Below are 72,089 nucleotides of genomic sequence, written 5' to 3'. Positions count from 1 at the left end.
TTGCAAATTCAAGAGTTGTTGAATTTGCTAGAATTTCTGCACAAGTGGTTGTCGGCATCAAACTATCTTCACCTAAAATGGCTGCACTGATCTCAAGACAAACATTACAAACACCACATTCACAAGCAAAAATTTCAAGAGAGTTATCTACTTCAAGAGAAGTATATAATTTATCCAAATCAGATTTCAAGAAATTTTGTGGCATAATCTCTTTCATGCATTCACTTGAATGTTTGTTTCTTACCATGAGTTCATCATATGAAACAAACACTGTTTAAATGGGCTCACCTGGAAATTCATCAAGGCTGGTATCACATCGTGTTAACTCTAATAATGCAATAGGTTTTACATCATCATGAAACATCATGTTCTCTTGAATTTGATGGACACTTGAGATGATTTGTTCACCTTGGACTTTTTTAACTAGAAACATAGATTGCATATGTTGTTGAAATTGCAAACTATTTTCAGTCATTCGCTTATTATTTTCAGCCATTTCCTTAATAATTTCTTCCAAATATGATTGTGTGTCATCTTTCAATGATGCATTTTGTTGAAATTGTTGATATGGCCAAATAGGCTGCTCTTAAATGTATGAGTATTGTCCTTGAAGATCACCTACCATTTGGGCCTCACCATAAAAATTAGTATCTAACAACATAGGACATGAATCATTACCAGGAAAATTTGAAGAACAAATATTGCAAATCGCAAGTGGAATATGATTTTGATAGCACGATTGATGTTCTCTCGCTTCCATCAAATTAATAAGATAAGCCAACTGATCCAATGAGTCTCCCTTTTTTTTACACGAAAAAACAAATATGACTAAAATGAATTCAAAAAAATACAAAAGCACGAAATTTAATCTAATGAAGACAAATAAAAATTCTGAGAATTTTTTTGGAATTTTTTGACACTATGAAAACAGTAAATAATTCATAAAAAATAGAGAAACAACGAATTTGCGATTTTGAGGGTCAAATTCTTTTAGAATTCTATTCTAAAGGAGAACTATTCGTTGATTTATTTCTGACTTTATGGAAAAATTCGGAACGATTCGAAACAGTAGCTTTCAAACTTACCTGATAGGCTGGAAAACTTATCACTGTACACCAACCGGAATTGCAACCCTGAAAATCAACAAACACAACACACAAAAAAATCCTAGAAAAAACACTATGCCTAATATTAGTTAATAACAACAAGATTCCCGGCAACGGCGCCAATTTGATCTGCTGTCGCGCGCGGATCAAAAACGAGTATTTTGAAAATATAGTGTAACGGTAACGACAACTCGGATATCGTTCTCACAAGGATTCTTGTTTCGTTACTAACTAATATAAATGAAATTGGGGGTTTATGGTTTTAGAATCAATTTATAAAACAGAGTAAACTAAGTGATTATCAAAATAAGCTAAACGGTTAATCCTACTGATTCGGGTTCCGACTTATCATCGGTTATAATAACACCAATCCCTAAACGGCTTCGGTCCTATTCGATTATGAGATTAATCAGACAAGCGCTTATCAAAATCATACGAGTTATGTTCCTGTTTAGCGAATTAAGAAAACGGTTAAGAATATGACGAGTTAACGAATTAAGCAAACGATAACACGCAATTAAATTTAGGAACATGCATACAATCGAATTTAATCAATTCTATCCTATGAACAACAATCGAAGTAAGCAAACAATTGGAATAAAATTAAGCAAATGATTTCATAGAAAATAATTGAACAGGAATCGAATTTAAATTATTATTAGAATAACCTCAAAGCAATGGAACCCATAAGCAGCAGGTTTTGCCTTCGGGAATTAGTTCTTCATTCTAATCATGAAACCAAAAGTAAGATTTGTGGCAAAAAAAGGTCTCCCGTAAGCGGCTGCCAACCCTTATAAATCAAAATAAAGTTTTCTTCTCTACTAACTCAAACTGGGTCAAAAACATAACCCAAGCCCATAAACTAATGACCCAAAAATAAATTATTCTAATGACTGAAACTTCAACGAAATTCTGGGAACTATGCATTTCGAATTTGCCTTTGAATCCAACATGAAAGATGTAGCTCTTTCTCTCAGGTTTCCGGTGATTATTAGAACGTGTCGATCCGATTCCCGAAGCTCCAGTTATGATCAATTTAGTGCAGAAATAAGTGCAAAAATAAACTGATTTATAAAAACACATTAAAATAGAAAAATAACCAAGGTAAAGTAAAGAAATGCCTAAGTAAAAATATAAGAGAATGTGCATAAATATGCACTGATCAGACACCAACACCACTTTAAATACATTTGTATTTTACTTTATTCAAGTATCTTTCCAATTTCTTTATCTTTCGTTTAATTTTCATTCGAAGCACTTTACATTCCTGTATTTAACATTCTTGCACTTTACATTCTTGTATTTTACATTTCTGCAATTTACATTCCTTTTACATTTCTTTCGGAGTTATATTTACGTGTATAACAAGTTTATTTCGCATGATTAGTCATACGATCACATCACAAACAAGTTTCGAAGCAAGAACCAACAAATATGAACCAAATTATATTAAAAGGCAATTGTTTGACTATGTCCTAGGATCAATCTAGTTGATCCTGTGAGAAACCAAAGTATAATTTATAGTTTAGAAGACTAGCGGTTGTTTACCGAAAATCACCGTAAACAGTGTGTTGATTACAAATATTTAAACAGAGCCAGTCCAAAAGATGATTTCCCGCTACCCCACATTGATATGATGGTGGATAGTACTGCTAAGTTTAAGGTCTTCTCATTTATGGATGGATTCTTAGGTTACAATCAAATCTTGACGCTTGAAGATATGGAAAAAATAGCTTTTATCACACCCTGGGGCACGTTTTGTTACCTTGTAATGCCATTTGGTCTGAAGAATGCTGGAGTAACTTATCAAAGAGCCATGAAGACTCTCTTCCATGATATGATTCACAAAGAAATTAAAGTTTATGTGGATGACATGATTGCCAAGTCTGCATCAGAAGAAGAACATGTGGGGCACCTACTGAAGTTATTCCAACGTTTGAGAAAATACAAGCTGCGTCTGAATCCAAGTAAGTGCACATTTGGTGTCCGCTCTGGAAAACTACTAGGTTTCATCGTCAGCCAAAGAGGTACTGAAGTCGATCCCGACAAAGTCAAGGCCATTCAAGAAATACCTCCTCCAAGAAGAGAAAAGCAAGTTAGAGGATTTCTTGAATGATTGAATTACATCTCTAGATTAATCTCTCACATGACTGCAACTTGTGGACCAATCTTTAAGCTTCTCCGTAAAGATCAAGAGTGTAAATGGACAGAAAAATGCCAGAAAGCTTTTGATGATATCAAAGAATACCTGCTGGAACCTCCAGTTTTAAGCCATCCAGTGGAAGGAAGACCCTTGATCATGTATTTGACCGTACTTGAAGATTCTATGGGATGTGTTCTGGGTCAGCAAGACGAGTTAGGTCGAAAAGAGTAAGCCATTTATTACTTGAGAAAAAAGAATACCGACTGCGAAATAAGATATTCACCGCTCGAGAAAACTTGCTGCACTCTTGTATGGGCTGCTCGCCGGCTAAGGCAGTACATATTGACTCATACGACATATCTCATATCCAAAATGGATCTGATCAAATACTTATTTGAGAAACCTGCATTGACTGGAAGAATTGCTCGCTGGAAGATGTTATTATCAGAGTACAACATCCAATATCGTGCCCAAAAATCTATCAAAGAAAGTGTTTTAGTCGATCATTTGGCCTTTCAACCTATTAATGATGATCAATCCTTACAAGACGACTTCCCAAATGAAGAGATCATGTATTTGAAATAAAAAGATTATGAAGAACCTTTACATGGAGAAGGACCTAATCCTGAATCCAGATGGAGTTTGATATTTGAAGGAGCTGTTAATGCTTATGGTACAGGAATTGGGGAAATCATTGTTATGCCACAAGGTTCTCATGTACCATTTACTGCAAGACTAATGTTTGATTGCACCAACAATATGGAAGAATACGAAGCTTGTATCATGGGACTAGAAGAAGCCATTGATCTTAGAATCAAGATTTTAGATGTGTATGGAGATTCTTCTCTAGTGATTAATCAGATCAAAGGAGAATGGGAAACGCGTCATCCTAGTTTAATTCCTTACAGAGATTATGCTCGAAGAATGTTGACCTTATTCAACAAAGTTGAGTTCCATCACATACCTCGTGAGGAAAATCAAATGGCAGATGCATTGGCTACCTTGGCTTCCATGTATCAAGTGAAGTTTCCAAATGAAGCTCCTCAAATTACAATCATGCACCTGGACAGGTTGACTCATGAATTCACTGTTGAAGTTATAACAGATGATAAGCCGTGGTTTTATGACATTAAAGTCTTCTTACAAAAACAAGAGTACCCACCTAGGGCATCCATCAAAGATAGAAGAACCTTGAGATGATTGTCTGGTAATTTCTTCCTGTCTGGGGATGCGCTCTACAAGAGGAATTTTAACATGGTATTACTCAGATGTGTGGATAGACACGTAGCAAACCAATTAATGCAAGAAATTCATGAAGGATCATTTGGCACTCATGCCAATGGACATGCAATGACAAGAAAGATACTGAGAGCAGGTTACTATTGGATAACAATGGAATCAGACTGCTACAGATATGTGAAAAAGTGCCATAAATGCTATATTTATGTTGATAAGGTCCATGTGCCTCCGACGCTTCTCAATGTTATCTCCTCTCCATGGCCCTTCTCTATTTGGGGAATTGATATGATTAGAATGATTAAACCAAAGGCTTCAAATGGACACCGTTTCACCTTGGTTTCCATTGATTACTTCACCAAATGGGTCGAAGCTACCTCTTATGCCAATGTTACCCGACAAGTAGTAGTAAGATTTATCAAGAACAATCTCATATGTCACTACGGTGTACCCAGCAGAATCATTAATGATAATGGTTCCAATCTGAACAACAAGTTGATGAAAGAGTTATGTGGAGAGTTCAAGATTGAGCATCACAATTCCTCCCCCTACCGTCCAAAGATGAATGGAGCGGTAGAAGCAGCTAACAAAAATATTAAGAAAATTGTCCAGAAGATGGTTGTGACTTACAAAGACTGGCATGAAATGCTCCCTCTTGCTCTGCATGGGTACCGTACTACAGTTCGCACTTCAACTGGGGCAACACCCTTCTCCTTGGTATATGGCATGGAAGTCGTACTCCCGATAGAGGTTGAGATTCCCTCCTTAAGGATCCTGATGGATGCCAAGTTATCAAAAGCTGAATGGTGTCAAGCTAGATATGATCAGTTGAATCTTATTTAAGAAAAACGAATGACCGCATTATGTGACGGTCAACTTTACCAAGAAGGAATGAAGATACACTTTGACAAGAAATTCAGACCTTGAAGATTCAAGGAATGCGATCTCGTGCTCAAGCAGATATTACCTCTTCAACCAGATCCCATGGGCAAATGGACCCCCAATTATAAAGGCCCATATGTTGTCAAGAAAGCCTTCTCAGGTGGTGCTTTGAATCTTACGACTATAGGTGGTGAAGAATTCCCACGTCAAGTAAATATTGATATGGTCAAGAAATACTTCGCCTAAAAAAGGAAAAAAGAAGAGCTCGCTAAGTTGAAAACCTTAAAGGGCAACTTAGGCAAAAATGAGCATCTCGGTGGACTGAAAACCTGAAAAGGCGATCCAGGCAAAAATTAGAGAAAATAAAAAAGAGATAATCATCCCGATGAATTGAAAACCTGCAAAGGCAATTCATGCAAAAATTAGGGATATGACAAGTAACCATATCCGATATCACCTGACCATATAAAGATTTTATGAAGACTCTCAACTGACGTCAACGTACGCTCGATATTCAAAGTTGATAGGGAGACTAGTGATCATTATATTTCAGTGTACCCCTTCCTGTAAAAGTTACAATTTTCAAACTTTCTAATCCACGGGGTCTTACCGTTTGCAGACTACCATTCCATTAATGAAAATTTAAGCCTTATCTCATTTCTTGGAATTCTTATTTTATTCTGTCTTGCAAAATATTGTTTTTAAAATTAAGAGATTTGAAGGAAGGTCAAAGTTGTTTTTTAAAATAAATGAAAAGATAGAACGTTTTCATAAAACTCTTGAATACAGAGAGGTAAATGTTGACCCTGAGTCCACAGAAGAGTTGGTTCTCGAAGCAAGAAACACAGACCCCAACAGATTTTATCCCCACAAAGCAGCTAGGTCTTGACACTAGTTGTCTCCTGCCAAAAATGGGTTGTCTTCTCTAAATGAACAAAGAAGATTGATTTGAAGAGTATTCTCTTCCCCTGCAGGATATGCATCCATAACAGAAGATGTTATTGACGATCGAGCGAGTATATACCCTAGTGTTGTCATTCCTCAGTGTGGTCATCTTATTATATGTTTGTTTGTTCAGTATGCACATAACACTCACTTATGAACTCATGCATTCATGCATCATATATTAATGCGCATCATTTGCATCTTAATGATATGATAAGCCTGTTATTCCCCAAGAAATGTCTCTACTCCTTCCACTTAAGCGTCAACTTTAGGCAGAAAGACCCATATTCTTGTGTTTCCCCGATGAGTTTGTTCCTCATGGGAAGATCTTGTTTTAGCTTATTCACCTATTTATAGATAGGATGACCCCCACCCCCTCCCATTTGAGCTTATTCCTCAATGGGAAGTGTCTTGTTTAGTGTTTCATTCCAACTCCGTCTTGATTTAAACGTTTTCTCCAGCAGATATGATTATTTGGATCAGCGAATCCTGGATTCTTATAATGCATATTTTTTGCATGATTGAAGACCTAATATTTTCAAACATGAACCTGTTTATGGTCCCCAGAAAGTTGGATTTATATCCCCCGCAACTGTTATTGCAATTATTACCCGACAATAAGTAATGGTCTCTTTATTTGAGTAACTTATGTGTCCCCCAATTTCCTTCTTGAAAGAAGATGACAGTCTCTACGGAGTAGGAAAAATGTTTCCAGCAGAGAAGTTTAGGAATGATAGAAGTTTCACAATAGATGGTTAGCCTTCTCAAAATGATGAAGATAGACTGTTGAAGAACCTAATTTTGCAAGTGATTAGTCTCTCAGTGTAAGAAGACAGTTCACTATAAAAGATTCATAATAGATGATGAAGACAATCCGTTGAAGAACCTAAATATTATGAATGGTTGGTCTCTCCGGCGTCGAGACAATTCATGTTGAAGTTATTATGAATGGTTGGTCTCTCCAGCGTCGAGACAGTTCATGTTGAAGTTATTATGAATGGTTAGTCTCTCCAACATCGAGACAGTTCATGTTAAAGTTGGTTCTTTCCTTTGCGAATGGTGAGTCTCCCCAGCGTATGAGACAGTTCATTGAGAAAGCCCATTGATTTCCTTCCCCAGCATGAGAATGCAGCCTATGGAGAATATTAAACCTTATTCTGTAAAAAAAATTCTGAGTGTACCAAAGTCTGTTACATTGTTCTTCACCCTAATAGTCAGGGATTGTTCATTACATATCCCCAGTAGATCTGTTCCCTCCTCCCAGTTTACATGAATGATGTTGTTTGTTTGTTTGTTCCATAAAAAAATAAAAAATATGTTGGTTTTATATCATGCATGTAGGCTCTCAGGGTCCGAAATTGTGCTATCTTTTGTATTTAAGTCCCTCATACCGTGCTGAGACGAATATTCCATCTTCCCCTCATCAAGTATCGGGAACTTAAATAGGGGCAGCTGTTGTACCCCAATTTTTGACCACTGAGATCCTACCATATTTTAAATATTAGGATAATCATTATCATCATAATCATCATGCATTTATCATTTGCTAACCAAAAATACAAAAAAATTATTGTTTGTTGCTTGTGCCCCAAGACAAGAGACTGATCAAGAAGAGGCTAGGCAAATTAGGATTTTGATGCCCACAAGGGAATTCAACATTTTTCAATGATTCAAAGGATTCTCTAATAAATATCAAGATCTAAGGATGGTTCAATGCAAGATCAATCACCTTCAAATTCACCAAAGGCTCCAATTAGGGTTTTTGACCTAATTACACTGGAGAGTTGACTTTTAATTACGACATGGTTCCAAGACTCAAACCATGATTCAAACGCATCAAAATAAACATTATAGTCCATTCATATCATTCATTTTAACAGGAGAGCTTGATTCATTTGGAAATCACAAAACTACAGTTCATATGAAAAAAGTCAACTATGCAAGTCAACCTTTGACTTTTGAGAAAAATGGTCAAGCATAGACTTTTAAGGATCCAAATCATCATCATAGGGATATTGAAGACATTTTATCAAAGAAAATTCAAAGAATTCATCAAGAATAAAAAAGTCAACAAAAGTCAAAATTAGGGTTTTAAGTGAATTTTGACCTAATTTCGGGAACTTCAAATTTTGCCTACAAACTCAAAAATCTCCAAACATGAAAGTTGTAGATCTTGACAAAAAAAAACTTATCAAAATGCAAATTTTGGCTAAAAGTGATTATTTTGAGAGATTTTGGATTAAGAAAGTTTATGTCCAAAAAACTTAGAAAAATTCTAAGTGTTTTCACCTAGTTTTTCCTTAACTTTAGGCCCTTTTATCTCCATGATCCAAAAAGAGTTTGAGGAAACTGTAAACAAGTGAATTGAAGTATGTATCCAAGGCTTTCCAAAGAGACTACTAGCATGAAAATTCATGGCTTGATCAATGAGATATGATTTTGTGAAGAAGACACCATGAACACTTGAATTCAAGAATGAAGATGAAGAAGTTATGAACCAAAACCATTGCAAATGCAAAAATTCCTTTCTTACATCCCATATAAATTGTTCCAAGCACCATAATCAGAAGATTACACTTTCTTTTGAGCTATAATCCAAGTGTTTAAGACATTATCCAAGTGATCATTCCATTAATGGCATAAAGGTCACACTTCCATTCTAGAAAAGCATTGCTTTTGCAAAGTCCACTCTCCTTGAGCCTCCCCCATGTCTCCTCTGCAGCAAAAGAAACACAAATCCAATAAGCAAGCTCTCTAAGATCAGATCAAAGTCCTTGCAAGCATGCTTAAATTTTGTACCTTTCATTGAAACCATAACATTCTCGTTTCTTCACAAACAAGCAAAGAGGTACAAAGATCACACGTGAGCTCAAAACTCTGAATTTTTTCCCTCCACAAACCCTAATCCTTGCCTATAAATAGATGGTATCACTCCCTTTATCAAATACACCAGAATTCTCCAAGTCACTACCTCACTTGAAATTCTCATTTTCCTATCTTTGCATTTTATAGGTCATTTTGAGTTCAAGCAATTCTAGGTGTCAACCAAAGGTTTAGAAAACTTCTAAACATCATTTAGAAGATGTCCATACCTTCCTTAACCTCTCAAATGTCCCCTAACCAAAAATCACATTTTAACCTCCATTAAAGGTTCTTTCAAGCTCATAACTTACCAAAATCCAAACCAAACACTTACCTACCAAATTAACATTTCCAATAGTTTCTATTAATCATATAGAAGCTATCCACAACCTTCAAACACTTACTAAAGGCCCCAAACAGAAAATCATCCTTCAAAACTCCATTAAAATACCTCTTTTAACCAAAGTTGTCAAAATCAATTTGGCTCGTGCGTTTTCAGGACTTTTGTGTTGAATACCTTCTAAACATCATTTAGAAGCTATCCAAACACCTGTTTTGGATCTGTAACACTTGGAACTATAAGTTCCAGCCATAACTTTTTTGTTTTGTATATGGTATTGGGTTTGAAGAAGGAGAGGTGATCAATCCATTACAAGTGCTCATAAAGCTCCCTTGGACATCACTAAAGGATTCGAGATTGAATTGGCAACCCTGAAACACCTCCAATCAAGAGTTTGATCCTCACTTTCAGAGGTATTTTTCTTAAACTCGAGCATACTTGTTTGATATTTGTTTCTTGCATTTCTTGATACCAATCTGTTTAGAATGATGTAGGGAACAATATCCCTAAGGTTTTAGGGCTTGATTTCATGTTTTAAGAATTTAATTTGAAATTGAAGTTTTAGGGTTCTTAGTTTATTTCCAGAAATTCATGAGATATAGATCATATAAATTTGCAAATGATACATGTGTGAATTCGTGGTTAAAATCTAAACAAGTTTCCCTTTTAAAATTTTGAAAATGGTTGAGTAATCATAGAGTTCAAAAATTGTCCATGGTTGTTGTTGTTGTGTTCTTCACGAAGAAGATGAAGTTGGTGGAGGAAAATTTGAATTTTTGAAAATAAGTTTATTTTATATTGAATGGTGTGTGTTTATTTGTTACTACATCGTATCTAGCTCACTTGGTTCCCACTCTTGTGCCTAGCGCTTCTGACCCTCAGGTCTGGGGTACGAATCCCCCTCGCCCCAGACCTTTTTATTCCTTTTATTTTTCAATGTTTTTCAACTTGTTTTGAATCATAACCAATTGGGTTCACGTTATAATAACTTGGCTCACGTTGGCCCAATGGTGTATGTTTTGTGGTAAGTATTGAAGGGTCTTGAGTTCAAACCCTAGTGGCCACACTTCCTTTATTTTTTACCACTTATTTTTATTAGTTTTATTAAACTTCACAAATCTTAAAAAATAGCAAATTAATGTTTTTTAATCCCTTTTATTTTTGGTGATTTATTTATTTGTTTATTTTCACATTATGTTAAAAAAACCCAAAAATATTTAATATTTCTTTATTTAAAAATTAATCCAAAAACATGTCCTTTATATTGAAAAATCAACTAAAAAATCTTTTGTTTTGATTATTTCTTTTATAGAACTTTGTGAATGTTTTGTAAATATTTGTTTAGGGTTAGAATATGATGTCTTTGACTTCTTCATGAACCCTTAGACCATTTCTCTTAAAGAAATAGGTATTTAACAATTAAAATCAATTAGTTTTAGGTGTTTATGATTAAATCCTAATTTGAAACCCTAATTCAAAAACCCTAGGTTTAAAACCCTAACCCAAAAAGAAAAAGAAATATGTTTATCTTTGTTTATCCATGATTAATTAAGTTTGTTATCTTGTACATACTTGTTGATTTAATCCTTGTTTTGTACTTAATTGTTATTTTAACCATTATCTTGTTAATTTCTCTTATGTGTTGTTTATCTAACCCCATGTTTATTCATCATATCGATCATTCATCATTCATACATGAGTTTGAATCCAAGGGTTTAGATACATCCATCTCTCTTATTTGTTGATTATCATACTCACTTGTTTGTTCTTGTGTCACGTGATAGCCCACACACACACATGAGGTGTCCTTTGTTGATTACTTAAGTTTGTTGTTTTTGTACAAAAGGATGAGAATGATATTGACTAAAACTGTCAAGATACTCAAACTCCCTTTCCAATCTCTTTTATCTTTGGTTTAAAAGTATTGTCAAAGCTTTTCATTTGTCTTATGGTTTTGTATTGTTAAAGCTCAACCAAACCCTTTTGTTTTTTAAACCTTGGTACTAAGAGAAGAATTATTCCCGGTGAAACTACTCTTAGTCCATTGACCTTGTATTGTTAAAGCTAGGTCTCTTTATTTTAAAACCTTGGTGTTAAGAGAAGAATTATTCCCGGTGAAACTTCTCCTAACCCATTGACCTTGTATTTTAAAGCTTGGTCCCTTTTGTTTTAAAATTGTTAAGTATTTTAAAGCTTAACCTTTTAAACTTATCAGGTATTTTAAAGCCTAATCTTTTTCAAAATGTTTTGTTAAGTATTTTTAAAGTTTAACACCCAAAAAGATTTTGGTCACTTTGGCCCCCTTTTTATTTTTCCTTTTAAGAGGAACTACAAAAGCTCCGACTTTCCTATTGCATTAAAAGGGGCATGTAGGCCTAAGATGCGATGTCTTACCGAGCTCACTTTCAAAAACTCCTTTTCCCATCCCCACCCTCTATTTTAAACAAGTTTCACATATGATTTGCAAAATACATGTACAAACAAAAACAATAACATTTACAAAGAGGTTCCCATGGATTACCATGGATATGAGGGGTGCGTAAAACCTTCCCCTTGTATAACAAACCCCTTACCCAAATCTCTGATAAGTTTATTAGTTTTGATTTTAAAAACTTCTATGGGTTTTATTCACTCTTTCTCCCATTGCTTTTGGAAACAATAAAGCACGGTAGCGACTCTGTTTTAAAAAAAAAAGAGCTAAGTCTATTCAATGGCTTTAGTCTCACCAATTTCACCGCTACAGAAAAGTGGCGACTCTACTAGGTATACTGATCAAATTATTGGTGTATCTTTGGAAGGGTTGACCCCACCTTTGTTTTTTTGTTATTGTTTGTTTTTTACTTTTGTATATACATTTGTCTTATTATTTTATTGAGTTTTATTGGGAAAGGGCTTGATTCCCCTTGTGGTGAGACAAATCCTAACCCGGATTTAGATTGTAAACTTATTATAGGAGACTGGTATAGTCATTTTGATCTCGAGGGAGTAGTCCCAAAGAAGTCAATTTGAGATCCATCGCTCAGTGGAGGTCTCTTTGGAAGTAACTTTGTTGACCATGTAGTTGGGAATACATTGTTGCATTCAACTAGGCTGTAGAAGCTGGGGACCTAGAAACCCTTAACCAATCTTAGCCATTAAGATGTAGTGTGGAAACTATGTCTGATTCATTTTCATAATAGTTGTTACACGAGGCTACGCTCAGATGAGGTTCTCTTGGAGTATGTTGATACAGAGTTTAAAATCTCCAAGTTAGGCTGCTTGAGTCAGGGAAACAATAGAACCTTGATCTATAGGTACAAAATAGCCACAGTACACATCTTTGGGATGGGTAGACCTTTGGCTCCATGCTCGTGACGTTGAACCCCTAAACCCATGTTTTTTGCTATGTTTGCATTCATTCATCCATGCATCTTAAAAAACATAATATCTTCCAAGGAATTAAAAGAAACCTTTTGTTTTGTAAACATTATAGGGATGGAACCTAAAAGAAGAAAAACTAAGAAATATACTTTTAAGAGTTTAAAGGTGGAAGAATTAAGAAAGCTAGGTTCTTTGATTTTTGATCAAGACAAGTTTTGTAGCAAGTATGGAAGATTGTTGTATCTTCTCAAAACCAAAATGGAAGAAGGAATCCTCTCCACTTTGATCCAATTCTATGATGCCCTGTATCATTGCTTCACCTTTCCCGATTATCAACTATTGCCTACCTTGGAAGAATATTCAAGCATCATTGGGTTGCCTATTACTGGAAGAATTCCTTTCACTGGTTTAGAACAATATCCCAAGCCTTATGAGATTGCAAAATTCACTCATTTGAGAAAGGAAGAAGTTGAAAAGAACATGGTTACTAAGGGAGGATTATTTGGATTACCTGTTGAGTTCTTAATTAAGAAATCTCTCACCTTGTCACAAGAAAGAAAGGAAGAAAACTTTGAAGCAGTTTTTGCCTAGTTGGTGTATGGGTTGTTCTTGTTCCCTAACATTAACAACTTTGTTGATATGAATGCCATCAAGATCTTTATGAAGAAGAATCTCGTTCCTACCTTACTTGAGGACACCTACTATTCTATTCATCTCAGAAATTCCTATGGAAATGGAATGGTTACCTGTTGTACTCCTTTGCTATACAAGTGGTACATATCTCATCTGCCTGACACCTTTGAGTTCTAGAGCCAAAAAGAAGGATTGAAATGGTCACCTAAGATCATGACTCTTACCAACACTGAAATTGTTTGGATAAACAATCACTTTTGTAGGATGAATACCTCGGACTGCTGTCGTGGTTTCCTTAATGTTCCCCTCATTGGTACAAAAGGAGCAATCAGCTATAGCCCCGTGTTAGCTCGTCGTCAATTTGGGTTTCCTATGGACAAAAGACCAAGGAACAATTTATTGGATGGGTTCTTTCTGGAAGAAAGAGTTGAAAACAAAGAGTTAAGAGAAAGGATTGCTAATGCTTGGCATCCAAGTTATAGAAAAGAAATTAAAGATTGGTAACCAAAGGGGATCTCTCTCCTGAGCCCTTTGATGGTTGGGTCACTGCAAGAGCTGCTGAGTTGAGAATGCCTATTCTCCCTGGAACATCTCTCCCTTATGTAGAGAAACCTCCTCTACCCCCTGCTGCTCCTCCAGCAATTGAAAGCCTCCAAGAAGCTCTAAGGAAGATTAAGAAATCAAGAGACCATTGGAAGAGAAAGTTTGAAAGCTCTGATGCTAAATTAGGAATGATAGAGGAATCCTATGAAGATGTGCTGAAAGAAAAGAATGATCAACTATTCCTTCAAGATACTTGGCTCATAGCTAGGGATGCTGCTATTACCAAATATGCAAGAGAGAATAAAAGGAAGTAAGAAGAAGAAGCTCTCCCTCCAAAAGAAGTTGCATGGAAGAGAATTATTGAGAAGCTAGAGAAGGTCAAGTTGAAGAAGAAGACTCAAGATGATATGGATACTTATCACTAAGCTTTGATGATCACTCTAGGATTTTGCTAGCTTTCTTTGTTTGTTTCTACCTTGTAACTCTTGAAAGTAGTTTATGACTTGGTTGTCCATTGTCCCTTTGTATGCTATCAAAAGAAAATGGTACTTCAATGACCCTCAATTGTCCCTCGATGACCCTTATATGTACCAAGGATGCCTTGTCCCTTTATTATTAATGAATGAAATTTCTTTTTCAAGTTATACTATATAATGTTTACATTTACAAAACTCTTAAATAAATCCTTGAAAGATATTGTGATATATTTTGAAAATTAAAACAAAAAGAAGTCTTTTGCATTGCATGCATCACACCACATTCACATTCACACTCACATCTGAGTCAGAGTCTTATTCATTGCCCCCTCTCTCGTCAAAAAGTCAAGCTGACACACCGGTATAATACTCGTGCCAATCGTCAAAGAATGGAAGACGGTATGGTTGATGATCAAGAGTGGCAAGAAGAAGTTGTTATCCAACGCTCCGGCATTGAAAGATTAACTTCTATGGTTCAAGACTTGGTGGCTGTTAGAATCAGTCATCAACCCAAGGTCAGACTACTGTGATCTCCGAGATAGAGACTGCTCAGATTCCTGCAATTCTTGTGACAAATCCTACAACCATTAGACCATATGGGATAGAGATGGATTTTCAATTGGCTGGACAACAGATTCCTGTTCCACAAACAATAATTCCTCAGGCTATCATGACCACTGCTCCTACTGCAATGAATGTTATCCCTGTCCAAAATGAATAAATTTTCCATGATGTTCCTTTTGAAGGCATAAGAAGATTGGAAGAATTTGAAGACCAATTTCTGGAAATGAAAAAAGAGATCAAGGACCTTAGGGGAAAAGATCTATTTGGAAAAGAAGTAAATGACTTATGCTTGGTTCCAAATGTCAGAGTTCCGGCCAAGTTCAGGCTCCTAGAATTTGAGAAGTACAGAGGGAATTCCTGTCCTCATAGTCATCTGATCATGTATGTAAGGAAAATGCCCATGCACACGAAAGATCAACGCTTGTTAATTCACTACTTTCAAGATAGCTTATCTGGAGCTACTTTGAAATGGTACATGGGTTTGGATAGTACTCACATCCGTACTTTCCATGACCTAGGGGAAGCTTTCATCAGATAGTACAAATACAACATTGATATGGCACCTGACAGAGATCAACTCCGTGCTATGTCCGAAGATAAAAAGAGTCTTTCAAAGAGTACGCGCAAAGATGACATGAACTAGCTGCTCAAATTATTCCTCCAATGGAAGAAAAAGAAATTACCAAAGTGTTCCTTAAGACACTAAGCACATTTTATTATGAGAAGATGGTAGCAAGCTCTCCCAATGACTTTACTAAAATGGTAAACATCGGGATGCGGCTTGAAGAAGGTATCCGAGAAGGCCGCCTGATCAAAGAAGCCAATTCATCACTATCTAGTGGCGGCGTCAAAATATTTGGTAGTAACTTTGCCAAGAAAAAGGAAGAAACTATGAGTGACATCTCAAGAGGAAGGAAAAGATGGTACCCACCACAATAGATTGCTGTTGTGCCTCCAATTGTTAGCCAAGCTCCGCCACAGAATGTGCAGAGACCTCAGGTTCAACAACCTCGACAACAGGCTCCTCAAAAAATCAACAAAGGAAATATCCACCTTTTGATCCTATTCCAATGACTTGTACGGAATTGCTTCCTATGATACTTCAGAAAATCTAGTTCAACTAAGGGATCCTCATCCTCCTACTGCTAATCCACCATTTTGGTACAAGGCGGATGCTCGTTGTGCATTCCACAAAAATGCTCCTCGTCATACTGTGGAAAATTGTTACCCTCTCATGAATGAAGTACAAAAACTCGTCCGAAGCAACTTGCTCACCTTCAAGGATGTCAATCCTAATGTTCAAGTTAATCCGCTGCCCAACCATGAGACTGTCAATGCAATCTAAACTCAATCCGGTTATGAATGTGAATACAAGATCACACTCTAAGATGTTTTTGATTTATGGCAAACTCAAATGAGCATCCAAACAATAAGGAGGAATCAGCATCCAAACAACAAGGAGGAATCGGAAAAGCAAAGCATTTAATCACTCATGAAAGCACAGGATGATCTACTATGCATAAAGGTTGACTCAACACAAGCTAAACAAAAAGAATGCAGAAAAACAGCAGTTAGGTCGACCTACCATCAACCCAGGTCGACCTAAAATGGAGAAAAATTCATATACTCCTGCTAGGTCGACCCACACATCATTTAGGTCGACCTAAATTGATGAATTTTACATACCAGCCTGTTAGGTCGACCTACACATCAACTAGGTCGACCTAATCTGTGAAAATGTCCCCAGAATGCATCAGAAGAGGATTCTGGTCGACCTACTCCTTCAACAGGTCGACCTAACTGGGAGCAAAATTCTGCAAGCTCTGTTAGGTCGACCTAAGCACTACAAGTGGTCGACCTAACTGATCAAGAAAGTTCAAAAATCAGTTTTTCTTGGTTCTAACTGTTATGCAATCATATATATTGTGCAAGGGTAATTATTCAATGCAACACTAACGACTGAAAGATACACAAATGCTTCTCATCTTCGTTCTTCATCATCTCCAACACAATTACACATAATCATTCTTGCGTTGCGGGTTAGTGATGAGTTCGATAACGTCCATGGAACGGAATTGAAGATTCCTAGTGGGTGAAGGTTTGTGGGGTTTGTTGGTGAATAAAATCTGCGGGTTTTGTCCCCCACGACGGGTGGTTCTTGGGGGTTTTTATCAAGAGGCGTTCATTGAGGATTCGGCTGAGTGTAACGATTGAGGAACGGGGAGTTCAAGGAATCAAGACACTGCAGAAGGGAATCAAAGTGAAGCTCTTGGATAACCTTGATCTGGCTCAAGATTAAGGGGGAAGAAGATTCAAAGGATCGACATAAATTGGTTTATCGTTTATCGCTTTGTTATCTTCTTTGTATATACTACTTTCAACATTAATGAAAGATTACCCAATTTCAATTTGGAATTGGGGGCAGACGTAGTCGTAGCGAGGACGATCGACGAACTGCCTAAACAAATATCGTGTTCTTGTCGCTTTTACTTTTTCATTCACATTCTGTTCATATTTGGTTATAATAGCAAATTGATCAACGATTCGAGTGTTAAGATTGTGAATTAAGTTCGTTCATAAACATCACAATCCATCACACATTGAATTACCTTCAATTTGATCATTATCACCAAGTGTTTGTATATTTGTTTCTATCACTCTTACTGCATTGCAAACATTGTCCATCATACAAAAAGTTAATCTGATTTTCATAAGAGAAACGTCTTGATTCTGCGACATATACTCTTATCATTTACTTCAAGTCTTTGACTGGTTTTTTAAACACATATATAATCGTTTCGATAGTGGTTCGGAATAGACGCGAGTCGATTCAGAATTCACTTCCGCTGAAAAGTCGTTTAAATCCGTAAAACTGTGAACGATCTATTCACCCCCCCTCTAGATCCTAAGGCCAGCGTCTAACAAGTGGCATCAAGAGCTCTGGTTTATTCCGTGCTACGTGAAACACTTATTGGAAAGATGGCTTCCGGACCTAAAGGGGCTCATAATAGAGCTCCAGTTTTCAACGGCGAAAACTACGGCTATTGGAAGGATTGTATGTGTGTCCATATCAATGCAATTGATAGGAACATCTGGACAGCTATTGTCAATGGTCCATTTCAGATCACCGTGACAAGTGCAGCTGGTGCAGTTGTTCCAAAACCAGAAGATACTTGGAATGCTGAAGATGAAAAGAGATATGCATACGATTGGAAAGCGAGAAACATTCTAATCTCAGCTCTAGGAGTTGATGAATACTATCGCGTTTCCCATTGTAGATCAGCTAAAGCTATGTGGGACACATTGCAAGTTGCCCACGAGGGAACGGATGATGTCAAACTAGCTAGGATCAATACGTTAACTCAAGAGTTCGAACTCTTCCACATGGAAGATGGTGAATCCATCGAAAACATGCAGAAGAGATTCGTTCATCTGAAAAATCGATTAAATTCTCTTGATAGACCTGTTTCCAATGCAGTTGCTACTAACAAAATCTTAAGATGTTTGAACAGGGAATGGCAACCTAAAGTTACAGCAATTAAGGAAGCAAATGATCTCAACACTTTAGACATTACCACTCTTTTTGGTAAACTAGAGGAACATGAACAGCATCTTAAATGCCTTGACATGCATGAGAAGAGGACAAAGAAAGAAAAGAACATGGAGAAAGAGGTAGAGAAGAAGTCAATAGCTCTAAAAGCTTCGAGCTCCAAGACCTCAAAACGAGAGCCAAAGGATAATGACACAAGTGATGACGAAGACTCCGATGATGAGGAAATGGGACTGTTTGTGCGAAGATACAACAAATATCTAAAGAAAAATGGAGCAAAACATTCCGACAAAGGCTTGATCAACTATAGAAAGCAATCAAACATGTTCAAACAAGATGACGATAACAAAGGAAAGATCAAAGGTCTTTGCTTCAATTGTGGGAAAGCCGGTCACTACAAACCGGATTGTCCATACCTTAAGAAAGAAAAGGAGAAGAACCAAAGCAAAGGTCATAACAAATCTAAAAGAGCTTACATAGCATGGGAAAGTGATTCATCTAGTGAAAGCTCATCAAGCGATGAAGAAGAATCAGCAAACCTATGTTTCATGGCTCATCAAAACAAGAAAAAGAAAGCTGTAAGTCATCTTAAACCTGAACTCGTAGATAAGGTATCTCATTCTCAACTAAAACTTGCTTTTGAAGAATTACATAGAGATGCAATTAAAGCTTTCAAACTTTTGGCCTCAAATAAGAAAATATTTTCATATCTTGAATCAAAAGTTGAGAAAACCGAAAAGGATATGGAAGCTTTAAAACAATCTATGCTAGACATTCAAAAGGACAAAGTTGAAATAGATCCTACATCATGGTTTGGTTGTGAGACATGTCACATTTGGCAAAAAGAAGTGAGAGATCTAAAAGCCAAGTTAGACAAGGCTCTACAACCAAAAGTGACTTTTGCGGTTGATCCAAACAAGTTCAAAAGATCGTATACTCCTTTATATAGTAAATACACTTTTGTACCAAAAGTATCAACTAGCAAAACTCCATATTCTCATCATATTACCTGTCATTATTGTTGCAAAAAGGGACATACCATTGAAAAATGCAAATTTAGGAGAATTTTAGTTCCTAAAGGAGTATTTCAATGGTTGCCTAAGTGCAACAAATTGTGTACTCACCATCCAGGACCCAATGAAGATTGGGGACCTTCCACTCTAATTTAATCTCGCAGGAAAAGTGTCTTGACATCGCCGAACGGTGGTGGTTCCTTGACAGCTGGTGCTCAAGACACATAAAGGAAGACATACCAATCTTGGTATGTCATCTATGAAGACAGATTGAAGAACCATACTTGGCAAAGGAAATGTAGGTGTCCTGGCCATCGCAAATGTATGAGATACATTACAAATACAGATATTCCGAAAAACACATAGGACGCAGTACTTGATGTGCAAATTGGCAAGTTGCATTGCAAAGAGATTTTAAACCTATTCTTAGCAGAATATTGTTTGGGACTATGTCCCGCATCCGGGAGAACATCAAGTAATCGATACTAGATAAGTTTTTCGCAAAAATCAACCTGTGAAACATTCCATCAAAACAATTCATCATCAAATCTAGGAGTATGGCACACTGACAAGAAGACTCCACACAATGATGACAAAACACCTACATATTGAGAAAGCGGTAACATGTTTATTGTTCACTTCCAAAAAATTTATTGATGCTATAATATGCTATCAATTAACATGCTTATAGTGACTTCATGTGCTCTTATCTACTCTTCTCAAATACTTATGTATATGTGTTCATCATTTTCATTCATAACATACAATGGTTGTGCATTCAAGCAAATGACAAAACAAAAATACATCATATAGAAACATTTCTAAGGCATTTTCATCATTGAAAGAAACTTAGGTCGACCTACTCTGTATTTGAGTCGACCTACATAAGAAGCTTCTTTAGAAAAACTAAAAAGGTCCAGTTGCGTCGACCTACTCACAATTTAGGTCGACCTAATTTGGTCATTTGTTTTGTTACTTCTGTTAGGTCGACCCAGCTTCACTTTAGGTCGACCTACTGCGTTAATTTTTCCATATTTGGGTCTGTTAGGTCGACCCGACCCAATATCATTCATTCAAAACATTCCATTCTTGCATTCCCTCTCATTCTCATCTCTTTTGGTACGGCTAACCCTAATTCCTCAAACTCAAAATTGTCAAAATATCATCCCTCTCTCACTCAAAGCATCTCCAACCATGCCTCCAAAATCAAGAAAAGGAAAGGAAATTGCTTCCAGTTCATCATCTCAACCGGTAAGTGCTCTTGTTCATCCTGATTGTAGAGAAAACTTTGAGAAGTGGCAGATGAAAAGGAAAATTGTTAAGCAATATACTTATGATCCAAATCTTGTCGAAAACATGCATATCCCTGATGTCGCTGCGTTAATTGAACATCAAAATATTCATCCCTTAGTGCAATGTGATACCCCGTACTGTGAAAATACCGTTAGGGCTTTCTATGCAGGATTTACAAAAGGGGACGGTTGTAATTTCCGTTTCAAAATGGGAGCTAGGTCGCATGTTGTTGACAAACGGGTCTGGATTAGTATCTTTGGTCTGACAATCGTTGGTGATGAACTCCGTATGGTAGACGGGGATGTACCGGGAAACTATGACCATGAGGCCTACATGAAGTCAATCCTCAAAGATCCTTCCGTATTTGACAGATCAAATGAAACAATAACAGCTGGTCATTTGAAGCGAGATCCTAGGCTCTTGAATTGGGTAATCTCAAGAATCATTCGACCAAGGGCAGGAGGATATTCGAGAATTGAAAGAAATGAAGTGGTGCTCATGTATCTGCTGCAAAATAGAACACGTTTACACTGGCCTCACTTCCTAGCTGCTAAGTTTCATAAGGTCAAACAGAAAACTACAGCCCTGTGTTATGGTTCAATCATTCAAACAATTGTCAATCACTTTGGAAAACCTATTATCTCATTCAAAAAGGAACAGGGAAGGTTATCTACAACTATGATGATCCTACGGAGTTTGGAAACAATGTAGGAAATGAGGAAGAGGGAAACGATCAAGAAATAGCAAATGATGAGGATCAAACCATGGAAGACATAGCTCATGACACGGATCCAAATTGGCAATATGTTCCGTCTCAACAGGAAGAAATTCCTTGGGGATACACTGCTCCACCTCCTCCTGATCAATCCAACATAATATCTATGCTTGAAGCTATGCAACTTCAACAACAGCAGAACTTTGAAACTCAACAGCTTCAATTTCAAACAATACAGCAGCTTCAACAAGATAGATATGAGGAACAACAACGTCAATACCAATCTTTGTACGGCTTGGTTCAGGAACAAAGGAACAATTTTGAAACGTTTGCATCCAACTCCATATTGAGGCCGAATCAGTTTGAGGAAACGGCATTGCATCGCCATGCTAACATAAGCCAAAGCTTCAACACTCTTAACATGTCTGTGCTGGATTTGTTGGAACAGGTTGAAGAAGATCGACCTCATACATTTCAAAGAGGAAGAGGAAGAAGGGGCAGGCGTTAGGACATATTGTTTATCATATCATCATTTCATTGCATTTCATGCCATTAAGTTTTTTTTTGTTGTTAAAAACATTATATGATGTAGTACTCTCTGTTTTCTTTTATTAATCTCTTGAACTACTATGTATGTTGTTGGCTTTCTTTAAAACATGATTAGTTCTTATGATTTCACCATTTACATGTTATCTATCTCTATGACTACCGGTATTCTTTATTTCTCTTGTTACTCTCCTACTCTGTTCTCTTTGTTTCTCTTTTTGATGTTGTCAAAGGGGGAGATAGATACAATAGATGCTGAGTGTACGGGGGAGCTTTGTGGAGAGATTGCTTGGTTGAGAAATAGATGCTGGATGTACGGGGGAGCCTTGTTGAGCCTGTGTCACTTACTACCAAAGCTTTTGACTATTGGTTTGCCATCATCAAAAAGGGGGAGTATGTGAATACAAGATCACACTCTAAGATGTTTTTGATTTATGGCAAACTCAAATGAGCATCCAAACAACAAGGAGGAATCAGCATCCAAACAACAAGGAGGAATCGGAAAAGCAAAGCATTTAATCACTCATGAAAGCACAGGATGATCTACTATGCATAAAGGTTGACTCAACACAAGCTAAACAAAAAGAATGCAGAAAAACAGCAGTTAGGTCGACCTACCATCAACCCAGGTCGACCTAAAATGGAGAAAAATTCATATACTCCTGCTAGGTCGACCCACACATCATTTAGGTCGACCTAAATTGATGAATTTTACATACCAGCCTGTTAGGTCGACCTACACATCAACTAGGTCGACCTAATCTGTGAAAATGTCCCCAGAATGCATTAGAAGAGGATTCTGGTCGACCTACTCCTTCAACAGGTCGACCTAACTGGGAGCAAAATTCTGCAAGCTCTGTTAGGTCGACCTAAGCACTACAAGTGGTCGACCTAACTGATCAAGAAAGTTCAAAAATCAGTTTTTCTAGGTTCTAACTGTTATGCAATCATATATATTGTGCAAGGGTAATTATTCAATGCAACACCAACGACTGAAAGATACACAAACGCTTCTCATCTTCGTTCTTCATCATCTCCAACACAATTACACATAATCATTCTTGCGTTGCGGGTTAGTGATGAGTTCGATAACGTCCATGGAACGGAATTGAAGATTCCTAGTGGGTGAAGGTTTGTGGGGTTTGTTGGTGAATAAAATCTGCGGGTTTTGTCCTCCACGACGGGTGGTTCTTGGGGGTTTTTATCAAGAGGCGTTCATTGAGGATTCGGCTGAGTGTAACGATTGAGGAACGGGGAGTTCAAGGAATCAAGACACTGCAGAAGGGAATCAAAGTGAAGCTCTTGGATAACCTTGATCTGGCTCAAGATTAAGGGGGAAGAAGATTCAAAGGATCGACATAAATTGGTTTATCGTTTATCGCTTTGTTATCTTCTTTGTATATACTACTTTCAACATTAATGAAAGATTACCCAATTTCAATTTGGAATTGGGGGCAGACGTAGTCGTAGCGAGGACGATCGACGAACTGCCTAAACAAATATCGTGTTCTTGTCGCTTTTACTTTTTCATTCACATTCTGTTCATATTTGGTTATAATAGCAAATTGATCAACGATTCGAGTGTTAAGATTGTGAATTAAGTTCGTTCATAAACATCACAATCCATCACACATTGAATTACCTTCAATTTGATCATTATCACCAAGTGTTTGTATATTTGTTTCTATCACTCTTACTGCATTGTAAACATTGTCCATCATACAAAAAGTTAATCTGATTTTCATAAGAGAAACGTCTTGATTCTGCGACATATACTCTTATCATTTACTTCAAGTCTTTGACTGGTTTTTTAAACACATATATAATCGTTTCGATAGTGGTTCGGAATAGACGCGAGTTGATTCAGAATTCACTTCCGCTGAAAAGTCGTTTAAATCCGTAAAACTGTGAACGATCTATTCACCCCCCCCCCCTCTAGATCCTAAGGCCAGCGTCTAACAATGAATACATACATGATGTTCATGAATTAACTCGGTCTTTGGTGCAAATGCACATTGTTTTCTGCGGACTTAACTGTTTTCCTCCTCACAATTATAGTGCTTATTCAACCTGCTCGAACTCCATTCATGGATGTGGAATTGTAATCGATGATCTTCAAAAAAATTTGGACACAAGAATCATCAGTATAGCAAGGAAGAAAAGGGATGAAGAAACTCATTCTATCAACATGATGCAGGGATTCCCTGGAAGTTACCAAGTTTGGGATATTCGTTTCATCAGAGAACCATTGGTCCTAATGCATATGAGACTATGTCGGTTGGCTTTCTTTTAACATAACCATGCTGCCTGTGATGTCTATTTTGAGAATCCTCGAGGTTGTCGTCAAGTTAGAAGAGAAATTCAGAAGATGTTGGATGAGAGGACTCTCCATATTACCTATGAAAGAGATGATGATAACATTAATGTGGTGACTGTTGAGTTCCCGGTCCCCGAGGTTGTGGAAATATCTTATGATAGTCAAAGCATGGTTGTCATTCCTCTCGCAATTCAAATTCCAAAGCCATTTCCTTACAACTCAAGTACATTTGTTCCTTGGAAATATGGTGCTACCATCATAACTGGGAAAGAGGAAGATAAGACTAGACCCGAGACTACCATTATAAACATTACTGATATGAGCCGTATGACTCGAAGTGGTCATTTGTTTGCACAAGTTCTTCCTAAACCAAGAAGTAATTTGCCTATACAAGTTCCTCCTCAAAAGAACGTGCCTAGGAATGAACTTGTTATTACTGAGCTTGTCTTTGAGACTAAAGACGATGATGCAGAAGAGTTCCTGAATCTAATTAAAAAAAGTGACTTCAAGGTGGTTGACCAACTCCTTCAAACACAATCAAAGATATCCTTGTTGGCCTTACTGGTACACTCAAAAGCTCACCGGAATTCACTCATGAATGTTTTGAAGCAAACCTACATTAAACAAGATGAAACCCTCGAGCAGTTTGACAACGTTGTTTTCAACATCACTGTCAATAATGTATTGGGATTTAGTAAAGAAGAACTTTCCCCATAAAGACTGGAGCACAATCATGCCCTACACATATCCTTGAAATGTGGAGAAGATACCTTGAAAAATATGCTAGTTGATACTGGTTCATCCTTGAATGTCATGCCTAGAAGCAGCTTAGAGAGACTGCCTTATCAAGGGGCAACTATAAGGCTGAATGGGATTGTTGTGAAAGCTTTTGATGGTTCAAAAAGCACTGTGATTAGAGAGATTGATCTTCCTATCCGCATCGGACCACATGATTTTGATATCACGTTTCAAATTGTGGATATCTGTTAGAACAAGATTTGTTCTGATCAATATTCTTAGTTTTGATGATAACAAGGATATGAATTTTGTATGAGATAATGTGGTACTCTAATACACTACAATTTCCCTTTCAGGAAATATATAAAGAGTATGCACAAATCAGCGCTCAGAAGCTTTGACTCAAAAGGTTCAGCATTAAACATCAGAACATAGTCTGGCAAGACATCAGAAGATGGTCAAAGCAGAATCAGAACATGGGTCTATGGAAGCATCAGAAGAACTTAAGTTCAGAAGCAGAAGTACTGAAGTCCTCATGGTATCACGCTCAGAAGCACTTCAAGGTCAGAAGACAAGAAGATGCTCTGCACCAAGCTGTTTGACTCTGATGATATTCAAACGTTGTATACACAAACATCAGATCAGAAGTAAGTACAAGATGGCAGTCTACGCTGACTGACAAAAGGAACGTTAGAAGCTATTATAGGAAACGTCAGTAGACACAGCGTAAACAAGGCTCGATGTAGTTGACAAAAGAGTGAGACATTAAATGCAATGCTGTACGGAATACGCAAAGCATTAAATGCTCCCAACGGTAATCTTCTCAAGTGCCTATAAATATGAAGTTCTAATGAGAAGCAAGGTTACCGATTCTGACGAATTCTGTGAATACTAACTTGCTGAAACGCTGTTCAAATCAAAGCTCACAAACTTCATCTTCATCAAAGCTCACTACATTGCTGTTGTAATATATTAGTGAGATTAAGCTTAAACTTTAAGAGAAATATCACTGTTGTGATTATAGCTTTTCAGAAGCATTGTAATACTCTTAGAATTGATTACATTAATTTGTAAGTAACTAGAGTGATCAAGAGTGATCAGGATACTCTAGGAAGTCTTAGCTTGTGTCTAAGCAGTTGTAACTAGAGTGATCACGTGGTGGTCAGGATACTCTAGAAAGTCTTAGCTTGTGTCTAAGCAGTTGTTCCTAGAGTGATCAGGTTGTGATCAGGATACTCTAGAAGACTTAGTCGTGGGCTAAGTGGAAAACCATTGTAATCTGTTGAGATTAGTGGATTAAATCCTCAGGTGAGGTAAATCACTCCAAGGGGGTGGACTGGAGTAGTTTAGTTAACAACGAACCAGGATAAAAATAACTGTGCAAATTGTTTTTATCGTTCAAGTTTTTAGACTACACTTATTCAAACCACCCTTTCTAAGTGTTTTTCTATCCTTCAATTGGCATCAGAGCGCCGGTTCTAAGGTGCAAGCACTTAACCGTGTTTAGAAAAGATTCAGGAAGAGAAAAACGCTTCAGTAAAAGATGGCTGGTGAAATTCCAACAAACTCACCTGCATCCACATCTAGCTCTGCTGAGCAATATAATGGTAACAATGGTTATACTAGACCACCAGTATTTGATGGTGAAAACTTTGAATACTAGAAAGATAAACTAGAAAGTTACTTTCTTGGTCTAGATGGTGAACTATGGGATCTTCTGATGGATGGTTACAAACATCCAGTGAAAGCTAGTGGCGTAAGGCTTACAAGGCAAGAAATGGATGATTATCAGAAGAAGCATTTCAAGAATCATCATAAATGTAGGACTGTTTTGCTGAATGTTATCTCTCATGCTGAGTATGAGAAGATATCTAACATGGAAACGGCTTATGATATATATGAGTCATTAAAAATGACCCATGAGGGAAATGCTCAAGTCAAGGAGACTAAAGCTCTTCCTCTAATCCAGAGATATGAAGCCTTCAAGATGGAGGATGATGAAAACATTGAGAAGATGTTCTCAAGATTTCAAACGCTAACTGCTGGATTGAGAGTTCTGGATAAAGGCTACACCAAGGCTGATCATGTAAAGAAGATCATCAGAAGCTTACCCAGAAGATGGGGTCCAATGGTGACTGCATTCAAGATTGCCAAGAATCTGAATGAAGCTTCTTTGGAAGAGCTTATCAGTGCCTTGAGAAGCCATGAAATAGAGCTGGATGCAAACGAGCCTCAGAAGAAAGGTAAGTCTATTGCATTAAAATCTAATGTTAAAAATGTACTAAAACGCTTTTCAGGCTAGAGAAGAAGATTCTGAAGAATCAGAATTAGAAGAAGAAGATGAACTGTCCATGATCTCCAGAAGGGTAAACCGAATCTGGAAGAGCAAACAAAGGAAGTTCAAAGGCTTCAGAAGTTCAAAGAGATTTGAACGAGGAGAATCTTCTGGTGACAGAAGATCTGACAAGAAGAAGGTTGTCTGCTATGAGTGCAATGAGCCTGGACATTTCAAGAATGAATGTCCAAAACATCAGAAGGAGAATCCCAAGAAGAAGTTTCATAAGAAGAAAGGTCTTATGGCAACATGGGATGATTCTGAATTAGAATCAGAATCAGACTCTGAAGGAGAGCAAGCCAACTTCGCGCTGATGGCTACAGAAGATGATGGATCAGAATCTACATCAGAATCAGATTCTGAAGAGGTATTTTCTGAACTATCTAGAGAAGAGTTAGTTTCCAGTTTAACAGAACTTCTGGAACTCAAGGCTCATCTTAGTATTGTCATACCCCAAATTTGTCCTACCCTATTCATACGGCTTATGATTCATGTACATACATCACCTAGGTCATAACTCTCACTCATGCATTCATATCATGGGTGCTATTCGAAGGCTAGCAAGAAAAAGCTTTGTTGCAAAGAATTTCGATCAGAGAATAAGAAAACAGAGGTAGAATCATGTGGCTCTATGTTCATTAAAGTCCTCCTGGATTGGGGTGTCTTTCTACTTCAAATCAGGGCATTGATTGAAGGATAGTAGCTTGTAAATCATCCGGTTCTTTAAATCAGGGTTTCTTTGACCAAAGTCGACCAGTTGACCTTCTAGTCAACATTTAATCAGGAGTGGTTTCTATGTGTGAAAAGCTTCTCGTACTGACCACGTGGATGTGTTTGTTTGACTGGATTTGATTGGAGGAGATTTAATCGGGAATTTCACCAATAGTCGGAAAAACCAGAACAGTTGACTTTTGGGGTCAAAATCAGAAAAATTATTCAAATATTGACTTTTGGTGGAAGATCAGTCAAGAAAAGTCAAAGAATGGATAAAATCGGGAGTTCGACAAAAAGTCGCCAAAATAGCAAAAAGAGAAGTTTCCAACACTTAGAAAATTTTCGATGCTTTAAATCTTGTCGAGCAGCCCACTTCAGCACTAGATTACACGTGGCAAATGACAGTTTTTGAAGAAAATTCCAACATCAAAGTTGTTCCTCTCATGGAGGGGAACAACTTTGTAGTTGGACACTTTCTCATTTGAAGCTTGTATGAAGAGTTAAAGTGGTGTGAAGTTGCTGAAAATTCATTTTAACCAAGTCATAATCCAAGTCACAAGTCAGGTCATGACCTGGCATTTCAGCAAACACATGGCATGCCAAATCTCCAGCCATTTTTAGAGCTCTACAGAAGTGCCATGAATGCAAACTTGGTATCATTCTCTTCTTTGCCATCTCCTCTATCCATTGAGACAATAATTGGAATAATTGAACAAATATTGAGTGAGATGCAAGCTTTCAAAGTAGTGCCCTCACACTGGCCAGAATGCAGCATCAGGCAGGCCAAGATCCAGGTCACGCGCAAGGCATTTCTACGAACACATGGTGGGCCGAATTCAAGCCCAATTTTCTCCCTCTATAAGTTCCCATTGAGGTCAAGCTTTGTGTCAAAATACTCATTGCTATGTCCTCTTTCCAACAAGCCATAGAAGGAAATTATTGAATGTGTGTGGAGCCAGATAAGAAGACTCAAAGTTATGTCCTGACCAAGTCTTGTCCTTGCTAGAAATCTGGGCCAATTCCATGTCACATGCGCGTGGAGTCTATACAAGGATGACACAACAAGTTCATGGCTACTTTTCTTCCATCTCTAGACGCCAATTCAAGGTCTTCCAAACATCAAACCTCTTGTGCCTTATACCCTCTTCACGTTGAGCTAAGGAGCGGGTCATGTTATGGACCATAGCTTGAGATATGTGCACATGAAGATAAGCTCGTGGACATTAATAAGTTGCGTGTGAGGTACCATGACGTAAAGCTGCAACACACATGGAATATCCATTTTTCACCATGCATGGGGGAGGCACGTGAAAAGCACCTCAAAGAGTTACCTCATTTGCAAAAGCCTTAGTCACTAAGCATGGAAAGGGAATATTACACTAAACACTCCACACCATAATCACCATGCATCACCACTTCATGCTATATAAACATAACACGCTTCATTTTCATCCTCTCTCAAGTTACACTCTCATTTTTTTCATTTCTCAAAAATTCTCTCCTCACTCTCTTCTCTCTCGGATCTTTTTTTCTCTCTTCCATCACTCACAAAGTTTGTTACAACTTGTAACAAACTCAACGAACTCAACCATCAACCTCCCTCACCACCACTGCAACCACCGTGAAACACCATCTCCACCACCACTAGCCACTGTCAGCAAACACCATCTCCGCCACCACCGACCACCATCACCCTCTCCTATCTTAACAATCATCACCTTCATCTCCAACTCAGAATCATCGGCAATGGCAAGAGCTAGTGGATCTTCATCATCTTACTAAGAGCTACAAGAATCTTGCAAAGCTGAGTTTAAGTCTAAGATCGAAGTTATACTTTGAGGAGTTATTGCTATCATCACCGAGGAGCTCAGAAATTCTCAGAGTTCTCTTTCATCCTTCTTCGATTCAAGATCCAGGTAAGTAAGCTTCTAAGATCCTCTTAGCATAACAGATCTCATGCCATAGGTTCTTGCACCGGCGCATTCAATTATGAGCTCTTGAAGTTTGATTTCTGTTTGCACGAAATATATCATTGTTTCGTTGTTTGAACCCTATAGATGAATGCTATGATAATTGTGGATGCAACGATATGATTAGAGAAGAGTTCCGGTTAAGTTCAAGTTGTGATAGATTTTAGAACGTGGTTCGGTTTGTTTGTTAGAGAAAGAATTAATGAAAACTAATGACGGATCCATAATCTACGGCGGAAACCGAGTAGGACAGTGGTGTCACTTCTAATTTCTGGAAAAAAGGTCCGCCGTCGCCGCCGTAACCCCCATCGGAGAAGACGACCGGAGGCTGCACTCCGGCGTCTCTATGCATGCATGAGTTCTAGTCTCCTATCCTACGTGGCGCGTCCCCATTGGAATGTTTCCTCTCATTTTGTTAACTTTGTTTTATTTTCAATCATTGGGGATGCGCGTTGGCTGATTCTGATTGGCCAGTAGTTTATTTTGTCTTATGTGACTTAAAAGATTCATGACCAATTGATGCTAGTGTGTTGGTGCTACGTTACACTTTACTCAAAAAAGGGAATAATCACATGCTGAAGCATAATAAGTGAATAAATGAAATGGTGAGAAATGTGAGCATTGGGCCGTGAGATCTTGGGCCTTGTAACATGTTCAGAATCATACTCCTCCGTAGCTAACGTACCACCGTCCCCTGCATCTGGGCCTAAACGCTGTCCCTATTCCCACCCCCTGAATCAGGCCCAGTTTCCTGCTTTAGCTAATTTTAGTTCATTTTTTAAAATACTATCACACCCCCTGCTGTCTAGATTGTAGATTTTATTTTAACTTTTGTTTTCTTTTACTTTTAGCTTCATAAATCCTTTCTAACTCAAGTAAAAATGCATAAAATTTGTTTTTAGATATTGTAGATTGACTAGATAATTGTCACGACTTTTGTTAGTTTTCTAATTGTTTTGATCTTTTAATAAATCTTTCTTTTACAATATTTGAATATTCTTTGTATCGACACTTCTTTGTAAATAACTCTCTAATAGACTTAGAAATAATTTTAGTCTCGATTTCCTTTCATAGATTTAATTGATGCATGTGTGTTTGTGGATAATAGTTTGTTTGATATAATTCTCAATTTTATTTGTCGCATATTGATTTTCCTTTACCTATTCCATGTATAGTTTTTGTTAATAAATTGCATAGTTTATTTTAGATCCCTTTTGTACATAAATAGGAATTACAAATTAGACTAGAATTTAGGATAGTTCCTTTCTTTCTTTTTTTTCTTTTCAACTTTTAAAATACTTAATAAAAACCGATGAAGATCATACCGTTACTATATTTCATGGTAGGAAAGAAATGATTGAGGTGTAGGCCTCGATGTATGTTCTTTCCTACTTAGCGGAGAAGAAATGATTGAGGTGTGAAGCCTCGGTGTATTTCTTAACCGTTATTTAGAGAAACGATCGTGGTGTAGGCCTCGATGTGCATTCTCTAAATATCCACAAAAGAACTCTTTTTGTATCTCTTTTACTTAGCGGAGAAGAAATGATTGAGGTGTGAAGCCTCGATGTATTTCTTAACCGTTGTTTAGAGAAACGATTGTGGCGTAGGCCTCGATGTGCGTTCTCTAAATATGCAAAACAAAACTCTTTTTGGTATGATCTAAGTCACAGATTAAAATCCCCATAAAAAACACCAACCAAAAACACTTCAAAAAACCTAATAAATGGTCAGACTTAAACAAAAGTGAGGAAGTGATGCGAGACCTTGTAGTGGGTTCTCGTCATCATGGAATTACCCTTAAAAGATACAAACCAATCTCTTTTTCTCCTTTCTAAGGGCAAGTTATCTCCGCTCCATTGCATCCTAGGCTGTCCCCTTGTGCAAGAGCGTGAGCGTTAACGCCGCCCAACTAAAAAACACAAAAAACAAACAGAAAATCGTTAGCCGAGCTACGGTAACTCTGATTCCTGAAAAGGATACGTAGGCAGCGGGGTAGGGCCCGTGCGAGTACAATTCTTTATTTTCCCTACATTTTGCATTCATTTCGCATTTAGACATAGACATAGTTAGACACCCATTAGATAGAAACAAACATAGGTGGATACCATCGAGTACGATGGGCGTGAGGGGTGCTAGTACCTTCCCCTCGCGTAACCGACTCCCGTACCTTGATTCTCTGGTCGCAAGACCCTGTTCCTTCCTTTGTTAGGTTTTCTGATATTCCTTTCCCTTATGGGATAAATATATTGGTGGCGACTCTGTTCATTTTTCGCGAGCGTGCGACAGCTGGCGACTCTGCTAGGGATGTTGCTAGACCTGTTGCTGGTCCATCCTTAGTGAGTCGATCCTAGCCTGCGTTTGTTTGTTTATTTACTGGGTGTTTATTTGTTTTTATGTCTATACCTTGTATATATGTTTGCATGTTTACTTTTCTGCCTGCATATCATGTTTATTTCTGTTTGCACATCATGCATATGGATTATATTCTGTGTTCCTTGGGGTCTTCTGTTCTGTTTTGCAGGTTGGGTGGGATTGTTCTATGAGGTAAAAGGCCCAATACCCAGGCCATGAGTGATACCTTAGGAACTAGGAATAGAGTGGCCATGACGGACAGAGGACGTATGTCTGATTGATCCGATCATGTATCCACGGGCAGAGCTTGGTTGAAAGAGGCAATATCGTATGATTACGCCTACTTTCAATCCTCTGTTGGCTTTTTTGACCTACCTTGACCTAGACTACACCCGTGAGCGGGGAGGGATATACATGACAGGTACCGTTGGTGACCGTTCTGTTCTGCTGATGACTTGTGTTCTCATGGTTTCATTGTGCCTATGCCGGACCTTTGATCCTGCAACGTCCGATCTTATCCAGAGGCAACACACACTTCTCCTATGTGGGGAAACTTCCATTGCATCATTTACATCATGGCATATTTACCTTCCAAAAAAAAAAAAAAGAAAAGAAAGAAAAGATGTAGTAAAAAAAAAAAAGAAAAAAAAGAAGAAAAATAGTATTATTTCTCATATGCATGCCATTTTTCAGGGTATCCGAGGTTATTACTTTTCATCCAGGATGGCTAGCAACGTGACCGCTACCAGAGAAGCTACAAGGCGTACTCACACTTACAGTTTCCATCGCGAAGGTTTGGTTCAGTTGGGGCAATTGGGTGGATTGATCACCGGTCATAATAAAACTGTGTTCACTGAGAATTATGGAAACATCTTGACTCTTTTGGACTCACACGTCGACGAATGGGGTTTATCTACTCTTCTCCAGTTCTATGATCCTGACTTGCGTTGTTTCACCTTCTCAGGCTATCAGTTGGCTCCCACTCTCGAGGAGTACTCTCACTTTCTCAATATCAAGATTCAACACAAGGTTCCTTTCGTGTGTGTCCCAGAGAAACCAGATTTGAACAACATTGCCAACGCTCTTTATTTGAGCATAGGAGATGTTCATGGAAATTGGAAAAAGAACGGTAACACCCATGGTTTCTATATGAGTTTCTTGGTTGAGAGGGCCCAAGAGTTGGCTAACAAAAAGATGTGGGAGGCCTTCAACGCCCTTCTGGCCGTTTTGATTTATGGGATCGTGATGTTCCCTAACATTCACAAGTTCGTTGATCTGGCTGCTATATGTCTTTTGGTGGAAAAGAATCCGGTCCCTACTTTGCTAGCCGATACGTACTATTCTGTTCACTCTCGATATGGGAAAGGAGGAGCCATAAGAAATTGTTTGCCGTTGTTATACACCTGGTTTAAGTCCCACCTGCCTACAAGTGGTCCTTTCATTACTTCTACTCAGAAATGGCCTCAAAGGATCATGGGGCTTACCGGAAATGACATTGTCTGGTGTCCCACTGGAATGGATGTGGAGAAAGTTATAACTAGCTGTGGTACTTTTGACAACGTTCCTCTCATAGGAACAAAAGGTGTTATCAATTATAATCCTAAGCTAGCGCTGCGTCAATTGGGTTTTGCACTTGAAAACAAGCCTTTGGACAAAGAGATATTTGAATCCGTTTGCTTTGAGAAGGGAACCGATCTAAAAGGTTTAGAAAAAGTGGTAAGTGCCTGGAATGACATCCATACGAGTGATCAGATTTCTCTAGGTGAAAAGAATGTCGTTGCCAAACAAGCCTACACGGATTGGGTTGAAAATAGAGTTAAAGATCGCCTGTTGCCTTTCCCGAAGGTTAACCCATTGTACAAGCAACCACCTAAGGTTCCAACTACCACTATGCCTGCTGAGAATTGCATCCCAGTAAATATGGAAAGCACCCAATTGCACGAAAAGAAGTCAGATGCGCAACCGAAACTTTGTCTTGTGGACCAGAAAAAGGTTGAGTTGACACACGAAGCCAAAATGCTGAAGGGAGGATCTTCCAGAGTTCAAAAGAGGGCTAGAACCGAAAAGGGTGAAAGAGATACTACTGTTACTGTCGAGGATCACCAAAAGATCCTAAAAAGGGCCATGAAAGAAGCAGAAGAGAAACTCAAGCGAGAGTACCGAGAAGACTTGAAAGCTTATAAGCTCAAGATAGAAAGGGATGCTAGAGTTGAAGTAAAGAATATGAAAAAGAAACTGGAAGAAGAGGCCACTCGAAGAATGGCAGTTGAGACTCAACTTAAAGGAAGTCACCTCCGTAATACTCGACTAACAGAAGAAAATGCCAAGCTCAGAGATCGAATGATGGAGGACATATCTGAGAAGGATTATCTCCCAGAATGCAAAGGATGTGACGAACTCAGGGAGTGCTGCAAGAAGCTAGATGGGCATTTGTTTCGCAAAGATGAGGTGATCCAAAGCCTTCTTAAAGGAAGAGATCGAGAAGCAACCAAGAAGCTGTTTGATGAAACTAAGAAGTGGAGCGACGAGCACTTCAGACAAGGAGGACCTCTGTTTTATATTCAGATGGATTGATGTTTGAGTCTGTATGTTGCGACCACCACCAGACTTGTTGGATGGGGTCTTTTATTTCCATTGTTGAACTATCTTGTTGATGTATGGCTTGCCCAAGTTTAAATTTCTTGTTATGAATAAAAAGAACTAGTTTCTCTTGGCACTTATCTTTTGTCACATTGTTAGCTATTCTGGATCAATATTAAATCTTGGATACTCTGAAAATGGCACATCACGTCATACGCACACATGCACTCATACATTCACATTATCACATTGCATTTTTCAGGTTATTGTACAAGAAACTAATTGGGGTCCCTTTCAGATCCAGATTTCTTTTCCGACGACGAAGCTGACTTTCTTACATCCTTACCGTACCCGGAGCAACGAGAGACTCATGGATCAATTTGAGCAGAACCAAGCTGCCCTCCGTAGGGATATGGATGTTATGGGGGAGAGAATGGCCCAACTTATGGAGACTCTCCATGCCGTCGTTCAAGGACAGGACGAGCTCAGAAAGAGCGTCGCCAGTTTGGTCAAAGATACTCCTACCAATTCTGCTGACGGAGGGGTGAAAACTAAAGAGACTCCTATTAATGAGACACTTAAAGTGGTGGACGACCACCATGAGGTTATTGATCTTGAACATGATCTCACTGCTGAGTTGACCGAGACTGCTAAGATGTACCAAGCTCTTGAAGAACGCCTTAAAGCCGTTGAGGTTGCTAAAACTTCGAGTTTTAACACTGCTGCTATGTGCTTAGTACCTGGGATTGTTATTCCCCCGAAGTTCAAGGTGCCAGATTTTGATAAGTACAAGGGAATTACCTGCCCAGAGACTCACATTCGTTCCTACTGCCGTAAGATGGCCGCTCACGCTGAGAACGAACCTCTGCTTATGCACTTCTTCCAGGATAGTCTCACTGGAGCCCCGTTGGAGTGGTATATGAAACTCGAGAGGTCTAATGTCAGTACTTGGGGAGAACTTGTTGATGCCTTCCTGAAACAATACCACTACAATACTGCTATGGCTCCTAGCCGTGCCCAACTGCAGAATATGTCACAGAAATCTGAAGAGTCCTTTAAAGAATACGCCCAGAGATGGCGTGAACTTGCTGCCCGAGTTCAACCTCCCTTATTGGACCGAGAATTGATTGACCTGTTTATGGGGACTCTGAAAGGGCCGTATCTTCAGCACATGGTTAGTAATACTTCTCCTTCTTTTTCGGATGTGGTCATCATTGGTGAGAGGGTTGAGAACTGTGTCAAAGCTGGTACCATTCAAGGTGTTACTAATCCTAACAACTCAAGTGGTAATGGTAAGAAGCCGTATTCTGGGTTTGTGAAGAAGAAGGAAGGTGAGACTAGCACCGCTTCTGTTGACCAAAGCCGAGCTCCTGCATATTCTGCTGTTCCACCTCCTTATTACCCGATGCCTTATGCTGTGCCTGGTCCGTATGTCCCTCAAGCATATGCTGCTGCTCTTCCACAACCATGGATGGCACCTCAACAGCCTTTCGTACCACAACAACAAGCTGCTGCTCCTCAGAATCGTCAACAGAACCCTAGGCCTCAAGGTCAAAGGGGCCCGCAAAGAACAAGATTCCAAGATAGGCGTATCGATCCGGTTCCGATGTCATATGCTCAGCTTCTCCCTCAGTTGCTTGCTGGTCAATTGGTACAACTCCGTGAACTTGGACCTCCACCTAGTCCTCTCCCTCCCGGTTATGATGTTAATGCTCGATGTGAATTTCATTCAGGGGCTCCAGGCCATACTATTGAAAAGTGTAGAGCATTCAAATTGAAGGTTCAGGATCTCCTTGACGACAAGCTTATCTCGTTCGCTCCTACTGGTCCTAATGTGCAGAATAATCCTATGCCTCCTCATGCTAGTACGACCAATGCTATTGAGTTATGTGATGATCAGATCCTGGTAAATGATGTTAATGAGGTTAGGATGCCGCTAGCAGTTGTCAGAGAGTATCTTATGCAACAAAAGGTTTTGTGTGAACTACATGATTACTGTTTGCAATGCTCTTCTAATCCTGAGGAGTGCACTAGGTTGAGAGAAGAAATCCAGGAATTAATGGATGAAGGTGTTCTTAGAGTGGAAAGGGTCGTTCCTGTCAAAGATGTGGCTACTTTAGAGATCCCTTACTACCCTGCTGAGATATCGAAGACTCAGGACACTTCTTTGGTCATTCATGCTCCAAGTACTCCTTTGGTCATTCAGGCTCCGAGGACTCCGTTGGTTATTCAGGTTCCAAATGTTCCTTCGACTCCTTCAACCTCGTCTCTTGTTCCCTCTCCTGTGAGTGATTCTAAGGCTGTTCCTTGGAGTTATAATGCCGTGTATATTCGAGGGAAGAAGTTTGACTGTCCTCCAGTGGGTACTTCGAGTATCACAAATATTACTGGCACTAGTGGCATTACCCGTAGTGGTCGGATCTTTGCTGCCCCTCCTCCGCCTCCTAAAGAGACCAACAAAGAGGCTAGTACACAAGCAAAAGGAAAGCAAGTTGCTGTTGATCCTCCTGCAACACGTAATGCCCAAGATGCCGAACAACTCTTGAAAATCATTAAGAAAAGTGATTACAAAGTGATTGACCAACTTGATCAGACCCAAGCCAAGATCTCCATCCTGTCGCTCTTGGTACATTCTGAAGCTCATCGTGATGCTCTGATGAAAGTTCTGGCTTCCGCTCACGTGACTCAAGACATTACCGTGCCTCAGTTTGAAGGGGTTGTGACCAACATTGCTGCTGGTAATTGTTTGGGTTTTTCTGATGATGAGCTTCCACCTGAGGGTAGAGCACACAACAAAGCGTTGCATATCTCCGTCAAGTGTCTGGATGCTGTGTTGTCTCGAGTTCTGATTGATACCGGTTCTTCTCTTAATGTGATGCCCAAGGCTACTTTGTTTAAGCTGAGTATGGATGGGATTATGATGAGACCATGCACTATGAGTGTCAGAGCGTTTGATGGCTCCAGAAGGTCCGTAGAAGGGGAAATTGATCTGCCTGTTTTGATTGGCCCTCACATGTTCTATATTGCCTTCTATGTCATGGATATAAGTCCTTCATACACTTGCCTCTTGGGTCGTCCCTGGATCCATGCTGCTGGGGCTGTGACATCTACCCTCCATCAGTGTTTGAAATTTGTTGTGAATGACAAGATTGTTGTGATCACCGGTGAAGAGGATTTGATTGTCAATAATCTGGCGTCATACCGTTATGTTGAAGTGGAGGGAGAGATACAAGAGACACCTTTTCAAGCCTTAGAGATTGTGTCAGTTGACAAACTCCCTGTGGTCGAGAATAAGAAGGAACTCGGAACGCCCCTCTCGTCTTTAAATGATGCTAAGGCTTTCTTAGAAGCTGGTACTCCCCATAGTGCCTGGGGCAAACTGATTGATGTTCATGAGAAGCGAGACAAGTATGGCCTTGGGTATCAGCCATCTTCCTCTACTCAGCTCAGCATAAGTCCTGGAAAGAAGGTGATTCCCCCCATTTCTCAAGTGTTCGTCAGTGCAAGCACCAGTTCTGGAAGTCAGGTTCTCGCCGTGGATGATGATGATGAAGAAGATCTCTCCAGATTCATTTGCAATGCTGCGCCTGGACAGGAACTCAACAATTGGACTATCTTGGACATCCCCAAAGTCACTTTTATGGAGATGTAATTTTCTTGTTTCAATAAGTCATATGCTTCGCCCTTAGCATTTTTGACCTCTTGTACAAAGAAGGGCCCCCCATGTGTTTCAATTTGTTTAATATTGAATGAAAATCATATCTTCGCATGCAATTACTGTTCCATTTCTTCCATTTTAGTTTTTTACTTTAAAAACTTTTTCAAAAATGGCAAAGCTTTTTCCTTTTTTTCTCTTTTTATGTGTGGCATTCTAAGGCATAAATCATCCATCGTGCAGATCCGGCTCGAATTCCATCAAAAATGATAATGTTACAGTTCCACGTCTTAATATCCTTGAGAATCCAATTGACCAAGCTGATGAGGATAGTGGGGAAGATTGTGAAGTCCCCGAGGAATTGGCAAGACTTTTGAGACAAGAAGAGAAATCTATTCAGCCACATCAAGAAGCCATAGAAATCATCAACCTCGGTACAGAAGAAGCAAAAAGAGAGGTCAAAATAGGCGCCGCTTTGCAAAGTGATGTAAAGAGAAGGTTGATTGAGTTGCTTCGAGAGTATGATGATATCTTCGCCTGGTCATATGAAGACATGCCTGGTTTGGACACAGATATAGTTATGCACAGGCTACCTCTCAAACCAGAATGTCCACCTGTAAAGCAAAAACCACGAAGAACACGACCTGATATGGCTTTGAAAATCAAGGAAGAAGTTGAAAAACAGTTGAAGGCTGGTTTCTTATCTGTGTGTGAGTATCCTCCTTGGATTGCAAACATAGTACCTGTTCCTAAGAAGGACGGAAAGGTACGCATGTGTGTTGACTACCGAGATTTGAATAGGGCAAGTCCGAAGGATGATTTCCCTCTGCCTCATATTGATGTGCTAGTCGACAACACTGCTCAATATTCGGTGTTCTCCTTCATGGATGGTTTTTCTGGCTATAATCAAATAAAGATGGCTCCCGAAGATATGACCAAGACTACCTTTACTACTCCGTGGGGTACGTATTGTTATAAGGTGATGCCTTTTGGTCTTAAGAATGCTGGTGCAACATATCAACGAGCAATGGTGACACTCTTCCATGACATGATCCATAAAGAGATTGAGGTGTACGTCGATGATATGATTGCAAAATCCCAAACTGAGGAGGAACACTTGGTATATCTTGAGAAACTGTTTGCTCGTTTGCGTAAATTCAAGTTGAGGCTTAATCCAAACAAGTGCACTTTTGGAGTGCGATCTGGAAAGCTACTTGGATTCATTGTGAGCCAACGAGGGATTGAGGTCGACCCTGACAAAGTAAGAGCGATACAGAACATGCCAGCGCCGAAGAATGAAAAAGAAGTTCGAGGGTTCCTTGGAAGATTGAATTACATAGCCAGGTTCATTTCTCATCTCACTGATACTTGTGAACCCATCTTCAAACTGCTGCGCAAAAATCAAGATATCCGTTGGGATGATCGTTGTCAGGAAGCCTTTGAAAAGATCAAGCAGTATCTCCAAGAGCCACCAATTCTCATGCCTCCGGTTCCTGGGAGGCCGCTTCTTATGTACTTAACTGTGCTTGAGGGATCTATGGGGTGTGTGCTGGGCCAACATGACGAGTCTGGTCGAAAAGAGTGCGCCATTTATTACCTGAGCAAAAAGTTTACCGATTGTGAATCCCGCTACTCACTACTCGAGAAAACTTGCTGTGCTTTGGTATGGGCTGCTCGCCGACTGAGGCAGTATATGTTGACTCATACCACTCTATTGATCTCCAAAATGGACCCGATAAAGTACATCTTTGAAAAACCGGCTCTTACAGGAAGGCTAGCCCGATGGCAAATGCTTTTGTCAGAATACGACATCCAGTATGTCACACAGAAGGCCATCAAAGGAAGTGTCCTTGCAGATCATCTTGCTCATCAGCCATTAGAAGAGTATCAGTCAATGAAGTTTGACTTTCCTGATGAAGATATCATGAAACTGGATGATAGTGAGGGACCCGAGCCAGGAGAGCGATGGACTCTCACGTTCGACGGTGCATCAAATGCTATGGGCCATGGTATTGGGGCAGTTTTGACTTCTCCTCGTCAAACCCACATCCCTTTCACAGCTAGAATATGCTTTGATTGCACAAACAATGTCGCAGAGTACGAAGCTTGCATAATGGGCATTGAAGCAGCCATTGATATGAGGATCAAGATCCTTGAGGTTTATGGGGATTCTGCATTGGTCATACATCAAGTAAGAGGTGATTGGGAAACACGACACCCCAATTTAGTTCCTTATAAGGACTATATCTTAGAGTTGTTGCCCGCTTTCGAGGAAATCACTTTCAATCATATTCCCCGAGAGGAAAATCAATTGGCAGATGCTCTGGCTACTTTGGCGGCTATGTTCAGAGTTAGCTCCCCTAAAGAAGTACCAGACATAACGATCCTCCGTTACAAAGAGCCTGCCCATGTGTTCCCTGCTCATTGTCTCACTACTGAAGATGTGTATGATGAAAAGCCATGGTATTACGACATCAAGAGGTATGTTGAGAAGCAAGAGTATCCCGAAGATGCCACGATTGGTGATAAGCGAACGCTTCGAAGGTTAGCATCCAAATTCTTCTTGTCAGGAGACGTCCTGTACAAAAGAAACTATGATTCAGTTTTGCTCAGATGCGTGGATAGACACGAAGCAGAATTGATCATGCGGGAAATTCATGAAGGATCTTTTGGAACTCATTCCAATGGACATTCTATGGCCAAAAAGATCTTGCGAGCAGGATATTATTGGATGACGATTGAAAGTGATTGTTATGTGTATGTGAAGAAATGTCACAAATGCCAAGTGTATGCTGACAGAATTCATGTCCCTCCAACTCCTCTGAACGTTCTGACATCACCTTGGCCTTTTGCTATGTGGGGCATAGACATGATTGGGCGCATAGAGCCACAAGCTTCAAATGGGCACAGATTTATTCTTGTTGCTATCGACTACTTCACCAAATGGGTTGAAGCTGCTTCTTACAAGAATGTAACCAAGCAAGTCGTGACTCGCTTCATCAAGAAAGAGATCATATGCCGATATGGGGTTCCAAACAAGATCATCACTGATAATGGGTCCAATCTTAATAACAAGATGATGGCAGAGTTGTGCGAAGAGTTCAAGATTGAACACCACAATTCATCACCCTATCGGCCAAAGATGAATGGCGCAGTCGAAGCTGCTAACAAGAATATAAAGAAGATCGTCCAGAAGATGGTCAGAACGTATAAGGACTGGCATGAAATGTTACCGTTTGCTTTGCATGGCTATAGAACTTCGGTTCGTACTTCAACTGGGGCAACTCCCTTCTCTCTTGTCTACGGTATGGAGGCCGTACTACCTGTCGAAGTGGAAATTCCTTCGTTGAGAGTCTTGATGGACGCCAAACTCGATGAAACTGAATGGGTTCAAACGAGGCTTGATCATCTCAATCTAATTGAGGAGAAACGCTTATCTGCTATCTGCCATGGCCAGTTGTACCAAAAGAGGATCAAGAAAGCGTATGACAAGAAGATTCGGCCTCGAGAATTCCACACAGGTGACCTAGTCGTAAGGAAGGTCTTGCCAATTCATACCGATCCAAGGGGCAAATGGACTCCCAACTATGAGGGACCATACATTGTGAAGAAAGCATTTTCAGGTGGTGCTTTAATCTTGACAAAGATGGATGGGGAAGACGTTCCACTCCCAGTCAATTCAGACTCAGTCAAAAAATACTACGCATAAAAGACCCGCTAGGTCGACGTACCTAGGCAAAAATAAGGGCATCCCGGCAAACCAAAAGGGTTTGGGAAAAAATTAGGGATAAAACAAAAAAGAGTAACCCGCTAAGTTGAAAACCCGAAAGGGTGGCTTAGGCAAAAAGGGGCATCCCGCTGGATTGAAAACCCGAAAGGGCGATCCAGGCAAAAGTTAGGGATCAAAAGCGAGAGGCTACAGTCTGAATATCCTTCACAAAGACCCCTATACGCCCTTCGCGGAACGGACAGATCAATCCAACCATTACCCTTCTGAAGCAAAGCATTGAGAGGATCGAGGATATGGGAACTGTAGCAATACCAGTTTTAATGGAAATTCGAGCATTTCTCTTTGCCATTTTGCTTTTTGCATTTTATTTTCCCTTCGCAACTACCTCATTTAGGAGTTGCTTCCTTGTACAGAAGCCTATTCATAGGCGTTCCATCAATAAAATGATCTTTTGATAAGAAGTGTTCTTTCCTGCTTTTCATTTTTTTCGCATGCAAGGTGTGATTTAATTCGTTATTAAACATTGCATTGAAAGCATGGGGAATAATAATCACAAAATCAAAACGAAACATGATGTTACGTAAACATAAAAGTGCTCTAAGGGGCACCATTTGCATCCAAACGTTGTTTTTCTGTGCAGGTTGCAGGTTCTAGTCGTTGTCTTGGCTTAAGACATGCCACAAAGGTCGTCACCATCCCGCGTGTAAGTTCAAGCATATAATTCATCAGTACTGATAAGCATAAGACACCGGAAGAAATCCATGTCCCTCCCCTACACGGCAGACAAAGAAGTGTCCATCAGAACCCATGTTTCCCCAAGCAGTATAGGATGTAAGGAAAGTCGAGCAAAGTCACTTCCTCCCCAACAGAGTTATGTTCTAACCCTCCACACAGTTGCCAACCATCTTTGGCACTATGAGGTTTTCAACGCCCACCCGCAATGGCGTCTCAAGATCACAAGCAACGGACCCCAATGATCCTACTCTTCTGTCCCACCAAGGGCCTTTATTTGGCACTCTCTGCATATAGTATTCATTGCATATAGCATTGCATCCTCGAAAGCGTAGCATATCCATTACAGTGGATCATTACGCCATAAAAAACTCAAACATGCATACGGAACATAAGCCAGATAATAGGAGCCAATGTTGAATCAGAACAATGACCCATCCTCTCAAAGTTGTTACCTGTACAAACTTTGCCTGATATCTGCTATCATACTACAAACACTTTTAAGCCATGGTGCCGATGCGAGGTATCTTCAATCTCTGATGAGTGTCTGACACAATGTCTTCTTTTGTCCCTCGATGTCGAGTCGATGTTGAGTCATAGGATCGCCACGAGATCTTATTCCTTTCCAAAGTGTGGAAAATCGCACGAGATTTTCTTTCGATGTTGAGTCATAAGATCGCCACGAGATCTTATTCCTTTCCGAAGTGTGGAAAATCGCACGAGATTTTCTTTCGATGTTGAGTCATAAGATCGCCACGAGATCTTATTCCTTTCCAAAGTGTGGAAAATCGCACGAGATTTTCTTTCGATGTTGAGTCATAAGATCGCCACGAGATCTTATTCCTTTCCAAAGTGTGGAAAATCGCACGAGATTTTCTTTCGATGTTGAGTCATAAGATCGCCACGAGATCTTATTCCTTTCCAAAGTGTGGAAAATCGCACGAGATTTTCTTTCGATGTTGAGTCATAAGATCGCCACGAGATCTTATTCCCTTTTCTTATGTTGACGAGTTGATCGCCACGAGATCCTCTTTCGATGTTGAGTCTTAGATTGCACGAGATCCCTCTTGTTTCAGTCCTAAAGATCGTACGAGATCTTTTCTTTCCTCTCCTGTTGTCGAGTCGATGTTGAGTCGTAGATCGCACGAGATCTATTCCCTTCCAGTCGTTGTTTCATGTAACACCCCCTTGGAAAACCTTGTATCGGCACCGTTACCACGTTACAAGCTATCACCACCATTCAAATCCATTACCCATTGTAAATTCTCCCACCAGAAAAACCAAAGAATTATCTTTCCCCAGCAGATATCAAAACAAAATAATAAAAGAATAAGGATCATACCATCTTTTCAGGACAAATTTCAGGTCTTGGTATTTAATCTTCTTCTATCTCGAATATTCGAAAGGCTAGCGCCAATCTCATTTCCGAGTATAAGACGATTAAATAGGGGCAGCTGTCATACCCCAAATTTGTCCTACCCTATTCATACGGCTTATGATTCATGTACATACATCACCTAGGTCATAACTCTCACTCATGCATTCATATCATGGGTGCTATTCGAAGGCTAGCAAGAAAAAGCTTTGTTGCAAAGAATTTTGATCAGAGAATAAGAAAACAGAGGTAGAATCATGTGGCTCTATGTTCATTAAAGTCCTCCTGGATTGGGGTGTCTTTCTACTTCAAATCAGGGCATTGATTGAAGGATAGTAGCTTGTAAATCATCCGGTTCTTTAAATCAGGGTTTCTTTGACCAAAGTCGACCAGTTGACCTTCTAGTCAACATTTAATCAGGAGTGGTTTCTATGTGTGAAAAGCTTCTCGTACTGACCACGTGGATGTGTTTGTTTGACTGGATTTGATTGGAGGAGATTTAATCGGGAATTTCACCAATAGTCGGAAAAACCAGAACAGTTGACTTTTGGGGTCAAAATCAGAAAAATTATTCAAATATTGACTTTTGGTGGAAGATCAGTCAAGAAAAGTCAAAGAATGGATAAAATCGGGAGTTCGACAAAAAGTCGCCAAAATAGCAAAAAGAGAAGTTTCCAACACTTAGAAAATTTTCGATGCTTTAAATCTTGTCGAGCAGCCCACTTCAGCACTAGATTACACGTGGCAAATGACAGTTTTTGAAGAAAATTCCAACATCAAAGTTGTTCCTCTCATGGAGGGGAACAACTTTGTAGTTGGACACTTTCTCATTTGAAGCTTGTATGAAGAGTTAAAGTGGTGTGAAGTTGCTGAAAATTCATTTTAACCAAGTCATAATCCAAGTCACAAGTCAGGTCATGACCTGGCATTTCAGCAAACACATGGCATGCCAAATCTCCAGCCATTTTTAGAGCTCTACAGAAGTGCCATGAATGCAAACTTGGTATCATTCTCTTCTTTGCCATCTCCTCTATCCATTGAGACAATAATTGGAATAATTGAACAAATATTGAGTGAGATGCAAGCTTTCAAAGTAGTGCCCTCACACTGGCCAGAATGCAGCATCAGGCAGGCCAAGATCCAGGTCACGCGCAAGGCATTTCTACGAACACATGGTGGGCCGAATTCAAGCCCAATTTTCTCCCTCTATAAGTTCCCATTGAGGTCAAGCTTTGTGTCAAAATACTCATTGCTATGTCCTCTTTCCAACAAGCCATAGAAGGAAATTATTGAATGTGTGTGGAGCCAGATAAGAAGACTCAAAGTTATGTCCTGACCAAGTCTTGTCCTTGCTAGAAATCTGGGCCAATTCCATGTCACATGCGCGTGGAGTCTATACAAGGATGACACAACAAGTTCATGGCTACTTTTCTTCCATCTCTAGACGCCAATTCAAGGTCTTCCAAACATCAAACCTCTTGTGCCTTATACCCTCTTCACGTTGAGCTAAGGAGCGGGTCATGTTATGGACCATAGCTTGAGATATGTGCACATGAAGATAAGCTCGTGGACATTAATAAGTTGCGTGTGAGGTACCATGACGTAAAGCTGCAACACACATGGAATATCCATTTTTCACCATGCATGGGGGAGGCACGTGAAAAGCACCTCAAAGAGTTACCTCATTTGCAAAAGCCTTAGTCACTAAGCATGGAAAGGGAATATTACACTAAACACTCCACACCATAATCACCATGCATCACCACTTCATGCTATATAAACATAACACGCTTCATTTTCATCCTCTCTCAAGTTACACTCTCATTTTTTTCATTTCTCAAAAATTCTCTCCTCACTCTCTTCTCTCTCGGATCTTTTTTTCTCTCTTCCATCACTCACAAAGTTTGTTACAACTTGTAACAAACTCAACGAACTCAACCATCAACCTCCCTCACCACCACTGCAACCACCGTGAAACACCATCTCCACCACCACTAGCCACTGTCAGCAAACACCATCTCCGCCACCACCGACCACCATCACCCTCTCCTATCTTAACAATCATCACCTTCATCTCCAACTCAGAATCATCGGCAATGGCAAGAGCTAGTGGATCTTCATCATCTTACTAAGAGCTACAAGAATCTTGCAAAGCTGAGTTTAAGTCTAAGATCGAAGTTATACTTTGAGGAGTTATTGCTCTCATCACCGAGGAGCTCAGAAATTCTCAGAGTTCTCTTTCATCCTTCTTCGATTCAAGATCCAGGTAAGTAAGCTTCTAAGATCCTCTTAGCATAACAGATCTCATGCCATAGGTTCTTGCACCGGCGCATTCAATTATGAGCTCTTGAAGTTTGATTTCTGTTTGCACGAAATATATCATTGTTTCGTTGTTTGAACCCTATAGATGAATGCTATGATAATTGTGGATGCAACGATATGATTAGAGAAGAGTTCCGGTTAAGTTCAAGTTGTGATAGATTTTAGAACGTGGTTCGGTTTGTTTGTTAGAGAAAGAATTAATGAAAACTAATGACGGATCCATAATCTACGGCGGAAACCGAGTAGGACAGTGGTGTCACTTCTAATTTCTGGAAAAAAGGTCCGCCGTCGCCGCCGTAACCCCCATCGGAGAAGACGACCGGAGGCTGCACTCCGGCGTCTCTATGCATGCATGAGTTCTAGTCTCCTATCCTACGTGGCGCGTCCCCATTGGAATGTTTCCTCTCATTTTGTTAACTTTGTTTTATTTTCAATCATTGGGGATGCGCGTTGGCTGATTCTGATTGGCCAGTAGTTTATTTTGTCTTATGTGACTTAAAAGATTCATGACCAATTGATGCTAGTGTGTTGGTGCTACGTTACACTTTACTCAAAAAAGGGAATAATCACATGCTGAAGCATAATAAGTGAATAAATGAAATGGTGAGAAATGTGAGCATTGGGCCGTGAGATCTTGGGCCTTGTAACATGTTCAGAATCATACTCCTCCGTAGCTAACGTACCACCGTCCCCTGCATCTGGGCCTAAACGCTGTCCCTATTCCCACCCCCTGAATCAGGCCCAGTTTCCTGCTTTAGCTAATTTTAGTTCATTTTTTAAAATACTATCACACCCCCTGCTGTCTAGATTGTAGATTTTATTTTAACTTTTGTTTTCTTTTACTTTTAGCTTCATAAATCCTTTCTAACTCAAGTAAAAATGCATAAAATTTGTTTTTAGATATTGTAGATTGACTAGATAATTGTCACGACTTTTGTTAGTTTTCTAATTGTTTTGATCTTTTAATAAATCTTTCTTTTACAATATTTGAATATTCTTTGTATCGACACTTCTTTGTAAATAACTCTCTAATAGACTTAGAAATAATTTTAGTCTCGATTTCCTTTCATAGATTTAATTGATGCATGTGTGTTTGTGGATAATAGTTTGTTTGATATAATTCTCAATTTTATTTGTCGCATATTGATTTTCCTTTACCTATTCCATGTATAGTTTTTGTTAATAAATTGCATAGTTTATTTTAGATCCCTTTTGTACATAAATAGGAATTACAAATTAGACTAGAATTTAGGATAGTTCCTTTCTTTCTTTTTTTTCTTTTCAACTTTTAAAATACTTAATAAAAACCGATGAAGATCATACCGTTACTATATTTCATGGTAGGAAAGAAATGATTGAGGTGTAGGCCTCGATGTATGTTCTTTCCTACTTAGCGGAGAAGAAATGATTGAGGTGTGAAGCCTCGGTGTATTTCTTAACCGTTATTTAGAGAAACGATCGTGGTGTAGGCCTCGATGTGCATTCTCTAAATATCCACAAAAGAACTCTTTTTGTATCTCTTTTACTTAGCGGAGAAGAAATGATTGAGGTGTGAAGCCTCGATGTATTTCTTAACCGTTGTTTAGAGAAACGATTGTGGCGTAGGCCTCGATGTGCGTTCTCTAAATATGCAAAACAAAACTCTTTTTGGTATGATCTAAGTCACAGATTAAAATCCCCATAAAAAACACCAACCAAAAACACTTCAAAAAACCTAATAAATGGCCAGACTTAAACAAAAGTGAGGAAGTGATGCGAGACCTTGTAGTGGGTTCTCGTCATCATGGAATTACCCTTAAAAGATACAAACCAATCTCTTTTTCTCCTTTCTAAGGGCAAGTTATCTCCGCTCCATTGCATCCTAGGCTGTCCCCTTGTGCAAGAGCGTGAGCGTTAACGCCGCCCAACTAAAAAACACAAAAAACAAACAGAAAATCGTTAGCCGAGCTACGGTAACTCTGATTCCTGAAAAGGATACGTAGGCAGCGGGGTAGGGCCCGTGCGAGTACAATTCTTTATTTTCCCTACATTTTGCATTCATTTCGCATTTAGACATAGACATAGTTAGACACCCATTAGATAGAAACAAACATAGGTGGATACCATCGAGTACGATGGGCGTGAGGGGTGCTAGTACCTTCCCCTCGCGTAACCGACTCCCGTACCTTGATTCTCTGGTCGCAAGACCCTGTTCCTTCCTTTGTTAGGTTTTCTGATATTCCTTTCCCTTATGGGATAAATATATTGGTGGCGACTCTGTTCATTTTTCGCGAGCGTGCGACAAGTATCAAATACAAAAAGCTGAAGAAGGAGTTTGAATTTGAAACTAAGAAGCTGGAAGTGGATAATTCTGAACTGAAGGAAAAAGTTTTAAATCTATCCAAAGATAGTGGATCTCCTTCTGAAACAGAAAAATCCATTCCAAGTCTCAATCAGATTCTGAAAGAATATGACTCGAGCTTCAGAAAGTTCTTATCTAGAAGTATTGGCAGAAGTCATCTTGCTTCTATGATATATGGTGTTTCTGGAAACAGAAGGTTTGGCTTTGGCTATGAGGGTGATACCTCACATAAATTTGAACCTATTGATGATCTGAAGATCACATACAAGCCATTGTATGATCAGTTCAAATATGGCCATGCACATGATATTAGGCTCACTTCACATGCACAGAGCTTTAATACTGTTCACACCAAGAAGCATGTGACACATCCTAAGAAATATCATGCTGACAAACCTAAAGAATATCATGTTGTTCCTCCTGTTAAATATTATGCTAAACCCAAGTTCAATCAGAACTTGAGGAGAACTAACAAGAAAGGACCCAAGAAATTGTGGGTACCTAAGGAGAAGATAATTTCTGTTGCAGATATCCTTGGCTGCAAAGAGGACAAAAAGGAAAATGTCATGGTACCTGGACTCTGGGTGCTCGCGACACATGACGGGAAGAAGGTCTACATTCCAAGACCTGGTGCTTAAACCAGGTGGAGAAGTCAATTTTGGAGGAGATCAGAAGGGCAAAATCATTGGCTCTGGAACCATAAGTCTTGGTAACTCTCCTTCCATAACTAATGTACTTCTTGTAGAAGGATTAACACATAACTTATTGTCCATAAGTCAATTAAGTGACAATGGTTATGATATAATCTTCAATCAAAAGTTTTGCAAGGCTGTAAGTCAGAAGGATGGCTCAATCCTATTTACAGGTAAGAGAAAGAACAACATTTATAAGATTGATCTTTCTGATCTTGAGAAGCAGAAGGTGACTTGCCTTATGTCTGTTTCTGAAGAGCAATGGGTCTGGCACAGAAGATTAGGACATGCTAGTTTGAGAAAGATTTCACAGATTAACAAACTAAATCTGGTCAGAGGACTCCCTAATCTGAAATACAAATCAGATGCTCTTTGTGAAGCATGTCAGAAGGGCATGTTCTCCAAACCTGCATTCAAGTCTAAGAATGTTGTTTCTTCCTCAAGGCCGTTAGAACTCTTGCACATTGATCTGTTTGGCCCAGTCAAAACAGCATCTGTCAGAGGGAAGAAATATGGATTAGTCATCGTAGATGATTATAGCCGCTGGACATGGGTAAAGTTCTTAAAACACAAGGATGAGTCTCACTTAGTGTTCTTTGAATTCTGCACGCAGATCCAATCTGAGAAGGAGTGCAAGATCATTAAGGTCAGAAGTGATCATGGTGGCAAATTTGAGAACAGATTCTTTGAGGAGTTCTTCAAAGAAAATGGTATTGCCCATGATTTCTCTTGCCCTATAACTCCACAACAAAATGGAGTTGTAGAGCGAAAGAATAGGACTCTACAAGAAATGGCCAGAACCATGATCAATGAAACCAATATGGCTAAGCACTTATGGGCATAAGCAATAAACACTGCGTGTTATATTCAGAATAGAATCTCTATAAGACCTATTCTAAATCAGACTCCCTATGAATTGTGGAAGAACAGAAAGCCCAACATTTCATATTTTCATCCTTTTGGATGTGTGTGTTTTATTCTGAATACTAAAGATCATCTTGGTAAGTTTGATTCTAAAGCACAAAAGTGTTTCCTTCTTGGATATTCTGAACGCTCTAAAGGCTACAGAGTATACAATACTGAAACATTGATTGTAGAAGAATCAATCAATATCAGGTTTGATGATAAGCTTGGTCTTGAAAAACCAAAGCAGCTTGAGAATTTTGCAGATATAGATATTGATATATCAGAAGCTGTAGAACCAAGAAGAAAAGCTGCAGAAGCTGGAAGTCTCAGAAGCAATGGATCAGAAGATCAAGTTGCTGCATCTTTAGAGAATCTCAGGATTTCAAAAGAACCAACAGTCAGAAGATCACCCAGACTTGCATCAGCTCATTCAGAAGATGTGATCCTTGGAAAGAAAGACGATCCCATCAGAACAAGGGCATGCCTTAAGAACAATGCAGACTGTCAATTAGGTCTTGTTTCTTTGATCGAGCCAACTTCTGTTGATCAAGCTCTAAAAGATCCAGACTGGATAATTTCCATGCAAGAAGAACTCAATCAGTTTACAAGGAATGATGTATGGGACTTGGTTCCTAGACCAAAAGGATTTAACATCATTGGCACTAAGTGGGTATTCAGAAATAAGCTAAGCGAGAAGGGAGAAGTGGTAAGACACAAAGCCAGACTGGTTGCTCAAGGCTATAGTCAGCAAGAAGGGATTGACTACACAGAAACCTTTGCACCAGTGGCCAGGTTAGAATCTATTCGTCTATTAATTTCTTTCGCCACTCAACATAACATCACTCTTTATCAGATGGATGTCAAGAGTGCCTTCTTAAATGGTTATATAGATGAAGAAGTTTATGTCCATCAACCTCCTGGTTTTGAAGACTCCAAGTCTCCAAATCATGTTTTTAAATTAAAGAAATCTTTATACGGATTGAAGCAAGCTCCTAGAGCTTGGTATGAACGTTTAAGTTCTTTTCTTCTGGAAAATGGTTTCACTAGAGGAAAAGTGGACACTACTCTTTTTTGTAAAACCTTTAAAAAGGACATTTTAATTTGTCAAATATATGTTGATGATATCATCTTTGGAACATCTAATGCTACACTTGGAAAGGAGTTTGCTGATTCTATGCAGGCTGAATTTGAAATGAGCATGATGGGAGAACTCAAGTATTTCCTTGGGATTCAAATCAACCAGACTTCTGATGGAACCTATGTTCATCAAACGAAGTATGTGAAAGAACTTCTGAAGAAGTTTAATCTTTCTGAAAGCAAAGAAGCCAAAACTCCTATGCATCCAACATGTGTCCTAGGTAAGGATGAGGTAAGTAAGAAGGTAGATCAGAAGTTGTACAGAGGTATGATTGGATCTCTTCTATACCTAACTGCTTCTAGACCTGACATTCTCTTCAGTGTTTGTTTGTGTGCTAGATTCCAATCAGATCTGAGAGAATCTCATTTAACTGCTGTTAAGAGAATTCTGAGGTATCTGAAAGGTACTACTAATGTTGGTTTAGTTTACAGAAGATCCAAAGAATACAACTTAGTAGGATTCTGTGATGCTGACTATGCTGGAGATAGAATTGAAAGGAAGAGAACTTCTGGAAGTTGTCGATTTCTTGGAAGTCATCTGATGTCATGGTACAGCAAGAAGCAAGCTACTATTGCCCTCTCAACAACAGAAGCAGAATATGTTGTTGCTGCTGGTTGTAGCACACAAATGCTCTGGATGAGAAGTCAGCTAGAAGATTATCAGATATATGAGAGTAACATTCCTATCTTCTGTGATAATACTTATGCTATATGTTTATCAAAGAATCCTATCTTACATTCAAAAGCTAAACATATTGAGATTAAACATCATTTCATAAGGGACTATGTTTAGAAGGGTGTTATATCTTTAAACTTTGTAGATACAGACCATGAATGGGCTGATATCTTTACAAAACCCCTTGCTGAAGATAGGTTTAAGTTCATTCTGAAGAATATCAGTATGGACTTGTGCCTAGAATGAGAAGATGAGAAGATCTTTGTATGAGTATCTTCTGATATGTGTTAAGACTAGGCAGCCATAAGAAGTTCTGATATTAATCAATTAGAAACTCTGATTCTGTTATCTCTAACGTGTCAATATCTAAGTTGATTCAGAAGAACTTTTAAAGCAAAACACCTGTCACCAGTCACTCCAGAAAATGAACACGTATTCACTATTTCTGGACAAGCATGCGTGCAGTTGAGGGGACGCCTACTTAGGTAACTGTCCTAATCACTTCGTTTGTCATAATTATCTCTCCTCACGTCACGTAACATTAAATGGTATCCATCATTTTTTTTCTTTTCTTTTATATTCTTCAAACGTTTCTTTTCCCTCTTATATTTCTCTCTCTTGCATTCAGTTTCTTTTTTCGCTCTCTTCCTCTCTGCATTCATATCATAAACCCTAGCGGTTTTCACTATCTGCAACTTCACCATGAATCCTTCGTCAAGCTCATCAAATCAAGCAACAAATCGTAAACAAAAGAGAAAGGCAACCAAAGAATCTGAAAACGAATCAAAAAGGACAAGGATCACCTACGATTCTCTCAAGGTGAATCCTTTTGAAGCTATGATGTCGAGAAACTACTCTAGACATGTGTTTGAACCCCTTGAAGGTATCCCTCAATCACCTCCCTCTTCATAGACCTCCACCACCTCTTCCTCTTCATTCATCTCTCTGTAACCACCATCATCACCGTCTGATATCCCTTCCCCCTCAACCCATCTCACAGATATCTCCTCACCTCTCTCACACCCTTTTCCCACCAGAACGCCTAACCCCTACAGCTGTGTGTATCCTGATTCCAGATTCACAGTCAACCCTCTAACACCTACCACTCATACCTATCAAGAGCTTTTACACTCAGATGTAAATAGCTGGTTGGAGATTTTGGGTGCTGCACACCTTAACCAACTGGATGAGCCTGCTACCTGCAACCTCTGGGAAGCCTTTCGCCAGGATTTTATGGTTAGGGCTATGGATGTCCAGAGAAGGATCATGACTGAAGCACCTGGTGCTCGTGGTCTTCTTTTGGAAGCTGGTGAAAGCAGCTATCACCATCTCATCAGGAACAGAAGAGTTCTTGAAGAGAGGATACCTGCAGATGAGATGGAAGAAGAAAATTCCTGCAGAGACATCGTGGTATGGAGACCAAGGAATCCAGTGCTGACTGGATATTTTCAATGGATGTTTAATTGGTTCAGAATGAACCCTTCTGAAAGCGCTCCTCACATGGTCTTTCCAGAAGTGGTTTATCCTGCAGAAGTTGCTGGTCTAACTCCTCCAACAAACCTAGCTGCTATTCTTCAGGCGTTGGAAGTTGGAGCTTCTGAGTTGCTTGAACCAGAATATGCTGAGGCTGCTTCTGATTCAAACTCAGATGTTGAGATGGAAGGTGCAGAAGCTGAAGACCTTCCAGAAGATCGCCCTGCTGAGATTGCTGTCCCTGTTGGCAGAAGTTCTGGCGCTTCTTCTTCTGGTGAACCCTCAGCTCTGATGAAGACATTGGAAGCTCTATATCAGAATCAAGCCATGCTGGCTTCTCGTTTGGACAAGCAAGAAGCAACCAATGCTGAGTTTCGCTCTTTCATGGCAAGGCAAACTGCAAGCACTGACGGGATTCATGACATACAGGCGCAGATTTTGTCTAGGCTAGGGTCTTAGTCTTTGGTCGTTGTAGTTTTCTTTCCTTGTTGCGTCTGCATGTTCTGCATCTTTTGTGTACTTTCTCTTTCAAATCAATGAAAAAATTTTAATTCTGTTTCATTCCCATTGTCTTTTGCTTTTCATCTGAATCTTTTATGTTTTTGATGTTATGACAAAAAGGGGGAGAAAATGTGATAAATGATCTGATTAATATTATCAGTTAACGGGTAAAAAGGCCCCATATTTCTAACAGAACTTGCAAAGTTCTATGCTTTAAGTTTTGTTGTTGCAGGAATTGAAGATCCTCTTTAAAAGCTCAACATAAGAAGCAACAAGATGGGGAAAAGCAATTCTATAAAGAATCAAGCTTTTGGAAATTGAAGCAAGCTGAGTGCTAGAAAGCTTCAAGATCAGAAGCAAGAAGGAAGAATGTTCAGATATTCTGATGATAGAATATGCTCTGAAACATTATGTCTATTTGTTCTGATACATATTATGTGGCTCTAATACATATTATGTGTTCTGAAACATATTCTATGTTCTGACTCATTCATGCTGACTTTTGTCATTTAGCTTTGTTCTGTAACATTTCAGGATGTAGAGATGCTCTGATGATGCTCTGGTACATTCAACAATGTTCTGATACAATCTAGCATGAAGTGATGTAAGAAGAAATTCAAGCTCTGAAGCTGTCCTAATGGAAGCAAGAGTCAGAAGCTGTGAATGTTCTAAAGATCAAAGAAATTCAAGTTCTGAAGCTGTCCGATGGAAGCAGGAATCAGAAGCTGTGAATGTTCTAAAGATCAAAGAAATTCAAGTTCTGAAGCTGTCGGATGGAAGCAGGAATCAGAAGCTGTGGATGTTCTAAAGATCAAAGAAATTCAAGTTCTGAAGTTGTCCGATGGAAGCAGGAATCAGAAGCTGTGGATGTTCTGAGGATCTAAAGAAATTCAAGATCTGAAGCTGTCCTATGGAAGCAAGAATCAGAAGTCATGAATGTTCTAAAGATCAAGCATATGTGAACGTCTCTATTGAAATACTCAGGGAAGTATTTATTTATAAAATTCTTCTAGTATTAATTTCAGGGGGAGATTGTTAATCTCAGGGGGAGACATATTCACACAATGTCTATATGCTTATGCTATAGCTGTGTAATTGTCTTTAGTCGTCTGCTCTTTCTGATCGCAAATTCATATCATTTATATATGTTTTTGTCATCATCAAAAAGGGGGAGATTGTTAGAACAAGATTTGTTCTGATCAATATTCTTAGTTTTGATGATAACAAGGATATGAATTTTGTATGAGATAATGTGGTACTCTAATACACTGCAATTTCCCTTTCAGGAAATATATAAAGAGTATGCACAAATCAGCGCTCAGAAGCTTTGACTCAGAAGGTTCAGCATGCAACATCAGAACATGGTCTGGCAAGACATCAGAAGATGGTCAAAGCAGAATCAGAACATGGGTCTATGGAAGCATCAGAAGAACTTAAGTTCAGAAGCAGAAGCACTGAAGTCCTCATGGTATCACGCTCAGAAGCACTTCAAGGTCAGAAGACAAGAAGATGCCCAGCACCAAGCTGTTTGACTCTGATGATATTCAAACGTTGTATACACAAACATCAGATCAGAAGCAAGTACAAGATGGCAGGCTACGCTGACTGAAAAAAGGAACGTTAGAAGCTATTAAAGGCAACGTCAGTAGACACAGCGTAAACAAGGCTCGATGTAGTTGACAAAAGAGTGAAACATTAAATGCAATGCTGTACAGAATACGCAAAGCATTAAATGCTCCCAACGGTCATCTTCTCAAGTGCCTATAAATATGAAGTTCTGATGAGAAGCAAGGTTACCAATTCTGACGAATTCTGTGAATACTAACTTGCTGAAACGCTGTTCAAATCAAAGCTCACAAACTTCATCTTCATCAAAGCTCACCACATTGTTGTTGTAATATATTAGTGAGATTAAGCTTAAACTTTAAGAGAAATATCACTGTTGTGATTATAGCTTTTCAGAAGCATTGTAATACTCTTAGAATTGATTACATTAATTTGTAAGTAACTAGAGTGATCAAGAGTGATCAGGATACTCTAGGAAGTCTTAGCTTGTGTCTAAGAAGTTGTAACTAGAGTGATCACGTGGTGGTCAGGATACTCTAGAAAGTCTTAGCTTGTGTCTAAGCAGTTGTTCCTAGAGTGATCAGGTTGTGATCAGGATACTCTAGAAGACTTAGTCGTGGGCTAAGTGGAAAACCATTGTAATCTGTTGAGATTAGTGGATTAAATCCTCAGGTGAGGTAAATCACTCCAAGGGGGTGGACTGGAGTAGTTTAGTTAACAACGAACCAGGATAAAAATAACTGTGCAAATTGTTTTTATCGTTTAAGTTTTTAGACTACACTTATTCAAACCACCCTTTCTAAGTGTTTTTCTATCCTTCAATTGGCATCAGAGCGCCGGTTCTAAGGTGCAAGCACTTAACCGTGTTTAGAAAAGATTCAGGAAGAGAAAAACGCTTCAGTAAAAGATGGCTGGTGAAATTCCAACAAACTCACCTGCATCCACATCTAGCTCTGCTGAGCAATATAATGGTAACAATGGTTATACTAGACCACCAGTATTTGATGGTGAAAACTTTGAATACTAGAAAGATAAACTAGAAAGTTACTTTCTTGGTCTAGATGGTGAACTATGGGATCTTCTGATGGATGGTTACAAACATCCAGTGAAAGCTAGTGGCGTAAGGCTTACAAGGCAAGAAATGGATGATTATCAGAAGAAGCATTTCAAGAATCATCATAAATGTAGGACTGTTTTGCTGAATGTTATCTCTCATGCTGAGTATGAGAAGATATCTAACATGGAAACGGCTTATGATATATATGAGTCATTAAAAATGACCCATGAGGGAAATGCTCAAGTCAAGGAGACTAAAGCTCTTCCTCTAATCCAAAGATATGAAGCCTTCAAGATGGAGGATGATGAAAACATTGAGAAGATGTTCTCAAGATTTCAAACGCTAACTGCTGGATTGAGAGTTCTGGATAAAGGCTACACCAAGGCTGATCATGTAAAGAAGATCATCAGAAGCTTACCCAGAAGATGGGGTCCAATGGTGACTGCATTCAAGATTGCCAAGAATCTGAATGAAGCTTCTTTGGAAGAGCTTATCAGTGCCTTGAGAAGCCATGAAATAGAGCTGGATGCAAACGAGCCTCAGAAGAAAGGTAAGTCTATTGCATTAAAATCTAATGTTAAAAATGTACTAAAACGCTTTTCAGGCTAGAGAAGAAGATTCTGAAGAATCAGAATTAGAAGAAGAAGATGAACTGTCCATGATCTCCAGAAGGGTAAACCGAATCTGGAAGAGCAAACAAAGGAAGTTCAAAGGCTTCAGAAGTTCAAAGAGATTTGAACGAGGAGAATCTTCTGGTGACAGAAGATCTGACAAGAAGAAGGCTGTCTGCTATGAGTGCAATGAGCCTGGACATTTCAAGAATGAATGTCCAAAACATCAGAAGGAGAATCCCAAGAAGAAGTTTCATAAGAAGAAAGGTCTTATGGCAACATGGGATGATTCTGAATTAGAATCAGAATCAGACTCTGAAGGAGAGCAAGCCAACTTCGCGCTGATGGCTACAGAAGATGATGGATCAGAATCTACATCAGAATCAGATTCTGAAGAGGTATTTTCTGAACTATCTAGAGAAGAGTTAGTTTCCAGTTTAACAGAACTTCTGGAACTCAAGGCTCATCTTAGTATCAAATACAAAAAGCTGAAGAAGGAGTTTGAATTTGAAACTAAGAAGCTGGAAGTGGATAATTCTGAACTGAAGGAAAAAGTTTTAAATCTATCCAAAGATAGTGGATCTCCTTCTGAAACAGAAAAATCCATTCCAAGTCTCAATCAGATTCTGAAAGAATATGACTCGAGCTTCAGAAAGTTCTTATCTAGAAGTATTGGCAGAAGTCATCTTGCTTCTATGATATATGGTGTTTCTGGAAACAGAAGGTTTGGCTTTGGCTATGAGGGTGATACCTCACATAAATTTGAACCTATTGATGATCTGAAGATCACATACAAGCCATTGTATGATCAGTTCAAATATGGCCATGCACATGATATTAGGCTCACTTCACATGCACAGAGCTTTGATACTGTTCACACCAAGAAGCATGTGACACACCATGGTTGACTTTAACTAAAGGTCAAACCCTTAGAAATTGGCTTCCGAAATTAGAAACGATTCCATAAGCACCTTGTAGACCTCAAATTAAAGCAAATGCCTTGCTATACCAGTAATCAGGTGAACCCAGACCTTGAGTTGGTAACAACAATCAAATGGAACCAAGCTGAGAGACGATGAGGACCAAATGAGTTGGGCCTTACAGGATGATAAAACCTTACTCTTCAGTTCAATATTCAAATATGAACTTGATGAATTACACTTGAGTGAAGTAGAGAGCCCACTCTCCAGGATCCTTGATCCTATACCAAGTTTTATTGATGCATGATGTGTTAGATGACCTAGTGGAAATATGCATATGAATGTGAAGCTTAAGCCAATTATAAATAAAAATAGGAGGGCAAATTTTGGGGTGCAACACCTGTGTCATACCCCAAAATTTTCCCATCCCATTTCTCTTATTCAAACTCATATTAAAGTACAATGCTCAAAGACACCTCCTCCTAAACAATGGTTCAAGGAATTAGGGTTTTTGATTTCCTCTGAAGAAAATCAATGGATCAAAGGCTCCAGTGCACCTCATATGGCTTATGACGTTTCAAACTATCTCCATGATAAAATTCAGGTTCTAATTCAAAGGATTGACCACTCAATTGCTCAGAAAGTCAACAGTCGACTAGTTTGACCTAAAAGTCAACAGTGGTCAAAGTACAGTCAAAACTTCTGATTTTTGGTCAACATCCTCATTTTGAAGTATCAGTCATCATTTGATCAAGAATTGATCATGGTTCATCAAGAAAAGATCAGAAATCAACAAATTCAAAAGTTTCTAAATTAGGGTTTTCTTATGAGAAAGTCAACTGAACTTTGACCAGCCATAACTCCTACATGGAATGTCATAAATTCTCCGTCCAAAGCTCGTTTTGAAGGAAATTGGATCCTCTACAATTTTGTCTCTCACAAACCAAGTCCAAAAATGCTTCATTTGAGAGATATGAGCCAAAAGATTATAGGTCCTTTTTGAAAGTAAACCAAAAGCAGTTTTTTGTCAAAGCCAATATCATCAAGATAAAATACTCAAATGAAAAAAAGCTTCCAAAGTAGATTTTAGAAGACATCTTTATGTTTCCAAAAAGTCTTAGAACTCTTCCATACCTTAAAAATTGAGGGAGATATGCCTTGTCAAAGTTGGACAATTTCAAAGGGAAAAATGTGAAATAAAAGGCCTCAAAATAAGTTTCTTTGCAAATAGGCCCATGTTTTTAAGATCCAATATCCTTCCTCATGGTACTGAGAGCCCAAAATCCATTGGCCACGAAAATATTTGATTTAATTAATTTTATGAGAATTTTTATTCATTTAAAAATCAATAAAATTAAGAAAAATCAAAGATTTTTTATGAAAGAAATTGTATTGAATCTAATCCCAATCAAATCCAATCAAAAATCATACCTCATAAACACTCAGATTTCGTGCAAATAGAATTAAAAGTGATTGAATCAAATATTGGACAAATTTAGTAAGAATTTCAAATCAAATTTTTGCAAAATTGCCAATCAATGATTCAAAGAGATTCAGTCCACAATTGTTGACCTAAAACCTTGCATTATAAGTACATAACCCATTCAGAAGCAAAGGACGAAATTGTGCAGTTGGAGAACCCCTAATCCGAGCATCCAAGAACCAAAATTTTTCAAAGATCAATTGGAAGTTTAAAGCGGATTCAAAGCATTGTGAGTCTTCCAAACGATTCCCAAGGGTTTGTGGAAGCTTTCTCAATCGTCACTCTCAAAGCAAAGCCTCCAGAACCGTCTCCCAAACTCACGGTTTGCTTCAAACTTTTTGTTAATCGAATCCATACATACACGCATCCTTCATTGATTTTGAATGCATATTTGTGATCATCGAGTTGTTTAGATAAATTCTGGATAATTTTATTAGAGTTTTGATGCGCTATCAGGATTTCACCATGTCTAGGGTTCGTTAGTTTCAAATTGGGAACTTTGACCTAGGGGCGATTTCAGGTTAAATTGAGAGTGTCATGAGGTTCGTATGGCCTTTTGGAACCTGTTTGGGTTCTTGTTTCTTGTGTTTGGTTCGTTTGCTTGCAGGTGCCATGTTCATGAATTTGCTACAAAAAATCGATCGTAGAACCGTAGCAAATTCGTAGCGAATTCTGGGAAAGTTTGCAGGTTCTAGTGGGGAAGACGATGCGCTGTCGTCATGCCATTGGCCCATTCAAAAGTCGCACGCAAATTCTTTCTTATTCGTGTGTTTTCTGTTATAATATATTGGAGGCATTTGACAAACAGGCAAGCGCCTCTGGTTGGTTGGTAAACGCGTTTGATTGCTAACCCAAGGGTCCAGGGTTCGATCCCTGGCCCTTGCATATTTTTTTCAAATAATTTTCTCAGCAGATTCCCATGTGCCACAATTGCCAAGGTTCACCATACATGCTCGGATTATAGCCTTAGGATCAATTCTAAATCATATCCAATGCATGACAAGATGCCAGTCTACCATAGACTCCTCAAGCGCAACACACTGGATCGCAAGCTATGATATTTAATTTTTTTTTACTTTTAATAGCATAGTTTTTTTTATTTTCTTTATTTTCCTTTTATTAAAACTATTTATTTTTTTAAAAAGAAGGATCTTGTTATCTATTTAATAAAACCTTTTTTATTTTATTTATATTTTGTTTATTTATTTTTTAAAAACTCTTTTAAATATTCTTTTTAATAAAATTGTTCTTAATTTTCTTTTTTTCACAAAAACATAAAAAATAAAAAGATTTATTTTAGTTATTAATAATAATTTTATTTGACTTAAATAAATTAAATGTTTAAATTAATTTAATTGTTTAATCATTTAATAAATTATAAATGTTTTATTAATTGATTAAAAATACACATTAGGGTTAGGTAATTTAATCAAAATTTTATTTTTCTGATTTAATTAATTAGGTTGAAAATCAATAATTAATTAATTTGGTTTTTATTTATTTTATTAACCATGGTTAACTTGTGCCCTAAATCAGGGTTTGTGAGGTTTATCATTAGATCATTCACACACTAAAAAATTTCCTTTTTCTTTGTGCAATTTTTCAGGGTTACCATCAGGGTTCTTCCGACTACGCGCCATACCAATCGAAAAGCTAAGTTTCTGAATCCCTATTTAATTTAATATTATTTTACTTTTTATTTTTTTTCTTTTGCCTTGAATTAGGGTTTGCCCCACGTAATCAATGAACTCCTGCTACACTCACCCTTTGTTTTTTCTTCCTTTGCCAATTTTCAGGATTAACAAACCGGTCAAAGCTTGAACCTTTGGTAACCCTAAAATTCGTTCCTTTTAATTTCTTCCTTAATTATTACTTATGTCAAACTTATTGCCCTGTCGGAATTTATTTTATTGCTTTGTTTTCCCCTTCCCCATGGCTTATTTTGTAACTGCTCCTGGTTGTATTGTGTGGCCTTAAAGGCACTTAAACTGCTATTATAACTGCGTGGTTAGTAATTCTAGGGAGTGCAACTCGAACTGAACATAGAATCACTAATTTACAAGATAATTATTTTGAATTGAATCATGTGATTGTGCACCCACACACCTTTTATGGTAACCTCTCTTGTTGCCTGTTGCTTGTTGCCTTGTTGCCTTTTTTCAGTGCAGAATAGTCAAGTCCCTCGAATACGAGGACGCCTCAGCAATGTTGCCTTCAGTTCATTCTTGTCACAAAAAGATCATAAGTCCCAATGATGCTGCCTTCGGTTCGGTTATATGATCTCGTCCCTCGAAGTTGCCTATAATGATGTGATAGTCCCTTTCGATTATTGCTGAGGTGTTCTCCTGGTTGCCTAATAATGATGACTATTCTGATCCTTCCCTTAGACTACCTGCCCCCTATGGCAGGGACAGTCTTATGGCGAACGATAATTGCGATGACCCTTCATCCTCCAAATAAAAGAACCTCCTACACTCTTATGGTATGGATAGCCCTGAAAGGCTAAAAGGACTCTTTTACAATGTCAAGGTAATTTGCCCCTAATTGCTTTGCTCTGGCTTAAATCTTTTTCTTACACTTTTTCATAAACCTTCAAAAAGGCTACGCTCATTTACGAGCTAAAGTCCTTATTTCTTCTTCTATACATTTCTAAACTTTTGGTTACAAAAGAGCAAAGCAATTAAGAGCCCATGGAAAACCATGGATGCAAAGGGTGCCTTACACCTTCCCTTTGTATAAATTACCCCCCGAACTCAAAATTTCTTTAAAAGGTTTTTCTTGTTCTTCTAGCCTTTATGTTAATTTGGATAATATAAAAGTCGGTGGCGACTCTTGCTTACCGCGACATTTTCTTTAAAAGTCAATTCACCGTATTACAGAACTGGCGACTCTGCTGGGGATTTTTCGAATAAAAGAGGGGTTACCTTAAATTTTAGGATCACTTAAATGTTTTCTATTGTTTGCTTTGCTTGCTTTTATTTTCAGGGCTATTTCGGGAATTAAATGAAGGACGAATCCTATACCCGGATTCAAGTAAACTTAAGATAGGAGTGGCATAGTCATGGCGACCTCTATCACATATGTGGGAGATGAGTCAATATGAAGTTCACGCTCAAGTTAGGACTCCATAGATATATGCACACCTTTCTCAAATGAGGGAGGTCTATGTATGTAACTTTGGGTGCGCCGGAGCTCAAGGACCTTTAGTTACCTTTAACCCATCTTGGCCTTTAGGAACGTAGTGAGGGACTACTCTTGACAAATGTTGAGAACCTAGTCGCTACCCGATACTACAATTTAGATAGGTTCTCTCTCAAAGTGTCATTGCATGGTGCAAATGCATCATGTCCGAGGGTGCTTTAGAAAGGCTGACAATTCTGAATAACTGGTAGAACCCGTTGCTGATTTCATCTTATCCATAGAAGTACCTTTGGGAAGGACACCTGATCATACTCCATGCAAGCCTTAAGCCAAAAATTATGTGATTTGTGTGGATTTGTTTTTCTGTGACGGATCATGCATACATGCATTCATAACATGGCTAACCCATTTCAAGGAGAAAAAAGGTTTTTTAACCATGCTTTGTTTTGTAGGTTATCTGAACATTGAAGTCCTAGTCCGTAAGCCTTTCTTTCTCAACTACAAGAAAGTACCTACTACATTAAAGCTCTTATGTGATGATATTACTGGTTCTCTCGTCCTCACTGAAGGATAGAAAAACACTTAGAAAGGGGGGGTTGAATAAGTGTAGCTTTAAAACTTGTAAGATAAAAACTATTTGCACAATGATTTTTATCCTGGTTCGTTGTTAACTAAACTACTCCAGTCCACCCCCTTGGAGTGATTTACCTCACCTGAGGATTTAATCCACTAATCACACTTGATTACAATGGTTTTCCACTTAGAAACACTCTAAGTCTTCTAGAGTATCCTGATCCCAACCAGATCACTCTAGGAACAAACTGCTTAGACAACTTCTAAGACTTGCTAGAGTATACTGATCAACAACCTGATCACTCTAGTTCTTACAACTTAATGTAAACAAATTCTTTTAAGAGTTACAATGCTTATTATAAAGCTATTATCACAACTGTGATTTTCTCTTAAGTTTAAGCTTAAATCTCACTAAGATATTACAACAGCAATGTAGTGAGCTTGATGATGAAGTTTGAGAGCTTTTGATTTGAACAGCATTTGTGCAAGTTTGGTTCCGAGTTCGTAACCTTGCTTCTCATCAGAACTTCATATTTATAGGCACTTGAGAAGATGACCGTTGGGAGCATTTAATGCTTTGCGTAATCCGTACAGCATTGCATTTAATGTTTCACTCTTTGTCAACTACCTCGAGCCTTGTTCCCGCTGTGGCTACTGACGTTGCCTTTAATAGCTTCTAACGTTCCTTTTGTCAGTCAGCGTAGCCTGTCATCTTGTACATGCTTCTGATTTGATGTTTGTGTAAACAATGTTTGAATATCATCAGAGTCAAACAGCTTGGTGCAGAGCATCTTCTTGTCTTCTGACCTTGAAGTGCTTCTGAGCGTGATACCAAGAGAACTTCAGTGCTTCTGATCTCAAATTCTTCTGATGCTTCCATAGACCCATGTTCTGATTCTGCTTGACCATCTTCTGATGTCTTGCCAGACCATGTTCTGATGTTGCATGCTGAACCTTCTGAGTCAGTGCTTCTTGCGCTGATTTTTTGCATACTCTTTATATAATTCCTGAAACGGGAATTGCATAGTATTAGAGTACCACATTATCTCATACAAAATTCATATACTTGTTATCATCAAAACTAAAAATATTGATCAGAAAAAATCTTGTTCTAACAATCTCCCCCTTTTTGATGATGACAAAAACATACATAAATGATATGAATTTGCGATCAGAAAAGACTGACGGCTAAGGACAATTACACAGCTATAGCATAAGCATATAGACATTGTGTGAATATGTCTCCCCCTGAGATTAACAATCTCCCCCTGAGATAAATAATCTCCCCCTGAAATAAATACTAGAAGAATTTTATAAATAAAAGACTTCCCTGAGTATTTCAGTTGAGACGTTCACATATGCTTAAATCTTCAGAACATTCACAGCTTCTGATTCTTGCTTCCATAGGACAGCTTCAGAACTTGAATTTTTTAGATCTTCAGAATATTCATAGCTTCTGATTCTTGCTTCCATTGGACAGCTTCAGAGCTTGAATTTCTTCTTGAATCAATGCATGCTAGATTGTATCAGAACATTGTTGAATGTACCAGAGCATCATCAGAGCATCTCTACATCCTGAAATGTTACAGAACAAACTAAACGACAAAAGTCAGCATGAATGAATCAGAACATAGAATATGTTTCAGAACATATAATATGTATCCGAGCAAATAATCATAATGTTACAGAGCATATTTTATAACTAAAAACATGCATCAGAACATATAAGGAGTAAGAATGAAAGCATATTCTATCATCAGAATATCAGAACATTCTTCCTTCTTGCTTTTGATCTTGAAGCTTTATAGCACTCAGCTTGCTTCAATTTCCATGAGCTTGATTCTTTATAGAATTGCTTTTCCCCATGTCTTTGCTTCTCATGTTGAGCTTTAAAGAGAATCTTCAATTCCTGCAAACAATACTCAAAGACATAGAACTTTGCAACTGATAAAATAAATCAGATCATTTATCACATTTTTCTCCCCCTTTTTGTCATAACATCAAAAACATAAAAGATTCAGATGAAAAAACAAGACAAACACTAGAAGAAAAGGATAATATCATTGATAGCACAGGAAAAAGTTGTCAGAAGTACAAGAGGGCAAGGAAGATGCATAAAAGACAAATGCAGCAAACAAAAGAAAACAATCTAAGACACAATGACTACGATGACCCTAGCTTTGACATGATCTTGGCCAGCATATCATGAATCCCATTGTTGCTCTCATTCTGCCTCTCCATGAAAGCACAAAACTCAGCATTGATCGTTCTCTGTTCATCCTGGTTCTTCTGAATCACTTCCATAGTCCTTGCGAGACGAGAAGGTTCATCAGAAGAAACTTCACAACTTCTATCTAGAGGGATGGCATTCTGATTTGCAGCTTCCATAGTCAGATCATGTGCAGGATTTTCCTCAACAGGAATAGTTTCAGCAACATGATCTTCAGCATCTGCTTCTTCCATTGAAGCATCTCCATACTCTGCAGCAGGAACCTCAGAATCTCCATTCTCAAGAGCCTGAAGAATGGCAGCAAGATTCCGTGGAGCAGAAGGACCTTCCACTTCTGGCGGGTCAACAACTTCTAGAATAACCAAGCTTGGGTCTTCCTCAGAAGGATTTTCCCTCAGAAATTCAAAGAGTGTCCTGAAGTCTCCAAGCAGAACTGGATACTGAGGTCTCCAGACCACAATCTCCCTGCAAGGGTTAGCTTCCATTGCAGCAGCAATTCTTGCTTCTTCCAGTTCATCCACAAACCTCTTCTCCTCAACAGCACTCCTGTTTCTGATGGGATGATAGTAGATACCATTATCACCCTCCAGAAGATAGCCAGCATAACCAGGGGCAGCAACCACTAGTCTCTTCTGAACACCCATAGCTCCTACTTGAAAATCTTGGCGAAAGCTTCTCTAGAGGTTTCTTGTAGAAACATCATCAAGACCATTGAAGAAAACATCCTTCAAAAGGTCCAGCCTGCATATCACTTCATTTCTGAACAACTCCGGGTAGATATGGGGTTCAGGTTCAGGTGGGTTGAAGGTGAATTTGTAGTCAGGGTAGAGAAGACAGTAAGGGTTGGATTTTCTGGTAGTTAGAGGATGGGATAGAGAAGGTGGAGGTGCAGTGTTTGAAGAAGATGTGATATCTGTGGGGATGATTGAGGAGGAAGGAATATATGTGAGTGGAGTAGGTGAGGATGGAATAATTATGATGGGGGTTGATGAGGAGGGTATATCAGAAGGAGTTGGGGGATGGATATTTAGTGGTGTAGGGTTCAATACAGGAGTAGAAAGAAAAGGTGGAGGAGGATTTGGTATGGTGAAGGTGTTTTGTGGTTCAGAAGGAGGTGGTTGGTGGAAGTTTGAGGTTCAGAAGGAGGAGTAAAAACATGCCTGGAGACATTTGCAGATCTGGGAGCACGAAGAGAACCTCTTATTCTCTGCTGCTGATATTCTGGAGTGTTCACCTTATCAGGATCATAGGTGACCCTCTGCTTCTTGGCTTTCTTGGCCTCATCTTCTTGAGCCTTTCTTTTTAGCCTTGCTTCTTGTTTCTTCCGATCCTTCTTCTGAAGATCAGCCAGTGATAGAAGCACTCTACCACGAATCCATGCAGGATCAATATCAGATTGTTTCCTAACATAATCTTCCAAGTAGTGCTTGACAGCCTTATGAAGTTCTAAGTGAAACAAAGTAGCAAAACCTTCAACAGGAACTCTCCTAGACAGAATATCTGGAAAGCTTGTACCAACAGAAGATACTGTCTTGATGAGATCAAGTCTGAACAGATCAACACCGTTGAAGACAGGACCTTGAACAACTCCAAGAAATTGGGACGCTCCAATGGTCCTGATAGAATCCAACAAATTACTTTCTGTCAGAATATCAGAGATCATTCTGGCGAAAGGAATAATATTTCTTGGAATATGAGGAGACTTCGCCCTTTCTTCCTTTCTTGACTCTACTATAGAAGTCTTCAGATTTTGAAACAGAATGTGAGAGATGTTGAGTTCCATCTTTTTGTCAATGCAAAAGAAAGTATACTTGTGATCAGGACTGATGTAGGTAGAGGAGGAGAATAACTGCTTCCTGTGGTGAAGAGAACCCAGAATGATCTCAGCCCACACTTGATAAAACAGCCTTAAAGTACCAATTTTATGAGATTCAATCCCGATAACATGTGAGATTTGTTGTTCAACCTGCAACCAGTTAACCCTTCCAGGTTGAGGACCGGTGCAACCTTCTTCATCATCCAGGTTGTATAGCTTCCTGATTAGCTTTTCAGTGATTACAACTTCATGCCCTAGCACGAAGGAAATGATGGCAGTTGGAGTAACCGTTGCATGAACCCAGAAATCCTTCACCAGTTCAGGATAAATTGGTCCAACCAATCTATCAAGATAGTTTGACCATCTTTGTGTTAAGATCCTTGCATCAGACTGGAAACCATTTGCTCTTAGGTTATCAAAGTCCACAGCGGACTCGCACAAAACTTCCAGTTCGTCAGTGGGAATCATGCAAGTCTTCAGAGGAGCATACCCATACTTTCTTAGAAGAATCTGGGTGGAAGTAAGTCTTTCTGCAGGGCTTGAGGAACTTGATGAAGAATACATGATGACTTGCTTGGTTACAGATCACAAACTAGGGTTTGAAAGAAGAATGCAAAGAGAAAGACACACAAATGGAGAGAGAGCGAAAAAGATGAAATGAAGATGAAGCGGGTTATTTAAACGATTTGAGTAAAAGAAAATAAAAAAACTGTTTAAATGAAATGATTACAGAAAAACATGACATCAATATGCATTTAATGAGAAATGACGTTAAGAGAGATAAAGTGACAAAATGAAATGATTTGCACAGTTACCTAGGGCGGCGTCTCCTCAACTGCACGCATGCTTGTCCAAAAATAGTGAACACGTGTTCATTTTCTGGAAAGACTGGTGACAGCTGTTTTGCTTTAAAAGAGCTTCTGAATAAACTTAGATAATGAAACGTTAGTAATAACAGAATCAGAACTTCTAATTGATCATTATCGGAACTTCTTATAGCTGCCTAGTCCTAACACATTTCAGAAGTTATTCATACAAAGATCTTCTTATCTTCTCATTCTGGGCATAAGTCCATACTGATATTCTTCAGAATGAACTTAAACCTATCTTCAGCAAGGGGTTTTGTAAAGATATCAGCCCATTGATGGTCTGTATCCACAAAGTTCAAAGAGAGAACACCCTTCTGAACATAGTCCCTCATAAAATGATGTTTAATCTCAATATGTTTAGCTTTGGAATGCAAGATAGGATTCTTAGATAAACATATAGCAGAAGTATTATCACAGAAAATAGGAATGTTACTCTCATATATTTGATAATCTTCTAGCTGACTCTTCATCCAGAGCATTTGTGTGCTACACCCAGCAGCAGCAAAATATTCTGCTTCTGTTGTTGAGAGAGCTATGGTAGCTTGCTTCTTGCTGTACCAGGAGATCAGATGACTTCCAAGAAATTGACAGCTTCCGGAAGTACTCTTCCTTTCAATTCTATCTCCAGCATAGTCAGCATCACAGAATCCTACTAAGTTGTATTCTTTAGATCTTCTGTAGACTAAACCAACATTAGTAGTACATTTCAGATACCTCAGAATTCTCTTAACAGCAGTTAAGTGAGATTCTCTGGGATCTGATTAGAATCTAGCACACAAACAAACACTAAATAGAATGTCAGGTCTAGAAGCAGTTAAGTATAGAAGAGATCCAATCATACCTCTGTACAACTTCTGATCTACCTTCTTACTTACCTCATCCTTACCTAGAACACATGTTGGATGCATAGAAGTTTTGGCTTCTTTGCTTTCAGAAAAATTAAACTTCTTCAGAAGTTCTTTCACATACTTCGTTTGATGAACATAAGTTCCATCAGAAGTTTGATTTATTTGAATCCCAAGGAAATACTTGAGTTCACCCATCATACTCATTTCAAATTCAGCCTGCATAGACTTAGCAAACTCCTTTCCAAGTGAAGCATTAGATGTTCCAAAGATAATATCATCAACATAAATTTGACAAATTAAAATATCCTTCTTAGATATTTTACAGAAAAGAGTTATGTCCACTTGTCCTCTAGTGAAACCATTGTCTAGAAGGAAAGAACTTAATCTTTCATACCAAGCTCTGGGAGCTTGCTTCAATCCATACAATGATTTCTTAAGTTTGAAAACATGTTTTGGAGACTTAGAGTCTTCAAAACCAGGAGGTTGGTGGACATAGACTTCCTCATCTATATAACCATTTAAGAAGGCACTCTTAACATCCATCTGATACAGAGTGATATTATGCTGACTGACAAAAGAAATTAATAAACGAATAGATTCTAACCTGGCCACTGGTGCAAAGGTTTTTGTATAGTTAATCCCTTCTTGTTGACTATATCCCTGAGCCACCAGTCTGGCTTTGTTTCTTACCACTTCTCCCTTCTCACTAAGCTTGTTTCTGAACACCCACTTAGTACCAATGATGTTGAATCCTTTTGGTCTAGGAACCAAATCCCATACATCATTCCTTGTAAATTGATTTAGTTCTTCTTGCATGGCAATTATCCAGTCTGGATCTTCTAGAGCTAGATCAACAGAAGTTGGCTCGATCAAAGAAACAAGACCTAATTGACATTCTGCATCGTTCTTAAGGAATTCTCTTGTTCTGATGGGATCGTCTTTCTTTCCGAGGATCACATCTTCTGAATGAGATGAGGAGAGTCTAGAAGATCTTCTGACTGTTGGCTCTTCAGAAATTCTGAGATTCTCTAAAGATGCAGCAACTTGATCTTCTGATCCATTGCTTCTAAGACTTTCAACTTCTGGAGCTTTGCTTCTTGGTTCTACAGCTTCTGATATGTCAATATCTATATCTGCAAAATTCTCAAACTGCTTTGGCTTTTCAAGACCAAGCTTATCATCAAATCTGATATTGATTGATTCTTCTACAACCAATGTTTCAGTATTGTATACTCTGTAGCCTTTAGAGCGTTCAGAATATCCAAGAAGAAAACATTTTTGTGCCTTAGAATCAAACTTACCAAGATGATCTTTAGTATTCAGAATAAAACACACACATCCAAAAGGATGAAAATATGAAATGTTGGGCTTTCTGTTCTTCCACAATTCATAAGGAGTCTTATTTAGAATAGGTCTTATAGAGATTCTATTCTGAATATAACATGCAGTGTTTATTGCTTCTGCCCAGAAGTGCTTAGCCATATTTGACTCATTAATCATGGTTCTGGCCATTTCTTGCAGAGTCCTATTCTTTCGCTCTACAACTCCATTTTTCTGTGGAGTTCTAGGACAAGAGAAATCATGGGCAATACTATTTTCTTTGAAGAACTCCTCAAAGAATCTGTTCTCAAATTCGCCACCATGATCACTTCTGACCTTTATGATTTTTCACTCCTTCTCAGATTGGATCTGAGTGCAGAATTCAAAGAACACTGAATGAGACTCATCCTTGTGTTTTAAGAACTTTACCCATGTCCAGCGGCTATAATCATCTACGATGACTAATCCATATTTCTTCCCTCTGATAGATGCTGTTTTGACTGGTCCAAACAGATCAATATGCAGAAGTTCTAACGGCCTTGAGGAACAGACAACATTCCTAGATTTGAATGCAGGTTTGGAGAACTTGCCCTTCTGACATGCTTCACAAAGAGCATCTGATTTATATATCAGATTTGGGAGTCCTCTGACCAGATTTAGTTTGTTAATCTGAGAAATCTTTCTCAAACTAGCATGTCCTAATCTTTTGTGCCAGACCCATTGCTCTTCAGAAACAGACATAAGGCAATTCACCTTCTGCTTCTCAAGATCTCAAAGATCAATCTTATAAATGTTGTTCTTTCTCTTGCCTGTAAATAGGATTGAGCCATCCTTCTGACTTACAGCCTTGCAAGACTTTTGATTGAAGATTATATCATAACCATTGTCACTTAATTGACTTA

The 72,089-nt window shown here is 38.8% G+C and overlaps 1 protein-coding gene across 1 annotated transcript; it reads left to right on the top strand.

The window, feature by feature from the left end:
- The first annotated feature begins 33,356 nt into the window (after positions 1 to 33,356).
- On the top strand, positions 33,357 to 47,884 carry LOC131618896 (uncharacterized). The gene is made up of 4 exons (XM_058890051.1): positions 33,357 to 33,540; positions 33,685 to 34,193; positions 34,320 to 34,929; positions 47,877 to 47,884. The coding sequence occupies exons 1-4, from the start codon at positions 33,357 to 33,359 to the stop codon at positions 47,882 to 47,884; spliced, it is 1,311 nt and encodes a 436-aa protein (XP_058746034.1).
- The last annotated feature ends 24,205 nt before the right edge of the window (positions 47,885 to 72,089 follow it).

The sequence above is a fragment of the Vicia villosa genome, linkage group LG7, assembly GCF_029867415.1.
Source record: "Vicia villosa cultivar HV-30 ecotype Madison, WI linkage group LG7, Vvil1.0, whole genome shotgun sequence".
In the NCBI taxonomy this organism is placed as follows: Eukaryota; Viridiplantae; Streptophyta; class Magnoliopsida; order Fabales; family Fabaceae; genus Vicia; species Vicia villosa.
Note: the sequence above shows the minus strand (reverse complement) of the source record. Positions and strands in the feature narration are given on the sequence as shown.

Coding starts and splice junctions, on each gene's coding strand:
- LOC131618896 (XM_058890051.1), top strand. CDS start 33,357: ATGGCTAGCAACGTGACCGCTACCAGAGAAGCTACAAGGCGTACTCAC. Junction 33,541..33,684: donor CTCACACGTCGACGAATGGG/GTTTATCTACTC, acceptor TGTGTGTCCCAG/AGAAACCAGATTTGAACAAC. Junction 34,194..34,319: donor GCTGTGGTACTTTTGACAAC/GTTCCTCTCATA, acceptor TGCTTTGAGAAG/GGAACCGATCTAAAAGGTTT.